This window comes from Bacillus rossius (assembly GCF_032445375.1).
Source record: "Bacillus rossius redtenbacheri isolate Brsri chromosome 4 unlocalized genomic scaffold, Brsri_v3 Brsri_v3_scf4_2, whole genome shotgun sequence".
NCBI classification, from domain to species: Eukaryota; Metazoa; Arthropoda; class Insecta; order Phasmatodea; family Bacillidae; genus Bacillus; species Bacillus rossius.
Genome location: NW_026962011.1, coordinates 16,201,417 through 16,273,505, shown reverse-complemented (window position 1 = coordinate 16,273,505; position 72,089 = coordinate 16,201,417). Strand labels below are relative to the sequence as shown.

Genomic DNA, 72,089 nt, shown 5'->3' with positions numbered 1-72,089 from the left:
TTTTCCTAATTTCTAGCTTAATAATTATGGATTTTCAAAATAGCGGATTCCAAAATGGCGGGCGTAGTGTTTTCTAAAATAGCCGCGGACACGCCCGAACATAATCGAATCCTAACGATTGGCAAGCCGCCACAAGAATTCTCCACAAAATAGTAGTACCATATGAAATACATTAGGCCCGAACATACCAAATCATACTACTTATCCGTCATCCAAATAAAACCAAACCAATAGCCTTTTTTCACCACAGATGCAAACTCCAAAATAATTGTAATAAGTTTACAATTTTATATAATTTAAATTTATCTTGCCAATACTGATTTAGTGTATTCTATGACATTTTTTTTATTTTTTAATCACGTTACTACTTAAGAGATAATATTTCAGAGAACGTTGAATAAGATTATTATGGCAACCAATGAAATTCAATTCCACAGTTACAAAAAATTAATCATTTAACAGTTATTTTTAAGTTATAATTACAAAAAACGGTCAGGATTTACATACATAATTAATTAAAAGAACAAATTAACTTAATAACTCTAGATACTTTCTCATTGAAAACGTAAACAAAAAAACATAGCTACCACCGCGACTTAAACCTCGACTTCTATTTGGCCGCACGGATTAACGTAAACGGAATCCCTGGGTAATGTAATACGTTAAAGTGTCCGTGTCCGCATTGCGTGCCATTGTAGGCACACCGTTCCGTGAGATCCGCCTACGTTTCGTGAGCGGTCGCGGAACGTGCACCACGGGAGGCAGTGAAGGAAAAATCACAGCTCGGGGAAAGTCGGCGGACCAACAAACACATTCTTCACTCCGGGGTCGTCACAACACTCGTCCCGAACTTACGACGATCGCAGTAGCACCGGCGCTCGCCGCGATGGCGGTCGGTGTGCGCACCGCGACGCGTTGTTTGCCCAGGCGTCCGTCGGCCCTGGCGAACGTCGCCTTATTGGCGTCGGGGCTGCCCCGCGGGGCTGTACTCGAGACGCCCGACGTGACCCAGGGAAGTGCGGAACACCGACTCGTCGGGAGCTGGGATCGTCAACAGCTCCGGGTCATATTCTCTCCCCGACGCAGGCTCGTTTGCCAGGAAGGTCTGTTTTTGAACGTGCGTGACCGGGAATTTCATTTAGCGGAGAGGGGAAGGCTATACAGAAGAGTGAGTCTGAATTCAACCCAAGAACTTTGGCCGCGAATTTCATCGTGACCAAATATAATTTTAAAACATATACACAATAATGCCTCGCAATGCTGTAACATGACTTCTAAGTTGGGGCTGAACAATATTTTAATTGTAAATAATAGAGAAATTTTTTTAGATAGAACTGAGCGACTGAATTATGCCAAAATTTGAACAAATATCTAAAACTACCGCAAAAATTGGGAGTAACTTCTTTACTTTCGCCATATTATCTCAATTACGTAGATGAAATAATATTTCTACAGCGACAAAATTCGCGGTGGTTGTGGAACGTTATTCAATTATCAAACATACTCCAGACGCTGAGTGTTCTAGCTTAAATACTTTATTTACTATTTAAAGTAAATCATATGTTACCAATTTATTTTGTCGTGATTAACCTGCAGCAAAACTTTGTCTGTCGAATTCTGACTCACCCTTATATTAAAAATCACTTTATATTGCGCAATATTCAAAGACTGCTGAGACTGCTGGACCTCGTGAAATTAGGAGAGGGTTGACTGGAATTATTTTTTTTTGGGGGGGGGGAGGGTTTGGACCAAATTCCTGGGACCCAGGCACCGGGGTGGATTTAGTTGTGTTTCGAGATTATTTTTAATGCATGGGTTTGCCCTGATAGAACGAAAATTACAAGTCGATTGCTAATATAATTCATTATTAAACTTGCAATTAAGTGGTACGCAAATATTACTATTTTTAAAGTTATGGCCATGGTAACGTTTACAGTCTTTATTTTTTTATGTGTAACATCTTAGCTCTTGGTATACGGCATTTAGTAGGAGTAATATCGTGAATGGAGCGGTGCTGCCATCAGTGGTGGATGGCAGGAACCAAAGTTCACAAAGAATTAATGAAACTTTGTCATTTTAATTGTTTAGTGAATTTTAGCAAGATGGAGTGTTTTTATACTAAAAAAAAGTCGATAATCAGGTGCAAAGCCGGGATTTAGTATATTGTCAAGTCTTTTTTTCGCTTTTGTTGGAGCCGTTTTATCATACACTTTATAATTTCGGCTCTACGAACTTAGATAGTTGACGTAGCTGCTCCGGCAGCGAAATACAGCGGTGGATGCGGAAATTACGTGTAATTCGCGCCCTGAAATTTAGTCTTAAACACAATTTGCGCATGCGCATTTATCAAGCTCGGCTTTATTTTACAGAATTCTACGTTAAATTTCTTGTCCGAGTTTCGTATTATAAATGTATTTTGAACATGAGAACACAGGAATATGCTCGTTACTGATGGTTAGATGTTTACACATCACTGGCTAGTACTGAAAGACTAGCTCACATGTTTTTTATATAAAGGGGGTCCGACGAAATTGTTTGCCCCAGGCCCTTGGGTTATCCCGGTGGCCCTGAGATTAGCCCCTATCTAAAGAGTAAACACCTGCTAAATTCACGTATTTTTCTGGCGCCAGAGGGTTGATTAAGAACACACACTTTTCGGTATTAGGTGCAGTAAACATCCAATAATGTAAAGAATACCACAGGAAAAAGCAACGCGATTACGAACAAATTATTTTCCGTTAAACAACAAATACGGATGACGTTGTGGCTGTATATATCGCACCATTTGAGCACTGGCACACATTTCGGGTGATATTTATCGCACCGGAGCTACGTTATATTCCTTGAGTATATCAGTTGGTGGTGCGAAGCGAATATAAGGTAAATGATCCATTCAAGTATAAAAATATTTGCAATATAGACTGTTCTAAAAATAATAATGTGTATTTTACAGGACTCTGCTAATTAGTTTCTTGGAGTATTGTGAGACAAAACGTGCGAATTTAAAATTTATAATTAGTGTATTATTTTAAGCAGGTTAGAAAACGTCTACAGCTATGACTCCAAACATTCAAAACAAAATTTTTTTTGTAAGTATCCTCATAAGTTTACTGCTATATTTCTAGTTTATCAATAATTTAAAATACATTATATTTTTATTTGTTGTAGACCAAATACAAAATAACTGTATTAATAATTTGTCATAACAATACATAAGCAAACCTGTACTTTACATAAATTCACATTATGAGTTAGTAACGATATATATATATATATATATATATATATATATATATATATATACTAGCTGCAATACCCGGCGTTGCCCGGGCTGAACACAGGGTGAAGGGGACCTTTTTCGAAATCAGATGTAGTTAGTAATTGTCTTCTTAATTTGAATGTCAAGTGTGAAAATTAATTTATATCACTTTCAGATCCCGACAAACGTTGTTCTGCCAGTTTGTAGTTATTTACCTGGTCTGTATGTAATTTAGACTTTATAAAGCAATATAGAAAAAAGCTGAAAAATAAGAGATTACTAATATTGAAAATATTCCATTATCTAGCTAATGCTCGGCCTGCATTGCAATGCCTCATTCAGTTTTGTTTTGTAATATGTTTGAAGTAGTTACACATAACAAATAATCTATCCATGTCTCTAAATATATATTGATCTCTATCTACATCTATATACATCTATGTATATCTCTATCTCTATTTATATTTTTATATCTACATATAAACTTCCCACTATATCTATATCTTCTATATATAAGTCCCTATATAGCTCTATACTTCTAAAGGTATAGCTCTTTATCTAACCAATTTCATTCTCTATACCTCGCTCTATCTCAACTTATCTCTCCGTCTCTATCTCACTCTATATATATATGTATGTATATATATATATATATACTAGATAATGCCCGGCATGCGTTGCAATGCCTCAATCAATTTTTTTTGTAATTTTTTAAACGTATACTAAGCATCTCTCTTTATATCTCTAATTCTCTATCTCTCTATATATATCTCTATAACTCTCTCTATCTTTCTATTTATATTTCTATCTCTCTATATATCTTTCTAGCGGACCCGACAGACATTGTCCTGCCCAAATGTCCTTTTTGTGAGATATGGATATGGCGGTAAGTATTTCTACGCTGGACATTTTGTATCTTCTCATTATACATACCCCTCCTTTTGGGCACGCCACTGCCGTTACCAAAAACCTTTCCCATGGTTACGCAGAAGGCAACTCAATGCAAAAGCCCGTTGCCAAGGAGGCTAATTATCAACAATGCTTAGTTTTTTTGCTTTTAAAGCGTGTTTTTTTTTAGTTTTTCTTAACTCAGAATCGAGATAAAATATCCAATTGTGAATCTAAACCATCCTCGAATCCCCGTGAACTCACACACAAAATTTCATCAAAATCGCGTACAAACAGACAGACAGAAAAAGTACTGTTATATTATAGTAAGATAGATAGATTATTCTTACATGTTCGCATCCATGCAGTATATGAAAAATCAGCATGCATAGCCCCACACCTATAACTATACGTATCTGCTGCCCACGACTTTTTCCGCATGGAATTTTGTATTATCTTGCACCATTTAGAAATTTAAACATTATAACATTACAGTTGATACAGTTGTAGTAGTTTTCTTATGTTCACAAATGATAATTTTCTCACCTCTATTTCAGTCTTTGCAATAAAAATATGTTACTACCTAAATTTTGAGTAAATATGTTTCTACTTTCAAATGTAATGACGGGAAGACACTTCATAAAATGTCTTTGTAAACCACATTTACTGTTTTTTCCGTCTTGAGCTAGAATGTATAGATTATCTGTATTACTGAACCGCGAGCAAGCTACATACATTTCAGAGAGAGAGAGAGAGTGTGAGAGAAAGATACCTATTGAATGTCTATCTAACTAATTTTTTTATGAGAGCATATTTTCATTAAATAAATCATGAAATCATTCAACGATAAAAGCTGTTTATTTAATTAAGCGGACGGGTTCGCTCCAAGGAGATAATTGACGCGGCGAGACCTCGTGGACATAGAGAAATGACACACACTCACTATTTGTGTGGCTATGAAACATGTTTTTTTTCTGCAATTTAAATTGTAATATACAAAAAGGGTATTGAAAATTGAAGCAAATATGGCAACACCATAAACTGTCAGGATCTTTATTTTTTTCTTACTCTCTACTTAGTTCCTTACAATAGCAAAACTTAATGGCTTCTAATAATGCGTTGTAATTTTTGCTTTTAAAGCGTGTTTTTTTAGTTTTTCTTAACTCAGAATCGAGATAAAATATCCAACTGTGAATCTAAACCATCCTCACTATTTGTGTGGCTATGAAACATGATTTTTTTCTGAAATTTAAATTGTAATATACAAAAAGGGTATTGAAAATTGAAACAAATATGGCGACACTATAAACTGTCAGGATCTTTATTTTTTTCTTACTCTATACTTAGTTCCTTACAATAGTAAAACTTAATGGCTTCTAATAATGCGTTGCAATTTTTTCTTTTAAAGCGTGTTTTTTTTTAGTTTTTCTTAACTCAGAATCGAGATAAAATATCCAATTGTGAATCTAAACCATCCTCGAATCCCCGTGAACTCACACACAAAATTTCATCAAAATCGGTCCAGCCGTCTAGGAGGAGTTCAGTGACATACACACGCACACAAGAAATATATATATAAATATATAGTCTTTAGTGGCTGTTATATCTTGTTTTATTATTAACTTCCTTCATACACAATGTAAATCAGGTAAAGACAACTCTTTATGCATTTAATGTACTGTCAGTTTAAACATTTAGACTGAATCTGACTCTACCTAATGACTTATTTTTACCTATTTCCTCATGGGCACCCTTAAAGCTTGTCATTACACATGTAGTACCGAGCTAAATTGAAGTTTAACCTAAGTTGGTAAAACGCAATTCAACACCAACATCATAGTGAATTACTAACTTTAATGGACTAATCTAAAGCAACTGGGGTAGTCGAGTTGAACTATTACTACTTGCCTTGACAATCTGAAAGTTCATAAATTCCAATAACACTGAACATGCACTATTTATTGGCTGACAAACTTCGTTTTTACTCAGGCCAGTGACTTTTCGTACCTCGTCGAGTTTCTTCGCACCTCAAAAAGTTCCAAATGGGCCATTAACAAATACCGTTTGAATAATTTCAACACTAGCGGTTTTAATACACAATTTTTACCAAGAAAACGACGCGTTGTATAAAATTTAATGACGCAGTATAGCACCTCAAGTGTTTGTGAACAGAAACCACAAGCGAAATTTTTTTTACGGGTGGATTTTCCAAGCTTGATGGTATCATTAGCTTATTTTTATCGCCACAAACTTTTAAAACTTGATCTCAATTTAAAATAAAATTTCGAAATCTCATTTTGAGATTTATGTGAGATTTCATGTCTTAGCGTGCACAAGCATCTCCGAAGCAAAAATCTTTACCGAAAAAAAATCTCATTAGAAATTATGTTAGCCTGTCACGTTACGTAAGTTTGTCTCAATAAGAAAAATAATGTTTTGGCAAAATTAATCATGAACACGTTTAAATCATTTTACTTTTTGTTTTCCGTAGACTACTACGATCCTTAACTGTGATAAAGTGGGAAAAATTAAAATGTCCTGAAATGGTATTTTTTTTTTCGTAAATACCTACTTTTATGTAGCCAAAAAGACATAAGTTGTAACTACGTATTTGGCTGACTAAACTGTCCCCTCACTTCAAAAAGAGAGTGACAAAACTAATTAAAATAAGCTAGTCTGGATTTTAAAATCTCCCTTTGTTTGTATTAATGGAAATTCCAACCAAAAACACAAGCAAGGTATCATATTATTACAAGAATCTAGTTAATATTAAAGAAAGTTTTCTATGATTTTACTGATGTACATATCTTTTAATAAACATAATTTCACTGATACTGTCTGACATATAAGTACCTAGTTATGTTATTTTATTGCATGAATATTTTGGATTTCCAAATTGATAAATTGTTTTTTCCCTGAATTGCAATAAATTTTCTAACAACTATACGTATTTGTACATAAGTATAATGATTCATTGCACTTGAACCACTAGTTATTTTTAAATCTTTGCAATTTGAAACTGCGTTTGTTAATTTGATATTTGTTAACAGTGGGTTTCAAAACCTTTTTTTTAGGGGGTGGGAGGAAATCATGAATGCTACTGGTGACGCCTCACATTGTCAAAAGGAGCTAGGATTCTACATACTCTCTGTCCCCAAACCCCGGGCTAGCTATTTGTTCGCCGCACAGCCCTCACATATCCATCATCCTGAAGGGTCCATTTCTGATAGCTTAGACGACGAGGAGAAGGGTAGGAGGAAGGGGTCAAAAAGGGAAGGAGGGTAAATGTTAAATATTTATCGTCGAGTTTAACGGCGCAAGTCTACCCAAGCTCCCTCGCCAGCAGCGAAATTTATCCCACAACATCCCCCCGTAGCCCCCCTTCACAACCCATTTTCCACCCCGCATCACTCCCATCCCACTCGAGGGTGTGGGGAGGGGGAAGATTAGAGGGTCTCCCTCCCGCCCTGCCCGCTTAATTACACCCGACGCCGCAATCTGATAATTAGCCAGGGATGTTAACGAGGGCACTCCGATCAATTAAATCTCACACTCCGCTTAGGCTCGCAATGCCGGGGACGTGTGTGGTGTGGCGGCAAGAAGAACAAAACTATCCCCTGTCTCACTAGGACATTGTTCTTGCCCGCCATTCGGAAAGCTTTTTTTTTTTCTTCCTTTATCTTCGTCGTGTCTCTTTCATCTCGAATCGACGAGTGTGAGAAAGCGGTATTGAAGGAAGCGAAGGGTTTGGTGTTCCTATTCCCTCCCTCCCCCCCCCCCCCTCCTTTTCCAGGCTCGCCGCTGTCTTCTCTTTCCTCCTCCACTTTGGAATGGAGTCGTTTTCAATCCAGGTCCTCCCACCCTTTCCCCCTTACAGAGACGAGGATCCGAAGCCAAAGTCAACATTGGAACCGAATGAAAGGTGCTGGCAAATCGCTTGTGTAATGAATTGCCCAGACTCGCCCTCGCTAGCTCTTGCGGCAAAGTTGGCACATGTCGCACGTGAAGAGGATTTCATTATTTCTTTCCAGAGCTTAACGCTCGTGAGAATCATGCGAGCTGGCCAGATGGTCCGTCGTGCATCTGCCCAGGTTGAAATTCCTGAATACTATAGTTACAGCCACGGACATTTCCGAAGTGACTCGCTTTGAGATTTTGACTAGAGGTATCCCAAAGGAATCTTTTTTTTTTTTTTTCGTCGTGAATGTCACTTAACAGTGCGAAGGATTACGTTCCTCGGTTCAATTTGTTCTTCAATGAAGTTTGCAAAACATTAAAAAAAAAAAAAACTTTTATGTGTTTGTCAGTTTGGTTCTTGAGAGGTGGGATATTATAGTTTAATAAAAATATTAACAAAAAAATATATTTTTTATTTATAAGTACATCGTCAATTACTTCAGTTGATATTTTATAATGCTAAAAAATGGTATGATGAATCTAGAATGAAGTGTGTTTTAATTTTACAAAAGCCACGTGAGTAGTATTAAATGTCAGAGCTGGGACTGGAGTAGGAGTGAAGATTGTGATGGTCGGCCACCATATTGTATTATGACATCACGGCGTCCATCTTAAACCTTTGACCTTGACCCTGGCGGCCATTTGGAATTCCGCCATCTTGGATTATAGATTGTTGCACGTTTCCATATGCCCACAATCTTGGATGTGTATGATGTCCTCATTGCACTTTTATGTACGGTCGCCTTAATGGATTCTATAACATCGCAATTTTCATTAAGGCTGCCTTTTTGAATCCTAATGTCATGGCCGTCATCTTGGATCTGATATCACAATCACATTTTTCGATTCTGTCATAATGTCCGCCATAATTTGTCGTCTGATGGAAGCTACCATATTGGATAACGTAACGACCGCCATCTTGTTTCGCTGGAGCCCTCCATCTTGAATACCGACATCTTTGTTTCTGCTGTTTGTTCCTAGAGAGTGCCATAATCGCTCTGTCTCAGGCACGTAAGGTCGATGTTCCATTACCTGCCAATATTATTGTGGCCATTTCTTCTGCTCAGGTCCAGCGCTATAAATAATACCATGCTGTTTCTGCAGTGGCAAATATTTTGAGTGTTTTCACTTGGTGGTAAGGAATTTTACCTTCGTCCCACTCCAGGCCATGGTAGTATTTGCATATATATTCATTTGAATGCTTACTTTTTTGTCCAGTAGTTTCCAGGGAAACGAAGGCCAGAAGGTGCGATTTCGAGTACTGCCATCATCCTCGTACATGATGGCAATCTACTTTAGGACGAATCCATTTTGGCTCTGAAAACCTTGCAGGTTGCAGTACATGCTATCAATACTTGACCATAACTAAATTAATCTATCAAATTTAACTGTTATTTGTGAGAGAATTTTCACAAGCTTGTCTCGGCAATTGTACTATGCAAGTCGATCGTGAAGTATCGAACAAAAGCATAGGTGTTTGGTGGAATGTTTCCGCTCGTCGATATCTCGATCCTTCAGACGATAATGTTTGAATTTATTCGATCGTCCTGTTTGGAAACATCAAAAACCATTAATGGAGCCTTGTTCTTGAAACAGTCGTGACTCAGTATCGGCGACTGTCAGCAGGCAGAGTATGCTGAAAATTGGCATACATTTCATATGCCATATATAAACGACATTTATGTATTTTTAAATTCCAACGTGAAGTATAAGAGATAACTTAAAAGCAAATAGGTTCCTATAGACTAAAAATCTAAATAAAATGAAATAAATTTTTCTTATAAAATTTTACCATTACTCAAAGTAACCACCAGCATTAAACCCCATTAATTTTCAGTTATTCGTTCAATTTGGTTCTCCTTATTCAAACTGCACAAAAATCTTAAAAATTACACTTTGTAGCTTGTTATGTAAAAAATTATGCACTGTATATTTATGTATACATATAGTTAAAGTTCAGACACTCTAAAAGTCTATGTTTAACTGTGTTGAACGTCAATATAAAATAATTACTTGGAACGCGACAGTACCTCTTAAGATACCATTATTTATTTTGTGTTGCAGATTTATGAACCAACTGCGCAGATTCCTAGCCTATAGGCATCCTATGGACTAATGCGAATGATGTTTTAAAAATTTATAAAACTTTTGAAAAAAGAATTTTTACAAAATATATTGCCAAAACTTATTCAATTTATTTCTCAGATAATATTTTAGTGCGAAAATTTATTATACAGTCCAAAAACTCATTTTACTTGTACTTTGAAGTAACCTATTTTCTTTTAAGTTATCTCTTTTATTTTTACTTTTATTAGGGAAAAATATTTTCTAAAGCCATTGCTCTTTGAAAAACACTGTACGTCTAATCAGAACTGTCAATTTATACGTAATAGCGCTTGGTACTAATAAATAACCTGAAAACCTTTTAATGCTAGGGTTGATACAGTATACTTCTGCAATTAAGATACCAACTCTGCGACACACATGGATCGTAAATTCACTTTGCCTTATCTATAACAGCCACTGATAACACTTGAGTAAAGCGGAGTGCTTTGAACCACTCCGAAGACACTTATTTTAAAACACCAAGCTAAGCTAATATTATTTTACTTGCTACACAAAAAATGATTTTCTCTACATTTAATTATTTTTACCACTTGTAAATAGCCTTAAAATTTTACATAATCTGCTGCCTTTACTATATAAGTGTAAGTATGTATATATGTGTGTGTGTACAATGGATAAAAAATCATATATATATATATATAATATACAGATGTTCGGGCAAGGTAGCGAATAAGCACTGCCTTGTTGGGATACAATCGTAACCAAACTATCTGGCTGCATTCCAGAACGTGTCCAAACCGATTCCCAGTAAGAAAAAAAATCGGCAACCGTTTTAATAAACGGTGCCCTGCGCGAGGCTAGAAACTGGTTCGAACGCAAGTTAGCGGACGTTTCGCAGCCATCGATACAATTATTACGAAAAAATCTCTATAGAGAGCAACACCATCTCCCAAAAATATAACCGCATTCTAATTTCCTCAAGTACTAATTAAAATTCGATTATTTCTTGTCATGACTATTTAAGTGAACAGAATGTATTATAGAATAGTTTCGTTACAGCTTTGAATATATATACTGTATAGAAGTCGCCAGCCCAGGTTAAAATTTATAATACGGTTTTGAGGTAGTTGGTTAATTCACCGCCGCAATCGCCACCATCTCTAGGGCATCGACTTGTGGTGGTCCCTAGCGGACAAGTGTCTAACTCTTCAAACACCCCTTCCCCCTCCTGTTGAATTAACTTGAGCTGCAGTGAATGATAGGTGGGGGGTGCGGGGAATGACAGCAGGTGACAGTGCTGCGCTCTAACGTGTAAATAACAACTAAGACGATACAGGGCGTTACGGCAGCGCAGTGCAGCGGTGAAGTTCCCAAGCTGCTCATCATACGCTTCTGAAAAACGTAGAGTAAATCCTATCCACTCGCGACTTCTATACAGTATATATATTCAAAGGTTACAGTAAAGTTTCATTTGGCATACCAACACGCTTTGATACGCCCCCGAGACCAAAAAAATTACTATATACGAGTTAATGGTGCCATATGCGGGTCCGTAATCTGGACGAAAGCAACGAAAAGGTGAGCTCTGTTCATGCACGGAATTCGGTCAACATATCAGCAACGGGTAGGATACAAAAAATCCGTTCCCTAATAATAAGGGACTGGCAGTGTCCCATCGTGTACTATGAATGTGTTTAGAGTACAGCTGCAGCATATTCAACACCTAAAACTCCTTATTTTTGTGTCTTGGAATACAGGCCCTAGTCCCCCGTAGCTGTGTAGTAGTATTATTTTCAGAAATGTTGACAAAGCTGTTCAGTGCCGTCTAGAACTTCTTGTTATGTATAAATGAGCAGATCTTTCAATTTTTTTTTTCTTTGTAGCTCCATCTCCCGGGTGATTGGTGTCCGGGTCACGCCAACTGACGAGGAGTCTTGTGTGTCTCGCCGCTGATGGCGCTCGCGCTACCAACCCCCCGCGACGGTTTTCCCTTAATGATGCGCGCATCGGCGCGGTGCGGCGGTCTGTCCCACCGCCCAGTCCTGATCCACTTGTCGGCCGACCGCCGCGAAGTCTCGTTATTCCCGCAGCGCCCGATGCGCCCTAACAGTCAATTAAACTGGGCTCAGGTGCTACGGGCGGAACTTTAGATCTTCCAGGGTCGGGAAACATGTGACAGTTCAAAAAGAAAAAAAAAACAGCTAGGAATCGAAAGACGCCACGTTTTTTTTTTTCTTTCTCAATACTATTTTCAATGTTTGCAAGATTAAGTAATTAGCGTGTATCTCGTACAATCTGTATCTCGTTTGCATTTCGGTTTAAACCTTTACATGTGTATATTTGGATCTATATTTTACCGCAAATAATGTATTTGTATCGGCGTTCCTGTATCAATTTTATGTATGTATGAATGTACCTATTCTCGAATTTATAGGCTACATTTGTACCTGTGTTTATTTGTATCTACTTTATCATTATATGCTTTATTTTTATATGTAGTGATGTTTATTTTATTCTTTTATGTTTGCACTGTGTTCTACCCTCTTTTAGAGGCCGAACACAAAATCCGAACACCCTCTGCTGCTGGTACTCTCCAATTTAATTTTTAAGTAATTTTAAAAATTTCAACATTAATTTTTAATCAGAATTGGCTTAAAACCCAAACAAAACAAAGTCTCAATGCAAGATTTACTTCGAATTGGGTTTCGTATCAAATTGATAATATCTAGATTAATCCTAATCACAAATTTATTTTACTGCCAACATCAACCAAAACAGGTTCACAAAAAAATTATACATTGTGTACCCAAGTAAACATGACCAATATTAATAAGGTTCTAAATGTTACCTTTACCTAAAATAGTTAATATAAATATCAAGGTAAATTTAACTTCATTAAGTTACCGTAAAATACATTACTATCATCCAATTTTAGTTAAGACCTATACAAATTGCCGGTGCCAGAACCATAAGTAATAATAAATAAAGAATTTTTAATCATTTAAATAAACTCTGAGACTAGAAAAATTTGAACATTCTTAAGAAAATTAGAAAGACCAAATATTATTTTCCATTAAAAATATGGTTTAAAATGTATCTTGTAAACGGGAGTGTTTTATGCCTAAATACTTTTTTAAGCATGCTTGATCGTCTACTTCGCGACACTTTATGCTTGCAATAAAAGTTCGCTTCTTCTTTTACACCTGTATGAAAAAGTTTATTTAATTAATTCAAAACCACAAAGAATTTTCCCAAATTCCCTTTGTTCATTCCTTTAGAGTTTGTGCTCCACACGAAAACAACATTACTTCTGTGCCCGCTGAGTTTTCCAAAATCTGACGCACCAACACCATCTACAAATGGCGAAGACAGTAGGCCTACTTACAGTTTTTTCCGCAGCACTTTCAACGAGGAAGCTTGAAACATTTCGCTTAACACTACCCATCATGTGTGGGAAGTAAACGAAGTGAGCCACCTCGTTTTCATCGCAGGCCATCGTCTCTCTCAACACCCACATGCGGAGGTCGTCTGCCTCACTCCGACCGCGGTCAGAACACAAGGAACGCAAGTCCAGTAATCGTCAAAACCATCCACGCACGCACGAATGCGCACCGCGTCACAGCACACCCACGAAGCCTCCTTACGCGCAACACTTGCCCGTTCGCTCAAGGTCTCAGAATCGTTTCCACCTGCGGTTTAAAGTGACCCATCCTAGGAACCGCGACACAACACAGATTTAGCGTGGCCCATTCTAGAATCCGCGACCTCTCACAACACAGATTTAGCGCGGCCAATTCTAGAATCTGCGACCTCTCACAACACAGTTTTAGCGCGGCCCATCCTTGAACCCGCGACTTCTCACAACACAGTTTTAGCGCGGCCCATCCTTGAACCCGCGACTTCTCACAACACAGTTTAAGCGCGGCCCATCCTAGAATCCGCGACCTCTCACAACACAGTTTTAGCGCGGCCCATCCTTGAACCCGCGACTTCTCACAACACAGTTTTAGCGCGGCCCATCCTAAAATCCGCGACCTCTCACATCACATTGTTAGCGCAACCCATCCTTGAACCCGCGACTTCTCACAGCACAGTTTTAGCGCGACCCATCCTAAGACCGGCGACTATCGTAAAACTCACTGATATAAAGTTTTTTTTAAAAAAATTATTACTTATGCTCTTTAAAACTTAAATTACGAAACATCTGTAAAAATAAACCTAAAATAAGTAACTTGAAGAATTCATTAAACTTGACACACCGCAATTACATGATAAAACTTAAACAGTAAATCATCTAAAATATTAGATTTTTAACGCAAGATGCCAAAATATTTTGTAAGGTCGGGGACCCTACCACAGTACTTGATGTATATGTAGCATTTAATTGATTATTTAAACGTGTCCCATACCATTGTGTAAAACTATTTATGTGAACCAATGGCGAAATAAATAAAATGTAAATTTCAGGCCATAAACAATTATCTTTCGTTTAATTTTCAAAATTTTATTTCGATACATAATTTCTTAGTTTACAATTAAGTGAAATGGCTTAAGTTAAGAGGTAATGGCAGCTACAAATTTTACCTGTGAAGTCATTGGTGTTTATTATGTAATTAATTTCTGTTTATGACCACTATTGTGAAATTATACTGTGAAAAGACACTATGTTTTTCTCTTTGAATATCTCTTGATGTTTGATTTCTACCTTAATGAAGGCAGATTTTCAATATGTAATGTTGCAAAATTATCATGGCATAAAAAACCGTTGAAACCAGTATTGCCTATTTCTGTTCTTATCTCTCACCCTTAACGCTCATCAATGAACTTTATGTCAACTAATGGAATGTATTCAGATATTTAAGACCTGATGTCATGAATGTTTCATCTTTACAAACAGAAACGTAACACCATATTGAGGTAGCGAACAACAAACATTTTAGTACAAAGAGGTAATTTTAAAAATATTTTGCAATGTATATTAAACATTTTTCGTTTAAGTGATTTCACAAACGAATAGTTCTTGAATAGGAGACGATAAATTGTTTTGTTTTTTATTATATCTCCATTTTATTTTATTGAAGAAGCAACAGTCTTTGAGTAGGATCAAAAAGGATGCTTTATAGAAGTCACCTTCGCTAGCAATTTCCCTGGAATTCGCATGTTCTGGTTTTGAAGTTTTTGAAGTAACCTAATCAACAAACCAGCTTAATTTTTTAATGTAGTAAACAAACTTTTTCCGATATTTAAGCAAAATTTTTGTGTGTAACTTAATTTTTACGTCAAATAATTAGCCAACCCAGCATTTAATTTTAACTACGTTAACTGAGTAAGCACCTTACAAAATTATTTTTTCCTTCTCCTGACAAGAAAAAAAACATGTACCAAATCGCAGTGTTAGTTGTGCCAATCAAAATTCATTTGGTTATTTCATTTATTTATTTATTTGCCAAGAATCATTTTCAGTTATATAGAAAATATTTATTTACTTGTGCGATGAAAGTGAAATCTGAAAAAAAATAGATATATATTTACTATCGTACTATTTGACAAAAATAATCAAAACGTTTCATTCAGGCAGTAAAATTCTTTTAAAAACATTACAAGACTTATCTTCCAGTAAAAATGATGTATGTCGTTTAGCTGCAAAACCGGCACACACGAAACAATGACATCAAATAAACCTCCAAATGATGATCTTTGAAGATGTCTGTCAATTTTTTTAGTGCCTATCACCGTTCAAACATATTTATCATAACTTTAAAGGTAGCTGAATATTAATTTATATTTCAAGGTGTAGCACCCGGAAAATAAGCTCTTATGGACCTTAAAATATGCAAAATGAGTGAAACGTCATAAATTTCGTTACCTCGTTCAGATGTATCTTAAGTTTAAAGAAAATGTGTTACACTATATACAAAACTTTTAAAGAGTGTTTTTAAAGCAAACTAATTTGTAAAACATACCCAATAAGAACTAATTATATAATTATTTTTTATTTTACAATAAACACATATTATATTTATGTTCATATTATTTTACATTGTATTAAGTTTATTATTTCATTTGTTAACTTAAACTATAAATGTGACGCAGGAAAAAATATTCTTTGAAAAGTAAAAAAGGATTGATTTACAAATTTCAGCACTAGGCTCGTGTAGATTTAACAGTCTTTAAGTGTACACAAAAAAATTATTCTTTTTCTTATGTACCCAATATTTTTTTTATTTGTAATTGTAGGTGTGTTAGTAGTAATTTTATAATGTAATCTCTGAATAGTAGTCTAAGTATGTTTTTGTAGAGTAGTAAAATTCTCAATTGAGTCCACAATCTAATTTATTTTTTTTCAATATTTTTTAACATTCAAGAAAATATCCAACAAAATTTTCAGTCTTATGTAAAAGCATTTTAAATTATTTACAATTCACTACTTTCTGTATTATATCATTTACTAGGAAGAAACCAATGACATCCAGAAGACAGATAAATTAAGTTGCTACAGTGTTAGGATTCCTTGTTTGTTGCTACTCTGAAGTATTCTATATGAGGAATTTTTTTTCCCCTGATCCATCTATCAAAATCGTAGAACTAATATGTGGTGTATTAAGCGGTCTCAACATAACTTTTTGATTGCTAGCAGATTTGCTAAAAGCATTTAACATGTGTGACGCCACATGCAGTAGGCACATTAATGAGGTTATACAATATTTAAGCAATACGTATTTCTGAATGTCAATGCAGAAAGTTTTATTGATTCATGACTAGTGCATACAATTTTTCTTTACACCAAATCACAAGTTAAGAATTCAGAAATATTGATCGAAAGAATTTATTATTTACAAATTACATTTACGTGAGTGTAATTAATTGCTTCAAGTGCTTTTGATTACATTGGTAAATCTTCGGACAAAAGATTGATACAAACTCAAAAGACGAAAAGTAAACTTTATCTTTAATTTTTTTGGTAAGAGCCGGCACAGCCAGTTGAATTTTTTGATACGAAGTTTCACTAACTGCGGTAACTTATCAGAGAAAGTACGTATGACGTTATCTGTGCCATTCATATTTTATTTTCCCACTTCAGTGCTGAACCGCCTGAGAGTGACGTGTGGGACCTGAATGCAGATGTTTTGCCATTGCGGGAAGAGGAATGCCACCTGAAACCACATGTGCAGAGAGTTATTTATGCCTGCGCTTACTCGCGCTTGTGTTGTCCGAGAGAGGTGGAAGGGGGCAAGGAGGCCATGCTATTACAACTGCAAGCTGCAGTGCGTGCAATTACTTCGTGCCGTGAGATTATAGTGGTTTATGCTGCACTTTGCCTGGTATATGGTGAATGGCCGCATGCTCCCGGACTGTGCAGGGTCGGAATGGATGTAACGTCATCACAGAAGGCTAGTGAGGCGGAGTGATAAGTGCGACACTCGCTGGTGCATCTAGTGCAGTGTAGCCTTTAAGCGCACGGCTCTGAACTAGCGCAAAATCAGTCCATCTTCTATTAAGAAATTATGAGATTTGAGTTACGTACCTACGGTGCTACTGCACCGGGAGTTTCATACATTACAATTGTTTCGAAACCACCCGTTTGAAGTCATTTTAACTTTTCCAAAGTTATAGTTTAAAAAAACTAAATCTACAGTCAGTTTACCCTACCATTATTGATTTTTTTTTTTCACAAACAGCCTCCACTCAGATATTTTGAGCAGTTTTTAAATTTCACGTTTTATTCTCATGCTCTGCACATCCTGTGTGTGCCCAGGTAGGCGGAGCTATTCAAGGGTTCCGTTTACTCGGCGATGCAAGTTGCTGATCAGCCAAGTAACTAAATGATACTCTAGATGCTGCTGGAGAAGCGATTAGTGTATATTGGATAGAGAATGTTTTCCAGTGAATTCGCCTGACATTTCAGTTTAAAATTTCTTTAAAAAAAATGCCGTTAATACAATGGCCCAAAAAAATTATCTGATCTCGTTTTTACTGTACGTTAGTAAATGGTCTATAAGCTATGCTGTGCAGTTAAAGTTGGCCTTTTCTATATTGGGGAGTACGCTGATACACAGTGGCTGATAGACATGGCTAGCAGCTCTTATACTTACCTGTGAATTACGTCTATTTTTATAACAATTTGGTTTCTACAGCCAATAAACTTGATACGAATTTTCACAAGTAGTTTCTAGTGTCTGCCCTATCAACAGCCCAAAAACACCCATATGTACACCCATATGTTGGCTCATAAAAATCCATACGTCAATTAAAGACATCTTGCTGAAAGAGGTTTTCGATAAATATGTTGCTTACGTTTTCAAGTGATACTGGACAACACTTTACTTTTTATTTGTTTTTATGGTAATTTACACTGTAACATAATTTTTAAAATTACAGATACATAGGTTTTGAAATTTAACTATTGTTTCGTGTTATTTTGAAAAAGTAGTACAATTGGTGAACAAATGTTTCTATAAAACTAAATTGTGGTACATAATATTTGTCAGAGTAAATTTACAAATACCAAGAAACTGCAAAAAAAAGTGTATTTTCTCATTTTTACTGACGAAACCTTATATAATTAACATTATGTTACGAAAGTGGTTTACAAATTACAGGTTTATTAGTTTGAACGATGGTCAAGTGGTTTAAACGGTTAACTAACATTCCAAAGTTCGTGAGTTGGATACTAATCTAACACATTCAGGCATTTAAATGATTACATGAACAATTAAAGGGGATAAAATAAACATTTACTTGAAAATACACATTCTTTATTAACAGTTATAAGTTACAAAAATATATAATTGGGAAGTAGTACAAATAAACATATTAATTGTTAGTTTAATTTTACTCAAAAATGCAGTGAAATTATCTGACTACTGTAGTAGAAATACATATGCATGCATGCATGTGTAAATTTAAGTATCTCAGAGTAATAATACACCAAACGTTTGGACATATTTACCAAAACATATCAGGCGTACTTTTACATTTTTATATTATTATTATTACTTGAACACAATTTAAAATATTACATCAACACTTGTCAGTGTAAAATTACACCTACTGCTTTTTAGAGGCTCTGCTGCCACATTTATTTTGTGTAAAATTATATTTTTTACAGTGTAGGTACCTGCAGTACTTGCAACATTCAGTAAGCGAGCTCTTGAAAGATATACCACGTGAATGCTGTCGAATGCTGTCAGCTTGACGATGCAAAAATAATACCTTGCGTAGAGCATACAGAGCTTTCTTGTTCCTCAAGCAAAGTGTTTTTCATTTCAGAAAATTTATTATTTTGGCATAATTAATTAAAAGACTCTTTTTTAAAGTTTAAATGGTTGCTCTGCAAGACATGAAGCTTCCAGCCAATGTTTCATTGAGACTTAAAATGTGGACATACTATGAGAGTTATGTCTAGTTCGGTAATAATACGGGCCTTCGTTTAAATATAACAAATGCTTTCACACAAGAATATTACATAGAATCAGAGCAAGCCATAAAAAAGTGACCAAATGGATTACAATACAATTTTAAGAATTATACTAAATTAAACAAAGACATTTTATTTGCTATTTACAGCCATAAATAATTTCATACATGACAAATTACAAAAAATAATTATGAAACTACTGAATATATATAATAACTTGCACTCCAGTTCTTTTGTCATCATCATAATTACTCTTTAGCTAAGAGCCTTTGAACACATGGTTGGATACCAGACTTTTAACAAACTTTAAACTTAAAAACCATTTTTAAGTTGTACCTAGCATCGCTACAACTGTATTTGCATTCTGTCAGTTCTAATTAAAATACTCAAGTAATAAGTAAGTTATAATGTATGATATAGAATATGAGGTTTACTACTCGGTTAAATAAAGCTATGTAAATAACAAGTATATATCAGTACACTTGTAAAATACATTGACACTGATGATGTAGGCTTACACTCTTTTAAACAAAGTTTTTTACAGTTCCTTACATACCTTCCAAATTTTTCAGGGTATGACTGCTATTTTGGCGAGATCAGTAGACTATAAATGTATTATTTCTGGGTTTTGACGTAACAAATTAAATAGGAAGGCTCTAAGTTTATGATAAAAACCAAAATAATAACGTGAGCGTGGATGCGAGTTTGCACATCTCGTATTTTCTTTACTTCGTTAATTTCTCTTGCTTTCCTAGCAATCAAAGAACAGTTTTTTTTTACTATTAGGCCTCCAACCTTGTAGGAATAACCTTTGATCAAATATCAGTTATGATAAGTCAAATATATCAGTCATAGGGAAACTAATAAAAATAGAAACATAACATTTTTCTTTTTCTTTAATTTTACGTAGACCGAAATAGGAAAAAAAAGACACAATTTAAGACTTTGCAGGTAATTTTACATGCTCGTGTAGTAAGTAATACCAGTCATTTGTAGAACATGTTACTTCAGGTCGTAACGTAAAAGGGTTCTTACAGTCGAAATGCCTGTTTATACTCAACGAAAAATCGGATATGAAGACAAAATTAGCAAGTAATAAAAATATTATTGCCGGAAAATACCTGGGTTTGATCCCAGAGGCCGACAAGTGTTGTTAAAAAATAACATTTACCAACACAGATGTGCACATTTGCATGCGTTTTACTAGTTTCGTCATATTTACTTCAAAGAACATAGATGTTGAAGATATTTCAAGCCCCGTGTAAATGTTTTATAATCTAACACTAAACTCTAACCAACTGTCTGTGACTTGTTTATAATAAAATTGAAAACCTACACAATCAAAAAGTGTATGGTTGTCTCACAGGAAATGAAATTATTAAATAAGAGTAACCCGTCAATGGTAGACTAGATATCAACGGATAGTAAATAATATACGAAAATATTTAACTTTAAAGTGTTTATTATACTCATGCGAAGGGGTGGGTACTATTTAATTTTACGTACAGCATGACTTAGCATGACGAAGTTCTTGTATTTCTTGTAATACTGAATTGCAAGTTTCCCAAATTAGGTACATTAAAATATGTTCTAAGATATAAATCACTTTAAAAATGTAAAAAAATATTTACTCTCTTACATTATTATAAAGGATTTTGAGATTTTATATTGTTAGTATAAGCCCACATCCCTCTAAACTAAAATGGACATTGCTATAAGGCCTGAAAGTGAAATGTTTGTAAGTCAATAACTGAGTAGCTTTATGTCGTGAACTGTGAACAACATTTAGTGTCATCACATGTAAATAATAATGATGTAAATATCCGTCACCACATTCATAACATCATTCAATAATCCCCTCAAACTAAAGTCATGCTACATAGACGTATTTAAAATGGAGAGCCACGAAATGGTTGTGATAGTACTAGCATCACTACAGAATTTAAGTGTCCGCTTCCCTCAAATTAACACCTAAAATGTTTTCATACAGTATATTTATACTAAAAACTGTATAATCACATCTAATCCAAGCTCCGATACTTTTGGGGGTAATAGGACAAAAAAAAATTATCCAAGAAAAATATTACTATTATATATTATATATACACACACATACATAAGGGATTTTTATCGTAGCCCTGTGAAAAAATCTGTCAGTATTCAAAACTAAGTAGTTGAAGTTATTTCCCGGTCACAGCCATATTTCAGTAATATTTAATTAATGAAACGAATTTATTAACTTACGGAAAAATTTAATGTTTCTAGAAATTGTTATGGTTTTATCTAGTTATTTTATTTTTCAGTCTTTTGAGTAAAATCATTACGTCTACAGTTACTAATTTAAGACTCTTCAATATAATGAAACTTTGTTTTATAAAATAGTGACACTCGGAGCTATAAGAACTTTTTATATAATTGTTAATGAAAAATATATTTAATTGAAATAAATATATCATCTCAACAGATATACATACCCTATGAGAAGAAATTAAGACTTATCAAGAAAATATTTTGGGTGATGAAATTTTTTAAATATCTGAAACTCATTCTTGCTATTTTAATTGGAAAAATACTTTAAACGTAGTTTATTTTCAGACAAAGAAACACCTGCGATCTCTTTGGGGTATTTAAGAGCTGGTAAGAAAGTATATTTATAATACATAAGCAAAGAATATTTAATTCAAACAGTCAAACTTTACGGAGATAAATCATCATCAACAAATATGAGTCTTTTGATGGTCACTAAAAACCAAACAATTTCTGACGCTTGATTACGTAATATAGCCTGTGACATGTAACTTCTCTTAAATTTGACAGTAATCACAAGCAGTATTGCTTGCCCCTGTATTTCTGTGGACCGTTTTTTGTAAGCGAATCCCTGTGGTGCCGAGTATTCGTATACAAACATCATATTTTGCTTTGAAAGTGACATTTTGGAAATGGGGTTCCATAGTTTCTTCTCTTCGAGAACTGTTAAATTTCAGACAAGTCACGTGACACAGACTTCAGTAATGACTTGTATGACATAAATATTCAAGTATAATTACAGATATTTGTAAATTTTTACATTTAAATGAAAACAACTGAATCACTACAAAATAGTTTTTGCAGTAATACTGCGTTCAGATTCTTACTCGGGCATTTATGGTTTTTGTTGTCCCAGTAACTCCAATAGTTAAAGTTATTTGTTAACCGTTTCCTGAAAACCTTTCCAGTATTAATTGCGCACATAATAAGCATGACACAACAAAAAAAAATTGTCACATTGTTTAATACTAGATTATCTTTTCCTTGGTTTATAACAATTGTGCCTGAATGAAACATGAATTCAAATACACAATACTGCGCCAATTTTCCTAAGAAATACTCAGTAATATCTCGAAAAAAAAAGTATTTCAATTATGTAAAAATAACCCTAGCCATGTGCTGTACAAATTTACAATACCTTTCTCGTAGTACTACAAACTATTTCTCGGTCATTGGTTACCAAAGAATTTTTTTTTTTTTGTTAAAGTGCAGATGGATTTTTTTCCTGTGCAGAGTAGTAGTCCCCGCACCGCGGTAGAAAGCGCCGAGGCAAAAAATTGAAAGTCCCTTTCCGCACCGCTGAGCGCCATGAGTCCACGCAGGAATGGACTGCCGGTGCGCGGATGAAGAGTCCTTGACGGACGAGGAGGCAGTGTCACCTCCTGGAACGGGTGATGACCATCTCGGCGATCCAGCACAGCATCGGCACCAGGATCATCGCCGACAGGATGTGGATGCAGATGGGGAAGCTGCCAGTCTTGTCCCTCAGGATCCCTAATTACAATAAACGAAACAAATTAATTAAGTATTAATTTTGTGTACAAACATTTATTTTTTTGCTTTTTAGTAAACTAATGTTACTTTTGTGTATTTTTAAGCCGGTTAATTTTTTAAGTTGTTTATTAATAATGCATATTGTAGCGCGGTAATTGTTTACAAACTCTAAAATGATGGAATATCCTATTCTAAATTGAATTCAAATGAATAACTCTCGGAGGTACTGACACCACCAAAAAAAAAATTGTATTAACTGGAGACACTGTGAAAATTCTATCGGCTGGCGACATCTACCAAAGTCTGAGGAAAATAATGGTATGACTCTATGTCCGTTACACTGTGACCGTATCATCAGATGATCAGTAAATAAATTATAATTTGACCATTTAATTAAGGCACTTGCATCTTGCTACCAGGAGGATATTTCGTAAGAGTTACGGCTCGTTTCCCGTGAATTTTTCCTCTCAACAGTGAACCTTCCAACTGGAACGTTTGCACCTCCGTCATTATCTTCATTTTCGTCACCAATAAAATAGTTTGGGAACCACAACGGAATATCTATTATCAACTAATCAAAGCTCCGAATAACCATAAGCTCCCTAGAGGAATTGATATCCTACCAGTAAAGAAGGTAGCAGAAAATTACCGACAGTTTGCAACGTCATTATGTTACCTCATCCAGCTAGCGAGTGTTTAATAATGGGTTTTTAGCATCTCTCTGACGGATTGGAGTGATTCCTCGGTAATTTTTCATTATTGCGCATTCAGTTTTAATCATAATATGCAATTCTTTTATTCAAAATCAAATATGTGTTGGTTATGGTACAATTTCGCTTCACATTTAACTGCTAACTACATTTTATTATTTTCAGTTAAAATTCAATTGGATACTTTACACGAAACAACTGCCCGTGAACAATGTTCCTCAATGCGTATCCAGTTTATATCACGGCTCTAAATTGCATAGCTTAAAAATTTATATATATATAGGTGGTTTTACAGTTTAAAAACACACATTCTAAATTACTTACTTAATTTAAAATTTACGATAAAATACAATTGGATACTTTACATAGAACAACATTTATCAAAGTTTTATACTTACCAACAATTATTTTTCTTTTCCTTTCAATATTTTACGTTTTAATACAACTGGACACCCAATATCGAACAATTACCAAAAAGGAATTACTCCATCCAAGGGCGGATACAGAATGAAGGTCAGGAGGAGGGCAACATTAAATTTTTTAATACTTACGAGTTTAGTACATTTTACATTTGGAATTTAAATATTTAGTACATCGAATTTGTGATTCAAAAATTCCTGTTATCTGTAGCACTGCAGTGAAATAATACTTCAGTAAGTTTTGTAAATTGTGACAAAGAATAAGGAGAAAATCGGAAATTATTAAGTTTTCCGCGGGGGTGTAGGAGGGGGTGACATGTCGCCAGTGGCGTAGCAAGCGGGTGGCAGGGATGGCCCCCGCCAGGGGCACCGGAGCAGGAGGGGGCGCCGCCGCGACGGTTTCGCGGTTGCTGAACCCTCTTCCCTCTATTTTAATGAATGAGGGTGGCGCCATTTTCAAGTTTGGCCATGGGGCGCCAGTCACCTTAGCTACGCCACTGCATGTCGCTATGCCCTCCCCCGCCCAGGGCGCACGCGACTCACCCAGCAGCGGGCCGAACGTCAGGATGAAGGTGCCTTTGAGCACCATGCTGATGCCCAGGGCGGCGGGCAGCTTCTCCTTGGGGCAGTTCTCGGAGATGGCGAGGTTGAGGTTGACCACGGTGACCCCCCGCACGAAGCCGCACGCGGCGGACACCGCCAGGATGGTCGTGTAGTCGCGCACCTCGGCCAGCGCTGCAGCGAACCCGGCAGACACGAGCGCTGAACGTGGCGCCTTGCACGTCACGATCACTTACTTATTCCTGCGTTAACATCTTAGCCCTCGGCATTGCAGCATTTGGTTGGGGGTGATTCTGACAATGCGACGGAAGTCAAGCTACGGAAATGCGTAACAACCACGGCGATGCCAAACTGTGTGCATGATGTACGAGAACCAAAGTTCAAGAAAACACAAAAGGAAAAAAAAAAAAAAAAACTTCATAGTATTAACGGTTTAGTCAATTTTCAAAAAAAACATGGGCAGTATTTCAATTAAATTCCTTGTCGGAAAATTAGTTACAAAGCCGTGGTTCAGTTATTTTTTTCCAAGGCCTTTTCCTTTTTCTTTTTTTTTCGGAGCAGTTACATTATATAGTTTAAGATTATGGTATGCTAATAAAATTATTCTGTAGTCGACATAGCTGTTCCAGTAGCAAATTATAGCGGCGGTTTTGAATAGTTGTACGTTCAATTATGTGTCCGAGTTTCGTATGATAAGTGTATTTGCGACATCAAAAAATATTTATTTGCTTGTTAAGGAGGTTAGATGCTACACATATCTGGAGATGCTGAAAGACTTGCTCACTTTATTTTTCTCGTCATTACAATTCGTTAATGGCTAGTGTCTGCAAATTTAACACTATGCATTATTTGTTCAATCATAAATATTTTCAACAGATATTTACTAAATGTTAAATGATTCATGCAATTAAAAAAAATTAAGGTAGTGTTTTGTATCATGTGTCATTGTAGATTTTCCTCTGTTTATCATAGAACATTTCTGAAAATAAAAATAAATGAAGATAAAAAATTCATAGACAGCTGTCGTCCATGTGTTGTCCATAATTCTTGTTTAGTTTCGTTTTTGGTTCCGTTTGTCCGACATCAGCTGATTCAGTGTTGTTTTCTGTGATTTTTTATCTTCATATTGTTTTAATTTTATTTTCGGAACTGTTCCATGACAAACCGTGCAAAACTGCAATGGCGTATGTCCAAAAAACTGCATTAAAACTTTATGTGTATTATAAAGTTTTCTGCTTACTGCATGAATATAGGCAAAAATTTGGGTGAAATACAACAGAATGAGTTGTATCGGTTAACCCAACGCGTACACCTCTTATGCCGCGCGGGCTCCCATGTGAATTTTCGCCGTTGGTCTGTAGTAAGGAACTATCTCAGCACTTGTCTAAGAGTGAGTTCGGAAGCAGTGGGCAAACCGAAATCAGGATGGTCATAACAGGATCCGAACCCTGGTCACCCCTGGAATTGAGAAACTTTTTGTCCCACGATGACTTCTCGTAAGCATTAGGGCTGCTAGCGGCGAAGTGAGAACTGAGCATGGAAGTAATGGCTCCAGCCCCGGCGGTGAAACGTGACGGACGTTGCCGTGCGTCGGTACCCCATTTCACCCATCCCAGTCATTCTGTCACTGCTACTTTGTCATCACAATAGTGTTACAGAAAAATGTCCTGGTTCTACGAACTTGCTCGTATTCCGGTGCCGCAAATCGGACACCAGATATATCTATCCATCCATCTATATATATATATATATATATATATATATATATAATTTCTTGCAGTTTCTGAAACGCCTTCATAACGTAAGTCAAGTGTGCATCTATCTTTATAAATTTGGAGAAAAATTTCTGTCTTAAAGTCGGGATCGGGTCAGTACGGTAATTTTATTTTTGGGAGATGAATATCTGGTGTCCGATTTGCGTCACCGAAATACGAGCAATATATATATTATATATATATAGATAGATAGATGGATAGATATAAAACCACCTTTGAAAACAGCGCGTGTAACTCAGTACACGTGATAGAAATGAAACATATTTGGCAATTCAAACTTCGACTCGGAAATACATCGTTAGAGGTAGAACGACAGAGAGACATGAATTTACAAAAATTATCATTCACTTCAAAACAAATGCTAGGAGTATAAATTATTTATCAATCAATAATGTTTAATTTAAAACAAATACGCCGTAAAAAATGTGCATCTTAAAAAAATTCTGACATTTGAAACACGCCAAATCACTGGACGAAACATGAACATCATAACAGGTAGCGCTAACTATGCGGGAAATACAGGGACTGTCTCAACAGCACTCTCTACTCTGCTGGTTGAACAAGGAGGAAAGCGAACGCGCTGGTATCAAATATAAAATTCTAGGCACTCACTGCGGACTGTATACCTATATATATATATATATATATATATATATATATATTCTAAAACAAGAGCGTGCGCACACTATCTGTCTTATTCTTCCGTTCAACGATCTCGCTTGGTTCTTTTTTTGTTGGGGACGAATTATAGCACAAAAAGGAGATCGAACACGAGCCCAGCAAGTGCCTATTCTATGTCTTCGCATCAGAAACTTTTCACAAAAATGTTTCTCGAAAAGTTACATTAAAATTCGGCCTTGAAATTTTACTCTCATCGCTCCCAAAGACGTTATACTTCAAAACAAAGTCTATTTTATCCTGCACATTGGAAATTTTATTAAATTTTATAACGGTGCAACTATATTTTTATAAATAACAAATTTGTAACGTACAAATTGATGAGTTGTAATTAGTAAAGTTGTTTGTTTGTAAACTATATTTTAATATGTCTAATCATGTGACGAACAGGATCCCAAGAAGTAAATTAGGTTATTTGCAAACAAGGTTGTTTTTATTACGTTTTTACATGTAATTTTCTTCTCAAACTTCTAGACTGAAAAGCAGTAGCGTTAATACACGTGGTCTCAATTTCGGAAGTCCTGAAAAATGTTTAACATGTGAACTCGTTTGGAACGGCTGTCGGATTGCCAAAAAAAAACCGCGACACTAGGTGAGCGACCAAGGGGTCCTCGTGTTGCCGACAGGGTCGCAGCGACGGTCATCTGAAGCGGCCCGGGAGACACCGCCCACGCACTTAAAGGGTTAATACACGTTCTCTCGCAGTGGTCGGCGGGCACTTAGCCCTCTCCCTTCCCCTAGGGGGCCCCCTTGCTGGAGGGGCTCCCGCGCGGATATAATCAATCAGGTGGCCGTATAAACACGGGCGCTGGAAGAGCGCGGTTAACGATATGCGCGGCCATGGCGCGTGTCATAAACGAGATAAGCCCCGGGCCTGCCGGCACCGACCCGGCCCTAGCCGCCGGACACTGCTGGAAGTGTCTTTGTCATGTGGAGGGGGGGGGGGGGGGAGGGAGCACTCGTGTGCCGGGTTTACAAGAGCGGGAGAAGCGGAGACGCAATAACTTAAATAAAACCGTTTACTAGGAGGCTGAAAAGTGCCTGAAGCGCACGTTGAAAAAAAAAAAAGAATGAAACAAACCCTTTAATTTAATATACACAAATTTTTTATTTAAAAATTCAACTTCTTTTAATATTGTTGAAATAAAAATTATATCTGATTATATATACATATCATGTGTGTGTGTGAATTCATAAAAAAAAATTTATAAAAAAATTATATATATTAGGTTCTTCTCTGCTATTTACCTATAATTTTAGCAGCATGATATTAAGTGCTACAAAAGATAAAAATAATATAAAAATTCAAAAGGGCGTAATTAAAAAAAAAGCACATCTGCCAAAACAAAACTTTCTGGCATACAAACATTAAGTACCTGGATGACCGAGCTTTGCTCGTTTTTTTTTTTTTTTTGTTGGTAAATTGTGTTTTTTAGAAATTATATTTAAATACGAATTACATACTAATGAAATGATGAATAATGAATAATATTTTTTTTCACCGGCCACACGTTGTAACGCATCTAAATCATAAGATTTTTATGCTCGTATAATGTTAGTCAAGTTTTGCAAGCATCTTTCTTTAGCAGCACGTGTGGGACGAGCGGAAACCTGATTATTTTCATGAAGGTTTTATTTAAATGAGTCTTCACTTTGTAAAAATGAATCCTAGCTAGACCGATTTATCGCCCCCGAAACCCCGTGCATACTAAATTTCATGAAAATCGTTGGAGCCGTTTCCGAGATTCAGATTATATATATACAAGAATTGCTCGTTTAAAGGTATAAGATTATGTACACAAAAGTAAAAAAAAAAAAAAACACATATTTTTAAAAATAAAACTATGAATTTCTATGATATAAGCATATTTAAAAAATAAAAACAAAGATTTTCGAAAGAGCATAGATACTAAATTCTAAATATCGTCAAAAGATCATTGGTGACGCCAATATAGATTTCCAAAAGGGATAGAACTTTCTGAGATATAAGTGTTTTTAGTAATTATATGCATGGTTACTCGTAAGGCGACTAAAAAAATTGGTGACGGCAGCAAGTAGCCTATATAAGTTTAGAGCTTCGTAAAATGACAAATGGTTACAGACCGGAAAAATTCGCGGGTTCAATGACCTCTAGGATGAACTCCACAGTTCTAAGAACACTCGGTCAATTGGCTGCTGTATTGTGAGACGTCTCAACGTCGCAGCCTGTGATTCGATAAAGCTTTGGTCGGGGTGTTTCTCACTGGCCCAGAGTCATCCAGGTGAGTCGTGATCCAATAGCGGAGAGGCAGTGATGAGGTATGACTATTTGTATTTTAGCCTATCGCGAAATGAAAACCGCGATTTTTCCGGTCTCTACAAATGGTAGGAAGCCCAAGGAGACGTGTCTGGCGACTGTGCTGGAGGGCATGTGGAAGGGCACTGACCGGAGCGCGTGGCGACGAGCAGCAGCGCCGCCGCCAGGAAGGTGACGCGGCTGCTGGCACGCAGGCGGTCCGTCACCTGCGGCACGGCGAGCCGCGACACGATGTCGAACACGGCCAGCGTGGACATGCAGGAGGCTGTGTCGCTCAGCGAGAATCCCGCCGCCATGTGCAGGTGCAAGGGGAACATCATGTGGAAGTTGATGCCGGCGGCCGTGGCCATGGCCAGACCCACCACCAGGTTCACGAACACCGGGTCCCGGAGCAGATCCAGGTCCATCATGTGCACCACGCGCTCCCAGCACGAGGACAGCGCGCCCTCGCTGCCGGCGCCGCCTGCAAGCCACCGGCTCTGACTAGTGCTTCCACCTCAACCACGTGGGTGTGGAGTGTGACAACCACCACCTGCTGTTCTACTATCTAGTGCTTCGACCTCAACCACGTGGGTGTGGAGTGTGACAACCACCACCTGCTGTTCTACTGGCTAGTTCCTCAACCTTGCATGCTCTTACACTTTGTAGTGGGTGTGGAGTGTGACAACCACCACCTGCTGTTCTACTGGCTAGTTCCTCAACCTCACATGCTCTTACACTTTGTAGTGGATGTGGAGTGTGACAACCACCACCTGCTGTTCTACTGTCTAGTACTTCAACCTTGCATGCTATTACACTTTGTAGTGTGTGTGGAGTGTGACAACCACCACCTGCTGTTCTACTGTCTAGTTCCTCAACCTTGCATGCTCTTACACTTTGTAGTGGGTGTGGAGTGTGACAACCACCACCTGCTGTTCTACTGGCTAGTTCTTCAACCTCACATGCTCTTACACTTAGTAGTGGGTGTGGAGTGTGACAAACCACCACCTGCTGTTTTACTGACTAGTGCTTCAACCTCACATGCTCTTACACTTTGTAGTGGGTGTGGAGTGTGATAATCACCACCTGCTGTTCTACTGACAAGTACTTCTACCTAATTTCTCTTACACTTTGTTGTGGATATGGATTGTGACAACCACCACCTGCTGTTCTACTGTCTAGTACTTCAACCTCACAATGTTTTATAAATGCATTCTAATAAATGCACTATATAACCCTACGTAACTGTTCAAAAAATTTTTTTTTACAAAACTATATTTGGAAATGTTTTAGTGAACTTTAAGGTAAATTCTTATGTCTGTCTTAGCATGTACTGAGAGAATGCTATCCTGTGTTTACAGTTTCGGATTAACCGTATTTATGTAGCCTTCCTCTTAAAATATATTGTTTAGTAAATTATTTGTAAATAATAATAATTTGATTCATCTAAATTTTTTTTAAATCTTTGTATTCTATGGTTTCTGGAAAACAATGTTATTTATTTAATGAATTATATACTAATAATTAATATTTAAAATACGACAACCACGCAAAATTTTAATTCTAATTATATTCGATTTTTTTTATGCTTTCGTACATGCTAGGAATAACATAAATGTCGCTTAAAATTTCCTTAATAACACTAATAAAGAATATTTTTATTAGTAAAAACCTTTTATAAGCAATTAAATATTTTTTTATAATGATATATATATTTTTTAATAAATGTGCAAAAACATGAAATAATAAAAGTAAAATAATTTACGAAAATTCTACCATAAATGTGATGAAACATCTAATATTATAGTGCATTCCGGACCACTTAATTAGCGACTCAATACTCCAAAAGTTTAGTCGGACATTGTGTTTGAATAAATCTCACACAACCATTACTTATAAGTGCGTTTTTTTTTTTTCAAATCTATAATTGCCATCCAATACATCTCCGTAAACAAGAAACTGATCTTTCATCTCAAACGTATGACAATAAGTGAGTTTTACAGTTGGGAGTAACCCACAAATACATACTCACTTTTTTCAATCAAATTTGCTCGGTTGACAATTTCTTTTACCTTACTCAATGTTCTATTTCAATTATTGTTCTACTGTACCCATGTGCTACCTACTTGCATTTTTCTACCTAAAATGTTAAGAATTCTGAAAATTATTTGAAACTAACAATGTTCTAACTGATCCTATGTTGTAACTTACCCATTGTACCATCTTATATCATTGTTCTAACTTAGAGTCTGTCACTAATATAGTTTGTAGGAAAGAGATTATGCCTATGTTTAGGTTAGTTTACCAACTACCTATTAGCTCTAATGACCACGATAGTTGTTATTGTAAGGACGAACACTCTTCTAAATATTAGCATTTCTAAATACTAAATTTATCATTAAGTATAATATAAGCACAAGGCTAAAAGCATTAGCAGAGTAATTATTAGAAAGATTATGATTTGAGAAAGTATTCTATTGGCTCAAAACGTTGTAACAAGAGGTGTGTGTTTTCGTATTACCTTAAAAATAGGGAATACTTTCCCTGCTAAGTGATAGGGAACAGTAGGTAAACAGTTCATTAAGTTTACAGTAATTGTAAAAAATCCTTGTCGAAATGAGGTCGAGATGAAACAGTACAGAAAGGCATTGGTAAAAAAAAAATAACTTAGAAATATCCCATCCAGTTCACAGTAATGACTGCCATGTTACACACATGCCAACATTCGTGGCTTTGTCATACCGGTTGGACGATTAGTGTTTATTAAGTGAAACACATATAAGGCACGAGTCAATAACTTGGTAGATAACTAATTTTTAAATATGGTATGTAGCCTAAAGGCCTACTATTACAGTGTCAAAATCTATTTGGATTGCTACTTATGTATGGTAATGAAACCTTTCGGAGTCTTTTATATGACAAATTAGGGTACTTCAAATGAATTTTATGCTTCCTTCTTAATTTTCTGTATTTTATATGTAGTTTTTTATACAGTTATCTGAAATTAAAGGTTGGAAGTATTCCCAAACTGCAATAAAATAAAGAACGGATGCAAAATCAAGCAACTCTTCTGTAATTAAAAAATACAGTATTTCCATAAAAGAATGTCCCAGTTACAAAATTTAATAGTATCAACTGAAAGCGTTGTAGAGGGTTAGTTCAAGGACACAACTAAAAAGTAACTCAAATGTTTTAAATAAGTGCATGCGCAAATACTGCTTTCTTGTTTTCTCGCTTGCAATGCGAAGGAATCGCTCTTTGAGGAATTAGTAAAGGGTGAACCGGTAAACTTTATTTAACTACAGGATGAAGCCCCTCCCCAATGGACATTCTTTGTACGAGAGTGGTTGAACGTCCAGGTCCCTGACCGTTGGATTGGTCGTAATGGTTGATAAGACAGAGCTTACCTTACATAGCACCGTGCATTTTTTTCCCCCTTTAGGGATTTATAAAAGATCGTGTCTACATTCCGCCGCTACTTAATTACTGGCCAGAATTAAGAGACAGAATTTAACAGGTTATTTTTTTTCCATTACTCTGGATGTGTTAACCAAAGTGTGGGAAGAATTGAACTTTAGGTTGGATGTGTACCGTATAACTAAAAGGTGTACATATTGAACATTTGTAAGAAAAAAACTAGGTTAGTCTAGTACCTTCAATTTGATCCATAAATTAAACTGTTTTAATATACCATTGAAACTGGGGCATTCTTATATGGACACTCTGTATTCCGTCTACGTGATCATTTAGTACAACAAAACATACAAGCAGAAAGGAGATAACATACTAGCACATGATATCATATCAGAAGCCCCATAGTGGATGGGAACCGCCCACTCACCATTCGTCTTGCCGTGGTCGTCGTCGATGACGACATCCCCCATCTCGGTGCTGCAGACGCTGGCCAGAGACACGCTCGACACGTTCCTCCTCATCTTGAAGGCCGGCGTGTGGACAGCAGGCAGCGGTGGCTTCTCCTCCACGGACAGCAGGTCCACCTCCGCGTCCTGCGGCACCTTGAGGTGGCGCTCCACCGGCTGGAAGAGCGCAACCCCCACCAGCGCGTGCAAGGACAGACCTCCCAGCAGCAGCACCGTGCCGCTGAAGCCGTAGTAGCCCAGCAGGAAGGTGACCAGCTGCGGGTACAGCATCTGTCCCATCCCTGTGCCGGCCAGCGAGAGCCCCACCGCGCGACCCTTCTTCGTCGTGAAGTACGTGTTCACCGCCACGAAGGTGCAGGGCGCCAGGAAGCCCAGTCCGAGACCTGCGGGCACACCAATAGCACAATGGGTACAGAAATAACACTGCGCAGAAATAACATCATCAGCTATGGGCCCAACATCTGGCCCAACCATATCCCGACAAAATACAGTTCCATGGTCGTGAAGTACGTGTTCACCGCCACGAAGGTGCAGGGCGCCAGGAAGCCCAGTCCGAGACCTACGGGCACACCAATAGCACAATGGGTACAGAAATAACACTGCGCAGAAATAACATCATCAGCTATGGGCCCAACATCTGGCCCAACCATATCCCGACAAAATACAGTTCCATGGTCGTGAAGTACGTGTTCACCGCCACGAAGGTGCAGGGTGCCAGGAAGCCCAGTCCGAGACCTACGGGCACACCAATAGCACAATGGGTACAGAAATAACACTGCGCAGAAATAACATCATCAGCTATGGGCCCAACATCTGGCCCAACCATATCCCGACAAAATACAGTTCCATGGTCGTGAAGTACGTGTTCACCGCCACGAAGGTGCAGGGCGCCAGGAAGCCCAGTCCGAGACCTACGGGCACACCAATAGCACAATGGGTACAGAAATAACACTGCGCAGAAATAACATCATCAGCTATGGGCCCAACATCTGGCCCAACCCTATCCCGACAAAATACAGTTCCATGGTCGTGAAGTACGTGTTCGCCGCCACGAAGGTGCAGGGTGCCAGGAAGCCCAGTCTGAGACCTACGGGCACACCAATAGCACAATGGGTAAAGAAATAACACTGCACATAAATAACATCATCAGCTATGGGTCCAGCACCTAGCCCAACCCTACCCCGGCAAAATACAGTTCCATGGTCGTGAAGAATGTGTTCGCCACCACGAAGGTGCAGGGCAGCAGCAATTCTAGTCTGCAAACTATGGACACATAAGTAGCAATAGTAGCACGACAGGTAGATAAGCCATAGTATCACAGTAATAACATGCTTTGGGTACAGCCTTTGGTCCAACCTTGTCCCGTCCAGAGACAGTATCATGATAGTCATGTAGTTACATGTTCACCACCATGAAGTTGCAGGACACCAGGAATTCCAGTCCACAAACTATGGACACATCAGTAGTAATAGTAGCACGACAGGTAGATAAGCCATACTATCACGGCAAAAACATGATCAGTTGCAGGTTCAGAGTTTAGCCCAGATATGTTCCAACCAGAAACAGTTTCACTGTTGTGAAGTGCATGCATCAACCAAGCCTTTTTCTTTTGTTATGGGAACAGCTGAGTTTGAATATCCATGACAAGCCGAGCTTGTCGATATTCCAACCCGAATTTTTACAAAAATAATACATGTTTATTGCTGTGCTTCATCAGTCTATTTAAATGTTATATCGTGTCTGAAACCAATTATATTTATTTTGACCACACCATTTAAGTAAAATATTTATTTCTCCAAGTTTCAAATAACAGTGATAAAAAGTATATTCACGTGTTATTTTTATATTTTACTATACAACTTTGATTATTTCTGTTACTATGTCATAAAAAACTTTAGTTTTGCTTCAGATTTTAAATATTTTAAAGGTATTATGTGTTCTGTATTAACAGATTGCCCAATTTTAATTTTTTAAACTTTTTGACACAATAAAGTTATTTAAGAAAATTCTAGAACTTTTTTTTTGTAGTATTTTAAAACCGGTTTTTTTTTTGTGATTGGTTATAGGTCTATATGTAAAAGCTAGTTAAAATGTTTCCATACGATTAAAAACTTACCTTCACTAAATGTTATATGAAGGCAAAAAATACTATTTTAAATATTATAGTTACACATAAAAAATTCTATGTTTTCTCAGGAAGGCGGCGGCAGTTAATCATACATTTGTGAATGATGTAGATTGTATTATCATGAATATGTGTATTTGTAAACGTAGTTTTTTTGTATTTTTATGTTATTTTGACGTCTTATCCAATGATTTTTTTTTACAACGCACGGCTAAAAGCTTAAAACTTTACTCTCATCCATCAAATATGTCATACGTGTCAGAGTTGTCAGAAGATATCGCATTACCAAAACATCTTTCCGCCGTTGTCAAACTATTTTTCTTAGAAATACGATCTGTACCATATCTCTATTTAGTTACTGTATGGATTTGGGGGAAAATGTTTAAGCGACAAAGTTAATGCAACGTTAGTGCAGTTAGGTGCTTCATTAGCACAATTCTTCTTAGGCATTCACGCTAAATTCAAATACAACTGTGGGCCTCTAGAAAATGGTAGAATTACGAGTGTCAACAAAGCTGTTAACGATTTGTGACATGTGTCACCCTTAGCGAAATAAGAACACATAAAATGTGTATCTTGCCAGATGGTGCAATAATATAGGCCTACTTTAAACTAGATTTTGTGTCTGGTTCGTGGTTCAATGGCGACTTCGAAAATAACCGGCCTATATAAGTTATTCATTCTGGTCACAACGTACACTTCCGCCAGTTGTAAAATGTAACCTCCAAAGTGGCTGCAGTAACTAATCTACACGTACTGGACATTCGAGACAGCTGGTTTTCTGATAACATTTACTTATTTAGTTTACTATAGCATTCATTATTCTCAGCATGATACAAGGTACAACCATGTAAAAATATTTTGGAAAAAGCATTGCATGTTTCCTTAAAATCAAGGGCAGATGTATAAAAAACATTATGAATTGAAATTTGGTGTTCAATTTAAAGTACTTGTTTTAAAAATTAACAAACCATTACTGAATGGTTAAATAATTAGGGTCTACACCTTAAAATTAATTTAATTTGTTAAAATAATTTTGCTTTGCTTTGAAATAACAGTTTTCCTGCTTATCATTCACCTTCACAAATACATGTATCAATAAGTAAAGGACATTTCAATTTTCAGGAAGTAAAATAATTAGTAACAATTAAATTAGTTAATAAAAAAGGAATAGAGGTCGCTAATAACTGGGCGCAATGCGAGATCTCGTGATTCCATGTACCGATAGCGTTCGTCGGTCACCGGTTAAATGGCATTAGTGATTACACTGTTAACTGTGGAGGAGCAACAAGCTGTGATAAGATTTATTTGTGCGAAAGGAAAGAAAGATAGTTGGAGGGATCCGTTCGAAGAAGGTGGAAGTTTACGGAAATATACTGTATTAACCGTACCAATGTGTGTCGCCCTGTTCGTGAAATATTGCAGGGATACGTTTAGGAAGTTTTGGAGCAGCCACCACGCAGCTCGAACCTGGCACCCTCCGATTTCCATATGTTTGGACCATGAAGAAATTCATCGGCGGTGAGAAGTTTGAATCATGACGTCGAACTCAAACGGGCCGAGCGAATGTGGCTCTTCCCGCAACCTCCGGGGATTTATCAATCTGATCCTTCGTTGGGACAAGTGTCTCGACAAGCATGTAAGTTATGGGGAAAAGTAATAAATGGATAATGCTTTCATTTCTGTTACATGTTGTCATTAATTGTTTTTTTTATTTCATCTACATTATTGCGATACACATTGATACGCCCTAGTATCACATATTGTATTGTTTTAAAAGTGTAAATTGTTTTCACTTGTCTATCTCTAGTCGGCAGATGCGAGACATAGTAGTTTCCAGCACAAGCACATTTGACATGCAACTGTGCACACAGCTGATAACCCCAAGGCTTGCCTTTCTTCGTCGCGTAGTGTTCTCGATTGCCGTGATCGTTAACTCGTCAGGTTCTTGTGGCGAATGTTGTGGATTCCATCCCTACCACTGGCACGACTCAAATCCATAACTATGAGCACGGAGTTCAAGTGGTTTGTTTCCACTATTATCACGGAGGTCCTGTTGCACATAGCCTCTTTGTAAAGCCTACACTTTACTTTTACAGATTAAGTCGTTACTATGGATTGCACCGCCAGATTACAGACCCTGAGTTAGAAGCTTCATCCGTTTCACAATGCAGAAATGAAAGTAGGATTCAGAAGACGCTAGATGCCGATTATACATGTGTGTGTGTGTTTGTGTGAGTGTGTGTGTTTGTGTGAGTGTATGTGTGTTTGTGTGTGTGTGTGTGAGTGTGCGGAGATATATCTCGTAGGTAACGATTATTCACACGCAATTTATTTCATTTTAGAGAATGTTATGTGAAGGTATAATACAACCAATTCTAAAAGGTGCCCATGTTTAAGATGTAATTCGAGCTTAACGATCCCAGTCCTCAGACAAGCCAAAAGATTCAGCCAGAGCCGCCTGGTGAGACAGGCAGGGCCGGCGCGTCCATACAGGCGAACTAGGCAACCGCCTAGGGCGCCAAGTAGCTGGGGGCGGCGCAGCACGACACATAACAGCTCATATAATATGTTTAACGATTATTGAAACTAGATGAAAATGGATTTTTGCAACAGTTTGAAATGTTTATATTGATATAAGTAATTATTTAAAGTCCATGGTGACCTGTTTATGATTTGTAATAAGTAAAAAAGTAAAAAAAAAAAACACAAGCCTGCTTACATTTGATTGTTGACAAAATCTTAGGCTTACGTGATGTATTTTGAGGCAAGGAAAAATTTTTTTGGGGTGTCCGGCCCGGGGGGGGGGGGGGGACGTTAAGGTTTTTCGCCTAGGGCGCCAATTTACCTTGCACCGGCCCTGGAGACAGGGGAGGGGGAAGGAAGGGGGGTCTGGTCCTTACCCGTGAGGAAGCTGTAGCTGAAGATCATGTGCCAGATGGAGGTGACCTCACTGGTGAGCACCATGCCGCTCGCGGTGAGCAGCCCGCCGACGAGAGCTCCTTTCCTGTAGGAGTACCTGCGAATTACAGGCCCGGTCACCAACCCTGCGCACACAACACCCGCTCCTTCACTGGGCGGTCCCTGCCGTCTCCTGACGCGCAAACATCTCTCAGCTCTCGGCGCACGGCTGTTGGTAGGAGCGATTTAGGAAAAATGGGACGGGAACATGTCACAAAGATGGAGGTCCCACTTGAAGCAACATAAACCCGAATATAGTCAATTTCGAGAAACATTAAGTTAGACACCAAACTTAATGGTGTACCAAATTAAACTTTATGATAGAGAAACTACCCCGAATCATACTTGCGAAACTAAAATAGACGTAGTAATAAGTAATCTCAAGTTTTAAAATACGTAAGAGAACTGACATTACAATGATTATAATACCTATTCTCCTTGCAGTATGAAAAACGAGCCTCAGTAGCACTGCGGCAAAAGCGCGAGCTTGTTAACCTTAAGGGACGTGGTTCGTATCTCGTCATTGGGGTTAAATTTACCTTTCTTAATAACATTATAATATAATATTGATTAAATACGTTTAATCAGCTCAAAAAAAATTAAAGTTTGTTTTTAGTAATTTTTAACAGACTGATTTCAGTGGTTTGAACAAAAAAAAATGCAAAAATATACTTAGTGTCATAATATGAGTTTTAAAATGTTTCATCTTAATATTTAATAATGCCAAAGAAGTAGAACTTTTTATATGTGTGTAAACTTTAAAGTATCAACTTTTTAGGTAATTTTAACAATATGGACATTTTCTTTATGAAAATTTCTTGCCTGAAAGTTTATTTGTAGCATGAACAACATGAGAACCTGTGAATGTGCTCTTTACCGAGGTTAGATATTTACACATCACTGGCGAGTACTAAAAGTCTCGCTCACATATTTTCGTTTATAAAAGGAACATAAATATTTCTGACGAGTTACAAATTATTGCAAATTTGTACATTCGCATGAAAACAACTCTATCACTACAAAATAATGTTCACTGTTTTAATGCGTTCAGGTTCTTAACCGGAAATGTATGTTTTGTGTTGTCCCATTACCTCCAATAGTTAAAGTTATTTTTAAATCATTCCCCGAATATTTTTCCAGTATTAACTGCGCACATAAAAATCATGATACAAAAAAAAGTCAAATAGTTGAATATTTAATTATCTTTCCCGTGGTTTAAGAAAATGTGATCTAATGAACAATAAATTAAAATTTAAAATTATGTGCCAATTGTCACAAGAAATACTCAGTATTATCTTGAAAGATTATTTCATATACGCAAAAAAAACCATAGCCATGTGTTGAACAAAAATACACTTTTTTTCTTTTAGTATAACAAATTATTCCTTGGCAATTGGTTTCAAAGGGATCTTTTGTAAAAGTACAGGAATTATTTTATCTGTAGACAAGGTTAACGTTCCAGGAATAACTCATAGCTCAGGTTCTCATGCCATATTGGTTACTTCATTCTCTTGTCATTGCTGATAATAAAGGGACTTCCCTGTGAAATTATTCCGAAAGCATTCCTGCTTTTTTCTTGGGTTGAAAATTTTGTAACAGATATTTAGTAAACGTTATTTTCAAACTGTAAAAGTTAACGTAATTCATCATAACAGACAATTTTTACCGCTATTAGTTAACATTTGGTAAATATATATTGAGCATTTTTCATACAAAAACATAAAATGTAAAATAGGTTTTGTATAGAGATTATAGATAACACGATCAAATGACAGTAACGCCAATAAAATTTAAATAACAAACTTTGCTTGTAAGACAGAGCTCTTCCCAAACTAACTGTTTCATTAATTTCGTGTTTTCGCTCTTCGTTTATGTAGAATTCAAATTACAACTAATATAACATTCGTTTTTTCAGGGATTATAGGGAAAATAATTATTTTTTCATAAATCAAGAAAAATTCCTAAAACAAAAAAAAATTGAACAAAGAAAACACCATACATAAAAGGAATTTAAAACAGTATAATCCTTGTTACATACTTTCAGTTCATGCTAGGATTGAAAAATAAATCCGACCTCTCAAATTCTTAAAATTCGTTAAATTAACGCATTGAATTTATGACACCATATATAATAAAACAACCATAGTATTGTTATGAATTCAGTTTAAATCATGAGTAAGGACAATTAACTTAAAGAATCTAAATAGTTGTCTGTGCCTTGCTGCGCATTGCAAGCTTATTCTTTTGTCAGAGGTATAACGTTACTATTTATTAACAAACATTTTTATACCGCACTTTTAACGCCATAGCTTAACATTCTATGACAAAAACAAACAATATATATAAATATTGACAAAAACATTGCCTAAAATAAATGCTTTTCAAGAAGGGTAAATGCTCAAAATTTCGAGACATGAATCACAAAATTACTTTCTTCTGCGTGTATCGTAAAAGATGCATGCACCATCACCCACAGATAGCAGCATGAAACAACCAAAAATTTCCAACTATTATAAACGGTTCCGATAAAATTCCAACTTTGGATATGACTTTCGACCAGGAATTTTAATTAAATACTGCCCATCTTGTAAAAATTCACTCGACAGTTAATTGTATAAAGTTTCCGCACATGTTAAAAGTTATACTTTTATGGCATTGCTGAAATATTAACCTGAAATATTTTAAAACACATATTATAACACTAAGTTTATGTTTGTTTATTGGTTTTAAGTTTGAATTGGCACACCAATATGTTTCGTTTTGTATGTATCCTAATGTTTACGAAAGTGACTACTATATGCTGGTTTATATTGCTACAAGTGGAAAAGTGTCACCTTTCCGTTCATCGACATCGGTTATATTTTCACGAAATCACACCTATCAAATGCCGTATACAGAGAGCCAAATTGTTTACACATCAAAAACTTCAAACAAAAATGAACACTACATTAAACTGTAAACATAGTGATACACAATATAAAATTCCTGGAAAGTAAAGCAGCACATAAATTCAATAGAAAAAAAAATCAAGGAAGACAAAAATGATCCGCCCTCACCTGAGAAGTTGGTGACGGCGCCCATGATGTTGGTGATGAAAGCAGCTCCGGTGGTGGCGTAGCCCATGTTCTGCAGCGTGTCCGCGAACAGCAGGCCGAACACGGAGATGATGGACTGGTTGGTCATCTAGATTCCAAATTAACCCAATTACTTATAAATTAACTCACTGCTCATTCTCAGTAATTTGTTTGCCACATAATGTCTCAATGTTTCTGCTTCAGATTTTCAAGTTATTTGGCTACCAACATGGGCCTATCTCCAAAGGCTTCTATGAGAATCGATAAAAAAATTATTTTAGTGAAACTTAAGTCGATGTAAATATTAATTAATCAACATAATATTTTAAGTAGATTTTCGAAGTAGACTAACAATTCAGCTGTTACAATGGTACAAATTCCAGAAAAATGTTTTATAGTATTTCAGTTTCATGGTTCATGGATCCCAGACCATCGTCAACTCAAAAGTTTGTTTGTACACACTTTCACATTTTTATGGACGATATAACTACCGTTATTTTACACAAATAACTTTCAAAATGATATATAATTATAATAATGAAAATCTCGGTCGATTTTGTTAATGGGAAAAATCCGACAAAAGAGGTAGATATAGGAAAGGTTATACAAATATTTCCTTTGTTTGAACGTATTATAGCTCGTAGGAGTTATGCCAAAAACGGTTGGTCTAAATACATTTTTTTAATACGACCAACCATAACTGTAAGGAAAAAGGTTGTTGAAGGACGAAAAATTAGTTACTCGCTTAGTAGTCACACCATAAAAAACCGTTGTTGGTAAATTTTATCATTTTTATCTACAACTTTTAGTTGATACAATTTTTTAAAAGACGAACCATTCCTGCAAGGTGTCGAAAAATTATGGGTAGAAAAATATTAATATTTCCGTTTCATGCACACTATTTATTGTAAAACTTTAAAAAAATTACAAACAACTTTCGTATGCAATGTTTATATATCGCATCTAAATTTTTGTATGAAATAATGTTTTTATACTAGCAACCATTGCTGTAAAGGGTGAAAAAAAAAAACAGATTAAAAGACCGAGAAAAAAATCGGAATTGCCTTATTAAGTACACTACAAATATATAACTAATAGTAAAACTTTTATAAATAATCTAAATCTTTGTTGTGAAACCATTTTTGATAAAACAAACCATTACTGCAAGGGAATGAAAAAAACCAGGGGTTGGAATTTTAAAAATGAAGAAAAAACGCTTTGATAACTTGAATACTATAGAATACGTTCTTACTTATTTTAAACTTTCTAAACACAGACATTTGTCTAAATAAATGTTTATGTAGCAACCATTACCTACTACACGGGGTCTAAACAACAAGGCTTGAAAAACAAACCAAAAAAATGATAAATTTTTGTAGCTATGCTCTCAAACCCGTTTAAATTAATTGTAAAAATCATAAATATTAATTAAAACTTTTGGCTGAAACATTTTTTTATGAGAAGACCTGTTTCCGTAAAAACCGGGGTTGAAATTAAAATATTCAACGCTTACTTAATATCATATCTGTTTTAATTTATTTTATAACATTTTAAAATTATCTTAAACCTTGCGTACAGAGAAAATCTTCATACAACCACGTATTAGTGCAAGAGACGTAAAATAGTGTTTGAAACTACCTTAGTAGGCATAATATGAAATTCGTTCTAAGCTATTTAATTCTAGATGCATTGAGTTAAAAACATTTGAAACGTTTTCGCTGCATGGAATATGTTTAATCGATTATTTTGGAATTATGTTTTCATTTTGAAATGTTGTTTACATTAAGTTCTTAAAATGTGTGAGAAGTTTATAGACGTTTCCAGAACATTTCGAGAAAAAAATATTCATTTTTATGCCTTAACACATTAATACTAAACCATATACTACGATATGTTTTTTGTTACTTTGTGATATATGACTGGTAATTTGAACCAAATTTGGTGTAATAAGATATAAATTAGTATGCGTGATCATGATAGCAAATTTACGTGGAGTCCACCGTAATATTGGAGGTGTTAACACCCTAAACTTCAGTTCGTAACCGCGTGACATAATACGCTACATTTTTTATAAAAAATACTATTGTCCGATTTGAGCTTTTGCCATTATGCCACTTAATGACCCAAAGTACACGTAATTGTTAGTTCAAATAACGTAGGACAAACATGGCCACATTCATCAGATCCTTTACGGTCCCACAGAGCCAATCAAAGAGAGTAGTTTTGTACTTAAAAGTTGTCGTTGTGCTGGACACTTTTCTTGCACATAAGTAAGTTTTGAAAGTTAGACAGCCGGCAAAAGACTACCGTTTAAAGAAATAAAAACGGTATATTCATACGTTGTTTAAAATTTAATTTTTTTTTAATTTTATGTAGAGTTATGCCTAGAAAAATTGGGGGGGGGGGGGGGGATATGCATTAATATTTTGTCATAAGTAAAGTGCAAGTGGAAATAAAAAACTTCATCGCAAAGTGCTTAGCTCAGAGATCATTGAGTACCCATTTCGCTTTCTCTGTAGGCATTCGCACTGCCTCAGTGTTCCGGCAGCCCAGGCAGCACTAGCAGCACAAACCCACACCGAGTCCCCGTCACCGTCTCGGAAACACAATACCACACATTTCCCTCGGCAACACGCAGCTCGGGTGTTATCCTCCGGTTCCCTCCTCTCCCCCGCCCACACAACAGACAATTTTGGGCGTCGTGAGGAATCGTGATGAGGCATTTTATAACCAACGGGTTTTATTTGCCACGCAGGCGTACGTACTTCACCTCCCTCGATCAAATTCCTCTCTTCTTTTTTTTTTCCACTACGGAGAAGGAAAAAAGCTGTATATCGTACACGGGCACGAGAGAGAAGACCGCGCGCTTCGGAGGAGCGGAAGAAGGTAGAAGGGGAAAGAAATCAAAGTGGGCGCGAGCATTTTCATATTCCATAACGAAACATCCCCTTCGGCGCGAAAACTCGGTCCAACTCCACGATTCTCAACGTTCCCGAAAACGCTCCGATGGAAATCCTTCAAGCCTAGGTCTGCAAATTTACATACCGACGTGTAACATCGCCCCGGCTAGCTCGCATCTTTACTATGGTCATCTGCGGACATCCTTACGACCACTGTTGTTTCTTCTGGTTTTAATACCTAATGATAATTCGTGCATTCCTCAATGGAATACAATAAAAAATAATTCAGAACTAAAGAAATGTTTTACATCACACAATTGTTTACATAAAGGCATTCATCTGTATACTAGCCATTGTGTTTATTAATGAATCGTGTTTGACAGATAACTAATGCAATTGAATCGTTGAAATGTAAAGTCTCAGTATACAGTGGTACCACCACTTATTATATCACAATTATTTAGATAATATTGGACTTCACAAATAGTATTTTCTTATTTACACTTATTCATTACTCTTACATTCACGCCTGGAACCATCATCATTTTTACTGACGATATTTGCTAAATATTCTAGTAATATTTTCAGGTCGCATGTTTTAGTTAATTTTATTTGGACTTAATTTCTCGTCCACAGTAAAATCGTTAAAAGATTGTAGCTTGCTACTAGCCTTGATATTAGGATTGGAATCGGCTATGATTTTTGCAAATATTTTTCTGGAATTATTACTGAAAACCATGGACAATCCGAAATCAGATAGCTGTACATTAGCTTGAGCTGGGTATTCTTGAATGTTAGTCCAACCGGTAGTATTGGATTGGGTATCGGCCATGGTCATTTGCAAGTTATATTCCTAGTGAACCGTGGCCTTTGGGAACCGATGCTTTGAGGGCCCGGCAGTGCTGATCCCCCAAGGCAAGGTTTCCGGACCATCTGCTGTTGCCTACAAAGAATGTCTTTCTACCTTCATAACTTTCACTACATCTAAGGATGTTAGGGATGAGGGCTCCTCGGCAGAGATTCCTTGGGTAAATAACACTGGTGTCACGAGGAGGCAGCAGGTTGTCTCGGTGTAGAGACGCTATATATTCGCATCACACCCTTCCCGTGGTCCAGATGGATTCTGTCTCAGATACTAGAGCCGGCAATGGTTCCGATACCTCAAACGACATGCATCTTCCCCCATAAGGGCCAGAACCACTCCCAGTGGAAAACCATGGACAAACCGAAATCAGGATAGCCATACGTTGACATTAACCCAGGTCTTCTTGAATGTAGGTCCAGCTGGGAATATTGGGATGGATATCGACCATGGTCTATTGAAAGGAATAATCATTTTATTTTCCCAGAATTATTTCCGAAAACCACGGAAAAAAACATCAGGATAGCCATTCATGGGATTGAGCCCAAGTCTTCTTGAATGCGATGTCAGTGTGCTATCACTGCGCCACGTCGCTCCATGAGTAGGTCGCGTGTTGATCTCGTGTTCGTGATATTACGCAGAGCTCGCTGTACATCCAAGTTGTGTGTGTTTTTTTCTCTCTCTCTCTCTCTTAGAACTTATCGCAGCAACGCGAAGGAAATGGGCCTTATCCGAGGAGAATGCGTCACGCCTGAGCTGTTATGGCTGCAGAGGCTCTCTCGACAAACACACCGGCGGAGCAAAGATCGTTCCGCGCGCGGTCAGATGTTTGGGCGATTGCGCGGCTCGGGACGTGGGTGTCCGGCTGTTCGACGAGTGCTGCTGACGGCACTGGGCTCTGCTCGTGGGCCCCGCGGTGATCAGCTATGTTTGCGCGCTTCTGCAGGCCGTGTTGACCCTCCACGCGCGCGGTTCGCTTACGGGGAATATGCAGCATAGTGCCTACATGTCCCGGTTTTCATTCAAGACTAGAGCCTGGAACTTGGTTTGATTAAATTACCAATTTTTTTTAAAACCTATAACTAAAAGAACTTGAAATATAATTCAATGAAATTGAATTAAATAAAATTTTAAAAATATTAAATAAACTATATGTTTAATCGTACAGAGAAACATGCATGATAAACACGCTTGGAATGTAAACACGTAATTGTTAACAATAATAGCACAAAAACCATATTAATAAAACTTAGCTACCGTAACGGCTATCTTAATTTATTGTGGTGTGTAATTCCATTGTCATTGCTATATAAGAAAAGCTCTGGACCTTGGCCAGCGTTCTACCGCTTGTTACCGAGCCCATTAATATATCGCAAGGATAATACATATGTATTACTAGTTATTTGTAAGGTGCCTAAGGTGCATGTTGAAAATATAACGCTATGCCCCCATGGATATTATCTTTGCGTCACGGACTCGGCAGAAAAGCTAGGAGGAACAGGTGAGCAAAAACAAATTAAAATGTCACACTGTAAGCGCATGAAAACAGAATTCATACAGCGTTACAGAGTCAGTCAGGGAGTTCAAGAAGTTAGGGACGAGCTTATTTATATTAATTATAATCATTGAAATTCCAGTTTTCTTAGGTCTTTCAAAACTTGACATTATCTTTTACAGTGACTATTTTAGTTCAGTTTATCAGGAATAGTTGTGCAATATACCTAGTTAATCAAAGTTAAATTTAAATTATGAATTATACAAACTTTAACAGAAGGCAATGATAATATGTAGAATTTTGGATACAACTAACCTATTTCGCAATATTAATCTATTACTAACTAAACACACATATACCTGAAGCAACAACACATCATCACCATTCATACACTTGTAGAAATATCCAGTCAATACAAAATCTTCATAATATTAATTTCTGTAGTCTTTCATAGCAGTTAACCGAAGCTGATGAACTTGAAGAATGATTATTCAGTCCTGTAGTAGTATACGTTCGAATTATTTTAAAGACAGCGAATCTTCATCTAGCTAATCGTCTATTAATGTTTTTACAAGTGTCAAATTCATATTCTTCAATCTTTCTCCGTAGATATCACTTTAAGTACGGTGTAGGACTTAAATTAACAAATATTTTATTACATTAAAAATGACAGCCCTTTTCAGCCTTCTAAATACAATATTTGTTCCAAAACTCAATTATCTTAATAATCACTTTCATTTATTTGTTCCTGCCCTTGTTTTAAAACTAACACATTTTATTACATACAAGTTTCCACAGAGATTTTATGCACAAGCATAGAGTAATGCTGTAATTTATAATAAAAAGAATATACTTGGTGCTATCAAAAAAATTACTTTTATTAAATTGTCTATCGACAAAATACAGTACAATTTCATTACACTAGTTTCACCATCACAAAGTTTCATTTGGCACACCAATACTTTTTGTACGTATGTACTCTAATGTTTACGAAAATTACTATGTAAGGGTTTGTGTTGCTACACGTATGGCAGCCATGTTTGAGTCACTTTCTCGGTCGTCGACTTCCGTTCTATTTTTTTCACGATATTATTCCCACCAAATTTCTTTACCGAGAGATAAGTTGTTTAAACGTATAAAAAATGGGGAGTGGTGAATCTCTCACAAAACTACTTTTATAGGTGCAGTGGCAAAGAAATTTTCTAGATTATTCTTCTAAAAACATGGAGAAAATTTACTATTGGTTATATCTGGATGAAGAGTGACCTCTGGGACGAGTGTTATCAGTGTAGCGGCGCGGTGCACGCTGATAGTTGGCGATACGCTGGGTGATTAATACCAAACCAGCCATCACTCGGTTAATGCCGCTAGACAGTTTTATGTCACTTTACAAAATCCCATAGAAACAACAATAAAGAGACAACTAGAGAAGCTTCAGCTTTCATGTCTGCTTGTAGAGTTCTTTAGTATTGGTAGAGATTTTCAAGACAGCAGTAAAATGTTCAGCGTTAAAAAAAATTGATTATTTGAACAAAAGACTAATGTAAGAATTGTTTAAACAATTACAGTAGATTACGCGTTCATGTTTAGGGATATAAAAAAATAGTATATTTAATTTCTACACTATTTTTGGGACACAGATCTATGATGAAATCAAAGTGCTTATTCAATCAAGTGTAAGCGAAGCAGTTTGGGTTCATAAATGTGTTAGTCTATAATTTTATTAATTTTTGCTTTGCTTTGATGTTGCAATTAGGAGTTTACGGGGGAGAATAATTTCAAAGATGTCCGAAACATAACGCTGGTAAAATTGTTTTATCTATTTGCAGTAAAACAAACATTATATAATTTCCACTAAAGGAATAACGTTGGTCAAGCGGGAAACTAATTTAATCAAATGTATCAGCAAAGAACTACTTTAAGTGGCGAAGAGAAAATATTTATCAAACGCACGTTGTTGTTAACCCAGCGGTTTATCATGACATTCAATTGTAACCGTACGCCACATTCGAGAGATATTTCTATTATAAGGAAACGAAGAGCAGCTAACTATGCCTAATAGATTGTGTGGTTAATACATTATTTGCCTAGCTCTATAAAAATTTTAATTTTTTTAACGACTTGCAAATTACTCACTTATTTAGTTTGCCGTGAAATATTTTACAACTGGTGACTCAAATGCTAGATCCTATATAAATGCAGCAAGAATAGCCGTATATTTTATAAATAAAAGCAGCTTTACATTTTATTCATTAAAATCATAGTTGGTTTTTAATAATATCATGTTGAGGTTAATTATTACAACTTGAAATTGTCAGAAATTGTATACAACACATAGAAAGGATAAAATGGAGCAACATAGATAATATGTGACCATTACATTCGTAACCATTTCTGATAACATAAGCGAATTTTTATTGCCAAACATGGTAATGCATTTGGTAGGAAATGTTATTTAAAGAGACGTTTTTTCAATGCTTTACATTGACGTAATCTTAGATAAATGTCACGTGTTAAGTGTACCTACTTGTAGATAGGGTATTATCTTACTTCTTTTTTTTGTTATCTCAAACGCTTTTTTACTTTTTTCACGCCAATCGTTATGTGATAAAATGTTTTTAAGTGTAGTTCGAGCAAAGGCTGACAGCTAATTTTAATGCTACTTTCAGTTACGAACTAAATATCAACACTGTGATTGTATTCGTTGATTTTTTTAATGCTCCGGATGTTAAGCCAGAAGACTTAAAAGCAAAAATAACAATAGCTCCGTATAGCCAAAGAAATCTTAAAAATCAAGAACAAAGATAATTTAAAGTACCTTTAGTTTAGGTCTACGATTTATATCCACGTTTCAAAATAAGAACAAGTTCTAGTAGTCTGCAAAACATTTTTAATCCCTACAAAATACTGAAAGAGCTCCCTATAAACTTCTTTCCTGATTAAAACAGAGTTTAAACTGATTTGCGTTACATTAAAAAAAAAAACGTTTTCCAGAGACATGCTATTCTTTTACGGGGACCAACTTTTTATATATTGGTGATCTGTTGCGTCTAACATGAGAGATTGATTGCCTTTTTGATACAAGTATGCTTTAAAAATTTTGGGGTAAAGTATTCAAATGTTACATTTACGAATTTATTTTGCAGAAGAAGAATCCTGGGCACATATTACGGTGTGAAAAGCTTCAGAGGAACCCAATACGCTATTTGAAAATCACCCAAGATAGCAGAGTGGTGTATGTTTACTTAAAGAAAATAAATACACATAGAGCGCGCGTGGGTAGTACTGTTTCCATATTTCGTTTTTCAACTGTATTTGTATGAGAGTGAAAAGGGTTAAAACGCGTGTTTTCTGAATACCTTTTAGACATGAAACGCCCGGTACAGATTCTTGAAAGCACCCAAGGGCCTTGCATTACGATTTTATATTCATTGATAAGCCATCTAATGTTATAGCTACCGTTAACTGTTCATAACTGTCCTATGCAGGACGAGAATAATGCGCGTCAATTCTGAGCCTTGCGCTTAGAGGCGATACCGCGCTAGAAACACCAGCGAGCGTCGTACTTGTCGTCCCGCCACACTTACACAGATACACCCCTGACCAGGTGGGCCCTTTAATGATGGGACGTTGAAAATAATACCAGAAATTTGTTCGTCGCTCAGACACTTTTCACAACACAAAAACCTTATTTTTTTATTACAATTACCTCTAAATTCGAATAATTCAAGATTATTTAGTCGTTCTGTGGATTAAAAAGAGTTTTTAAAAGTAAGTAATATTTCTCTAAGGGTACGCTGGCCTAGTGTTCTCTTTTCCTCAACGAAGGACAAACCTTCAATTTCACTAGCCCACCGATAATGGCAGTACTTATATTTTGTAAAACTAAAAATTTTCTGTTGTAGTGAGTTATTCGCAGTTATGTGTTGCAGTCTGCCTGAGTAACATATTCTTTACACCTATATTTTAAAATTATTTCTAAGTTAAACAATTTTATTTTTCGTCAATTAAACTTAAGAGTAACTGGTAGTCACGCGTAACCTTTCATCGGAATGTATGACTATACGGTCAACCTTCGCACTTCTGATAAGCGCATTTTCACATTTTTGTCTGGTGTGTGTAGACTGTTCGATTTTACACGATAACGTTTTGAAATAAAAAGAAAAATTCAAAAAGTAGGGTTTTAATCGATAATTTTACATTACAAAAATATGGAAATGTGTCAATTCAAAAATAATATTTCTGACTTACCTTTCCTTTACACTACGTTTTCAAACGATAAAAAATCAATTAGATTTTTTAATAATTTAAATAACTTTTTAGAAATGAGATCCCACTTGCATTTTTTTTCTTTGTCTGTTAACAGTCTGTTCCATGATTGGCAGTACCTGGGGGGAATGCAAATATATAAGAGTGTATAAACGCAAGAAGACATCTAAGACTCTAAGTATAAATATAAGTATAAATAAATAAATATAAGTATAATATGGCGGCTGAAATGTTGACCGAAACCGTCGGTAAAACCTTCTACCTCGACGCGGTTAAATCTCACAAGCCAAGAAATTTCAGACATTGGCCGCCAAACGTTTGTGATCTTTATTTTGATTCTACAGTCATGATTTAGAAAAATATATATTGTAAAAATATACAATCAGAGAAATAAAATGTCAGGTAAAGACGAGTCTTAAACCGAATCAAATGCACGAATATCGTATGCGTGAGTACAAGGGTCGGGAACAACACCTGGGTTCAGTGACCTCCAAAATATACTCTGCAGTTCTACGTACACAGGATATAATTTTGAACCGAAGTATTCTTTTTGAAGTACAAATATTTGTAGGGTTGAAAAAAATATTTTTTTTTTGTAAATCTTTACTTCTGTACAATTACAAATATAGTGACAGTAGAATTAAAAAAAAAAGTATTAATTTTAAATATCTGTAAGTGTTGATTGCCTATTGATGACACTTAATTTTTATTTGTAGTTCTCGTTGCCAATCAAAGCTAGCTTATAACTGTATGTTACTATCTAGACTTAGTACGTGTTGTTACCCTGTAACGTTACATTCCCTTGATTATGTAATTACTGTTCCCCTCGTGTGTTATTATACTGAGAAAAATTATAGTGTTTTGGTATACACTCCCACGATCCTCTTGTACCAATTTTTTTTTACTGTGTATGCAAAGAGAAACGTTGCACAATAGTTGGGTCATTGGGTGTTGTCTTCTTTTGTTAGACGTCCCAACGTGGTAGCCTGTGTTTCGATACTGATTCGTTTGAGGGTTTCTCGCCGACCCAAAGAGTCCTTTAGATAAGTTGCAAAGCAACAGCAGGAAGCAGCAACTATTTTTAAACTACGTTAATTTATAGACTACCATAAAATGAATCAGCAGAATTTTTTTTTTGCCGGGCCTCTTGCGAGTACTCACGTTTGTGATGGCGACTCCAGCGGCGACCATCCAGCCCCAGCCTCCGTCTGGAGGCTCCGTGCGCCTCCGCGACGCCACGTGGTTCGCTGTCGTCATGCCGGCCAACCCTCTGCAAGCAACAACCCCGCTGAGTTTCTCGCCGTGCCAACTGAACAAAACCACTTTTTAAAAAAAAAAAAAAAAAAAAGCTCTGTCTCTTACGAGCTATTGGCAAGAAGATAAATGTGTGCGTGGGGCCCAAGCGCGACGGAAGTGAAATTTATTGCTTACTATATGTATTATTAGGTATATTAGACACAATTATTTTGGCTGAGATAGCAGATAAAAAAATATATGCAAGTATGCTTTTGTGCAAGTATACAAGTGTACAAGCGTTGCTAGTGTTCAAGTATTCTGCGTCATTTCTACAACTTCCCTGCCGTCTCTTCCTCTACCGGTTCTTCCACCACGTACCTAACTATTCCCCTCCTCTCTCGGTTTGCCACATCACATACCTAACTATTCTCCTCATGCGCTCGAAATTTCCATTACCTACTTCTTCCTTCATCAGCACGCCGAAGTACAACTATTACTTCCAATATATTTTAAAAAAACGTAAAATGAACTGGAAATTATATTTCTCTTTGCGAACAGCAGTTAAATCGCGAAGGCTGGCCGTTCTCGACTCAGGGCGTGGCAGTCAACGGCTAACTGTTGTGACGTCATGGCACAGGACTGCCCAGCAGTGTGTACGAAATAAATCCCAATTTAAATATAAATACGCTCATCACTGACTCACTGATTCTGTAACGCTGTATGAATTCTGTTTTTTTATGCGCTTAGTGTAACGTTTACATTGCTTTTTCCCAACCAAATTCATCCTAGCATTGATGCCGAGTCCGTGGCGCAAAGGTAATATTTTTATTCCATCTTGGTGTTGGGTAAGCCGTTTTCCTGCTCATCATCGGTGAGTTAAGTATCTTAAAATATAAGTAGGGCTACGCTCACCATTTGTATGATTCTGTGTGTGAGTTGATTTGTAAGATTCTGTGTGTTAGCAATTATCTTACCATACACGTATGCCCATTATCTTATACCTTATGGTCATTCTGTGTTCGAATGATTTATGTAATTAGGTAGATGAATGGTATTTCCTTTTTGGTAGGTGTGATCATTGTATGCAATGAAATATGAAATGTTTATTTTATTATTCAATATTTTTTCACACGGCCAGATTTATGTGGCTTTGGCGCGATCAAGATTTGCAAGAGTTGAAGGTGTATATTGAATAGAATCCACGACAAGGAAGTTTATTTAATGACCAGATACATTTCACATGCAATGTAGTTTTTCAGGAGGTTCTTCATTTAAAACAATTTTCTTGTCAAAAATTCTTTCATCAGTTTATATTTACCAGAAATAATTTTCACTTGCGCAATGTTAAAAGAGGCTGAATTTTTAATGAATATTTCGTGAATATTGTTATATTCATCATTTCTTAACGGGCACCGTATGCGCCTTCAAACTAACTAGTTGGAAGCACTGTAGAACAGTAGGTTGCTGCCCGCCGCTACTGCCAACGGTCACGGTGGACAGTTTCAACGAAATAACACCTTTACATCAATAAGCGAACAACGTATTTAGCGTTTTGCCTCATTACGAGAATCTCATCCCCGCCAGGCAGAGTTCGTAAAACAGGATAAAAACATAAAAGTGTAATATATTGTTTCCAAGCAACGCCAACTGCTATCTTATTAAGGAGGATGGAGTGTTTGTGTCTGTGAGGAAGGATGATAAGCGCGACGCTCGCTGGATCTTCTATCGCCTGTGAACGCAAGGCTGTGGACTGGCGCGCAGTCTTCTCGTCGTGTACAGGTCAACTATGACATTTGAGTAGAAACCATTAAATTTGATGGCGTATAAATGAAGGTTTATATATACTAAACGTCCCTTAGGTGTTTTCAAGAATCTCTACCGGAATTTTCATGCCTAAATATTTCTGAAAACACGCGTTTCAGCCATTTTTCTCTCCTGGAAGTTCAGTTTAAAACTGAAATCTGCGAACAGAACTGCCGATCTCACTTTAGCGAAGAAAAAAACCTATATGAACAGCTGCAAACGTAATGTAATATTTTTATTAAATTAAAGAGCACATAAACGTCATATTCTTTGTAACAGTGAGCTTAGTTGAGCTGAGCTCATGTCTCAAGCCTCGCCAGGAAGATGGACTCAAAACCATGATTTTACTCAACGTTTACGCACCGAAATAATTACTACAACTTGGCCCATTTATTCGACCGTTTCAATGTAGTTCCAGGCAGATTTCTCTCGTTTAAAAACATTTCCATTATTTCAATTTAAGAGTGTAGCAATACGTTACGCTTTTATGGGAAAACATTTCAGTGAGCGTCGAAGAAACCATACTCAAGAACTCACGTCTGAGCAGCTTCCATAATTTTGAATTTAAATAAAACGTCCACACTATAAACGTTTGTAGCAACATCTTAGTATTATAAAAAAAATTGAGAGAAGCACAATCCCTTTGTTACATTGCAGTACTGGCTCTATTTCCATTATTTCAATTTAATAGTGTAGCAATACGTTAATCTTTTAAGGGAAAGCATTTCAGTGAGCTTCGAAAAAACATACTCAAGAACTCACAACTTAGCAGCTTCCATAATTTTGAATTTAAATAAACCGTCCACACTATAAACGTTTGTGGCAACATCTTAGTAGGCCAATTATAGAAAAAAATTCAGCCAAGCACATTCTCTTTGTTACACTGCAGTACTGACTCTATTTGCTCCAAATGATTAATGAGACGCGCTACACACAAAGTTTTGTTTAAAAAAAACTATGGAGATATAAGTCAATGCAGTGAGGGTCTGTTCTAAAGTTGAAGTCACTCTGATTCGTGACAGTGAGAAAAAACCAACTATAATGTTTAAAGGTTAACACTAGAAGTTTAATAACTTAGAAGCAACTCGCTTGGGATAATATATTCCATCATTAAGGGCCCCTCCTAGCTGGGCACACATACAGTGAGCAGAGCTTCAGGAAAACAAACGCGGTTTGAAAACTGCTCAAGATATCATAGTTGATACTGTTTAAGAAAATCATTTAAGAATACGTTAAGGGCTGATGAGTAATTCTGTTTTCGTTTTTCGTTTTTCAACTGTATTTTTTTAAGAGAGAAAATGGTTAAAACGCTTTTTTTTTTTTTTCAGAATACATTTTAGAAATGCAACGCCCGGTACAGATTCTTGAAAGCATCCAAGGGTATGTTATGACTACCGTTCACTATTCATAGATGTCCTATGCACGACGAGATGACTGCGCGCCAGTTCAGAGCCTTGCGGTTAGAGGCGACACCACGCTAGAAGCGCCAGCGAGAGTCACACTAATGAAAACCTCTCACTCACACAAATATATCCCCGACCATGCGGGCTTTTTAATTAAGCGTTGCTTAACAATGGGAAAAAATATTTCTATCCAGATGGCAAACGAGGAGAGTTCTCATTTTAAATTTAAATTATTATCATGGTAGAGATTGCACGCACCAACGTGTCAACGTCCCTAACGTCTTTCCGCCATGAGTGGGACATGTGATCCTGATTCTGCTATCTTGGGTAAGCAATGTAAATAAAGTCGCTCTTGCTAAATTTACCAGCTAACGTCTACATCTCATGAGTCGCGGAGTTGTTTGCAGTGGGTTTTGTAAATCCTTAAGCTGTGAAGGCTGTCTGCAGGCTGGGAAAACTAGACATTCGTAGGCAGACGCCAACGCGGCAGACAGTTGTAAATGACTCTTGCTTATATTACAGTTCTTAACCACCCTGGTTAGAGTTGTGAGCATAACAAGATTCTTGCATTCTTACTTTCGTCGACTTTACTGAGCTTTCCTGTTTGTTTGTTTTTTTCGATCCCATATAACGTTTTTCCCATTGACTCAACGATATATCTGACAAAGTAACGTACTTAATACAATACAAGTTATCATCAAAATACATTTTAACACACATACCATAAAAAATTGACTAAAAAATGTTATTTTGCGAATTTTAAAGTTTGCGCTGTTATCATTTCCATCAATAAGTTGTAACCAACACTGCCAATCTGTAAAAGAAGACGAATAAATGCATTGTTAAAACTTTTAAACAATACATTATTGATTGTGTTCATGTAAGACTATATATATTTTTGCTGTACTTCAAATAAATACACAGTTGTTAATTTCCCTTAAGTTTAATTTAATGTTAATTAATCAGATACGGATTATTAACAGCACAAGAGTTTACTATTACAATTAATTATACTGTATTGTAATTACATATTTCAATTTCACTGAAAGTTTTCAGGTATTTTAATGACAACTTTACGATTACTTAATTTTCGTGTCTGCGAAAACCCTAAAAAACTGCACTTCTTGACAGATACAGCTTACACGTAAGCCAGGGTACGTCTTAGAATCAAAGTACCAATCATCATCAGCAATAAACAGGCTAATGTACTGCATCTTCGTGTTGTCATAATGTAGTGATAATCAAATTAAAGCATCAATGCCACCGAGAGCAATTCCCAGTGACATATCCGCAAACAATTCCATATGAAATTGGTAACTACACAAAGGAGTTACAACACGAATACCTTTTTTTTTCCCTTCATATTTAACTTGATTTCTAAGTGGAAGTTTTACTGTTGCTGAAAATGGTAGATACATTTCTGAGTGTCTGCTATACTTGTTTTCTAAAATCTTCAGAATTACTTTGGTGTTATTTCCAACAAACGTCTTCTAATCTTTAAGTTAAGAACACACACCATTGACCTAGGTCATCTGGAAGATAAGATGTAGCTTCAATGTACTCATGACACATATTTTTTCCAGCTACATTTATTTTTGTTTTGGTTTCGTAATATTCCAAACATGCATTGGTTGTAACCAGTTTTTGCTGCATGTTTTCGATTTTTATTAATAATGAAACAAATAGGATGTACCACGGTTAAAGGCTTAGTGCATTAGAATGCTTTTTTACTGAGTAGAAAACTAACCATTCAACGCTGAATGTGACAGAAAGTTTTCAGTATGAAGCTGTGTAGTTATAATTCTCGGTCGTGTCACAATCAATTTTTCTGAACGGCGTCTTACGATTTAAATGAACTCTTTTACCTTACCCTTTGGTTATTTCTGGGCGTTTGTAAGAAATCGGTGTTGAAGGTTTTCAAAATGTTACGGTCCTGTGTGGAAACTTATCCCTGCTTTCGCTTTCCCCAACATCCATAAGTTCTCAAAAAATTATATCTCCCAGTTTTTTCACAAAACATTATTAAATTTTAAATAAGACACTCATAGTTAATAAATATACAGCCATGCATACTTGTATTATAAAACGAGAGTGTGAATTGGAATGCGTGTTTGTACGTGAGGGAGAAAACTCGTAGTAAACTATTGTAGGGATTTCAAAACTTCTTTCAATGTTATAAATCTTAATTATTCCATATGGTAACGATATAGGATTTTATTTTTAAATTTAATGGTAACGAAGGAAATTACAATATTCGTAACTAAAAGCGGCAAAAAAATTTCCAATTTTTTGCTTTTCATTACTTACGCTCATTAAACCGTTACAGATTAAAAAATAACAACTATGTCTCACCTGTACTGCCAAGTGAGCCGTGCTTATATTCTTGTTATATATCGTGTATACTGTACATTTCGTAAGTGACAATAATTTTCTGATCCTAATTCACCCTTTGTGTGATTGATTATCTTTGCCATCATGTCGACACAGTATTTGTTAAATGAATTTGAATTTGGGGGTTGCTTAAAAATGTTTAGTTTGAACTTGAAATTAATTTAGTTTTTTTTAATTAATTTTTAAATAAAACTTGATGTGTTCAAAAATGTGATCCACTCGTGCGAATATGTGACATCGTCTAAGGCGATATCTGCTCCAAATACCTTGCATTGTGCTTACTGTCGTTTTTGAATTACTTCATCGTCAACGCGAATAAAAAAACCAATATTACATAAATGTAATTTTTTTTCCAGTTCTGTATTATGAGCAGTCACTGCCATAGTGATAAGAAGATCACTCGCACATTTCCTGTTTTCCATAACACGAGTTGCTAGTGAAATCCTCCATAATAATCAACCGACTTCACTAAGGCTTGCTACAGTAGACTACATGAGTGCTTGCAAGTGAGTAGCGAGAGTAGTAGACAAAATTTTTTTCGCTGGAAAAAAACGTGAGCTAGTCTTTCAGTAGTTGCCAGTGATGTGCAAACATCTAATATCGGTAACGAGCAATTTAATGTGTTCTCATGTTGTTCATGTCACAAATAAACTTGTAATACGAAACTCGGATGCCAGACGTGATAAATAAACTGATACATAAAATAATCACTTTTCAAGTAGGTACCAAAATTTCTAGATTGTGAAGCACACAGGTACTATCTGCGCCCGCCGTCTGAATCGTAAATGTTGCTTGCCATCATTAAAAGCAGATAGCGGCTATGAATGAGCGAAATGGTTATTTTTCAAAACCAGTTATGGTTCCGATTGAACAACTGATTATTTAGATGGTTAACGTTATTATTTATTGGGCATGATGGTCTGTTTTCAATCGTTCACTATTCCTATTGCAAAGAGCTACTAAATATCATTACAGCCATCAATATTATGGGATAATTTTAACACTAGCAATGTAAATTTTCTTTTTTATCATTCAAAAGAAAATAATATTTCGTTCGGGTTTACAGATTAACTCATATGCCGCTTAACTTTGAAATGCTGACGCTATATCCTATCATTAAAATACTGTTAATTTTGTTAAAATTCACTCAAGTACAGTTATTGTTTCTTCACACTTTATAAGTTTATGCTCCTATGGTATTACTAAAAATATTAACCTCAAACATTATAAAACGCGTATTATAACACTAAGTATATGTTTGTATTTTTTTTCTTAAACGACTACAATGTCTGTAAAAATAATTCCTATGAACAAACTATGACCTTATTAAGCTGATTCAACATTATAATTATAATATTATTTTAAAAAAGTAAAAATAAACATTCCAGTGACGAGATACGAACCACATCCCCCGAGTTTAAAAAAAAGCGAGCTCTACCATTGTGCCAATTGGGAACTTACAAGAAGAGCATGTATTATAATTATTCTAATCCAGTTTTCTTATGTATTTTAAAACTTGAGATTACTTTTTACTATGACTATTTTAGTCTACCAAATATATAAAGGGTAATTTCACTATTATAATTATTCATTTGACACCAAAATGTTTGGTATATACCTTAATGTTCACGAAAGTGACAATATACCGGTTTATGTTGCTAAACGTGGGTCCACCATATTTGTGTCACATTTACGTGCACATGGTGGAATTCATCGGACAAATATTTTACAGTTCCTTCGCGATTTCACGTTTTCGCAAACAAATTTAGGTGAGATGCCATGAATTCATAGAGATTTTTCCTCGAAATAGTACAGGTTAATAACTTTCATTGCTCTAGGTTTTTCGTAACATAGTTTGTTACAACATGTTTGTAACATGTTTCAGTCAAGAAATTTGCGTATTTTAAGGTCCACGCCTACCTGGGCATACATACGGATGTAAAACTTCAGGAAAAACCCCACGCGATTCAAAAACTGCTCAAGATATCAGAGTGGCATCTGTTTACCAAAAGAATCTAAGAATATTTACTGATGACAGGCGTATTTTTGAAATATTGAAAATCGCTAACACCCATGTTTTCAGAATAATTTCTAGACATGATATAGGCTACCAGACAGATAATCTCGAAAGCAATCACGGGAACTTTTATTACACTTTATTTTTTTTTTTTTATCTTCCTTTCTCCGCCACATGATGTCAAAAATTTTCGCTCAGATCTGACAGTTGTCCTGTGCACGACGAGAAGACTGGTGCGACGGGCCACAGCGGCGCGCTTAGAGGCGACACCGCGCTAGAAGCACCAGCGGGCGTCGCACCAACACAACTTCGCCGTTAACCAGCCGAGACCAGGGAGCACCTCAGCGCGCCACATCGCGCCTCGTCGGGAGGTCAGCCGTGACCGCGACAGAACAACAGCGATTTGTAAGGACTTGAAAACTGCGTGATGGTGAGGCGCTTAGCTGTTCTGGACGGGCGGCGACTTCGGCTCATGTAATTAACGTGATCGGAATCCGACGGTAAAGTTATAATGTCGAAGCCTCTATTCAACAGTCTTTGATTCCCTTCGAGACCTGTTGAGGAAAAGAGGGCAATTTCAACAACGTCGAGGCAGCGACACAAAACTGGTACCAAAATAAATAAATAAATCGAAAGTTTTCATATGTAAATTATATGTCACCAACCCAGACAGAGCTGCAAAAATTATTGACATCCAGCACTAGGTTCCGTAGCCCTGAAACTTCACGAGGATGTGTTCCCGAGAACGTATAGGCTTCGCACGGTACCTGAGCGAGATGGCGAGGCTGCGCAGGGATCGCTCTGCGCCGGACGGTGGCTATCAGCTGACTGCGCGACGCCGGGTTCCCCCCTCCCCCTCACACGCGTATGTTATCAGCGCGGCAGACCCGCCCCGGGCCTTGAGGATGCAGTGCGTACCCTCCCCGCTCCCTCCAACCAAGACTCTGCCCTGCTCAGAGCCAGAATCGCGACAGAATTCGTGTTTATCGAAACATGGGTTCACTGCTGCATTGATATGCTATCATCATTCGCGTCTCTTAGCTCCCCCGGTATACAGCATTTGGTATTCCGAATGGAAAACGGAAATGTGTAACCGCGGTGCTGCCATCTGTGACGGATAGCGCGAATCAAAGTTCACAAAGCCAAAGGGAAACTTCGTTACAATAACTGTTTAATGCATTTCAACAAGATGGGCAATATTTTAATAACATTACAAGTTGAAAATCAGGTTTTAAAACCGAGTTTCAGTAATTTTTCAGGGATTTTTTTTTTCTTTAATCGGAGCCGTTTAGTTATAAAGTTTCAAATTTCGGTCTGCAAATGGAATGATTATATAGTCGACTTAGATGCTCCGGTAACGAATTCTAGTGGCGGTTGCGGAAACTACGCGTGATTCGCGTCAAGAAATGTAGCTGAAAACACGATTTTCGTAATTTTTTTATCACGCTCGGCACCATTTCAAAGAATTTTACGTTGAATTTCGTGGCCGAGTTTTGTATTATAAGTTTATTTGAAACATGAGAACACATTAATTTGCTCTTTATCGAGGTTTGATATTACACATCATCGGCGAGTACCTACTGAAAGACTCTCCCATTCCTCCCTCCACATTTTCCCCAAACCCGATCACGTTCAACGAACCAGTGACGTCGACGCAACAAAGATTTCATACTTCCATCGCGTCGCGGGCGCGACGTTGCCAAAATGAGTGACTGGATTTTTTTTCTTCTTTTTGTTCGAAAAAATGGTTTTGACTGTGGCATTATTACACTATTATTATTCATGGGGTTTTGTTTTAATTTTTGATGTTTTCACAGACCTGGGCATAAATCTCGAGGAGGGGGAGAAGGACATGGGGAGATCGGGTCCATGGAATTTTAATAAAAACTTCCTGTTTGAGGAGGGGGGCCGCTTGCGCTTGCAAAGTCGTAAGTGTGAAACGGCAATTGATAAACGTAATCCCGCGGGTCTCCTGCCCCCTGGAAATACATAATTTTTTCGCCCCTGCGCACAGATATCATTCCAAATAAATGTCAAATTTGAATCAAGCACATTTCTATACATAAAGAAGTCAATTTTAAAAATAAAACTGTGATCACTGGTGGTTGTAGAATGTTTGGTGAGTGTGAAATGGCAATTGCGCTACACTCTGCTGTCTTGTCGTTGTTGTGCTTTCAACATTAGCAGTGGTGCTGAAGCCAGCTCCACACGATACCCATTTCTTTAGCAGTTTTCATACCCATTTTCTGTTAGCGCTCCTGCTCTCGTGTAGGTAACATTTCAGCACCCTTCCAATGGGTCTGGCACTGAGTATAAAAGTTTTCATTCCTGAATTCTTAGCCGAAAACTTAATATTACGTGTTCTATTTTTCTGCTATACCCACGAGCCGAATTCTTTAGGATGGTGGACCCATGTGTGGCGAAATAAACCCTCATATTAATGGTATATGCCAAATAAAACTTTATGACAGTAAAACAACCCTTGAATATATTTGGTAAAATAAAATAGTAATAGAAAGAAGTACTAGCAAGTTTTGAAGTACGCAATAAAACACACCTAGTCTCCACAGCAAAGCCAGTATGTCTCGGTAGTTCAGAGGGAACGCGCGTGGTTGTAATGCAATAAGGGTGACTTTTGACATTGTTCAATACCTAGTCACTGCAAAAACTTTTTTTAAACTATTTTAAATAACAGAATACTGGATTTTACATATTTTGCTTAAGAAACTGTATTAATATATTTTATATATATTATTGCTATAATAATATTAAATACATAGCTCCTTTCATTGATTTTATTAATTCATACTAGGAAGTCTTATATCCTTTAATTTAACTTGAAATAAAATAATTTGTTCACAATTAATTTGAAAAAAAAAAACTAACAGACATTAAAAAAAGTTAAGAAAATTTTAATTTAATATTTTTTTTTAATTTTCCAATGTGCTCTTTTACTAAATGAACTAAATTCTGAGAGATTTCTTGCATAATTTCTAAAATGTATCCAATAGATAGTGAGCAGCCAAACAAATTCTACTAATCCGCTTCGTACGTGTGAAGGTTGTAGTAGATAGCCTAATAATTCTAACTGAAACAGTGCCCGCTCGAGTGAAGATAATTACGAATACTTGCGTGGCTATTTACACCCATATTATTACACTAAGTAAACATATGACAGAAATATATATGGCAGAAAAAACAAATGCAATGAATGAATCGAGTTAAAATTGTAGAAATAGTCATTAAATTAAAGTAATGGCGAAATAATGAAAAACGTAAATCGGTATTGCGTATTTTATAATCCAGTCTGCATGTCATCCTATCCACGAACTTTCTGGGCCTTGGAATATAGTTAGAAGCCATCCACAAACTACCCTACATGAATTATTTCCCAGGCGTTTATACGCAAATGGAATTTAGAGTGACTATGGTGACTATGCGTCTGTGTTAAACAGGTGGTTTAGTGAGGAAACGTGGCGGACAACGCCGTGAGATGGTTGGATATGCTAGGTCTGCCCCCCCCCCCCCCCCCCTGATGCGTTGTGTCCCTGCTCCATCACATCGTGTATCGACATCTAGTCAATCTCTAGCGACTCTGAAGTCGCCGCGAGAATTAAGGCCCCCGCCTACCCAGGTACATAGGTACACAGTGTGCAGAGCTCCATAAAAAAGCCACGCAATTTGAAAACTGCTCAAAATGTCATAGGAGTGTGCAAAAAAAACATGTAAGAATGAGCTGAGGATGGATGGGTAGTACTATTTCCTCTTTATATTTAGACTGTATTTTAGAAGTTTGAAATAGGCTAAAACGCGTGGTTTCAAGACTACATTTTACACATTATAAAGCCCGGTAAAGATACTTCAAAGTATCTTAGGAACTAACATTACATCTGAATCTTCATTTCTCCTCAATATAATGTTACTGCTACCTCTCAAATCACACAGTTGCTCTATGCAAGACGAGAATACTGTGTGCCAGATCACAGCCTTGCGCTTAGAGGCGATACCGCGCTAGAAGCAACAACGAGCGTCGCGCTTATCATCCCGCCTCACTAACGCAGATACACGCCTGACTAGGTGGGCCCCTTAAATACACTCTAGAATTTAAACATTTCAAATATGGCGGGGTTAATCAAATTCTCCAATATTTAATATCGTCAAAATTTAAGCATTCGAAAGATATTATATTTGAAGGAAAATATTCGAAGAAAAATATTTGAGTATGTGAAAATCAGAAATTTTGTAAAACAGCCACAAAAATGTTTGAGGTTTTTTTTTAGCAATTTCAAAAACATTTTTGATAAAAATTTGTTAAATTTTACCTAAACACAAAATCACTATGATTTTACCATTTATAAAATAACAATTTAAACGTTTAGGTGTTTGTTCTTGTGTTTATATATAATTTTTCCCCTAAATGTTGAGCTATAAACACTGTTGCAAGGCTTCAACTTTAAGAATTGAATACGAAATTAGCATTTAAAAATAGCTAACTTGACCCAGAACTGATTTAAATACACATTATTACAATTCTACATCAAACACGTGTCAGTAGAGCGTAATAAATATCAATTCCCAACGTAATCAACTATTTTCTTAAAACAAATTTGTGCGCAAAAAGTTCAGCTTCCCACAGGATTGCCGAATTTTATGGTCATGTGTAGTGGAGACCTGCCACAAAATTCGGTGTGTGATGCTGTTGTCCTCCGTGAATTTTTGACGCACTTCACTTAAGAAACAACACCGCTATGTGACAAAAAGAGAATTTTTCAGGAGAGCGTAATAATTTCATGCGCCATGCTGGGACTCAATGGATAGCCGGTGTTCGAAAAAAGACCATAGTAGTGCATTCTGTCGGATTTTCAACGCATTCACTTCGTGAGAAGACGCTAAAGGCTTGCGTTTCCACGGAGGATTAAACACTTATTTATAAAAAATCACTTAGGCGGTATTTCTTCTGAAGCGACGCGGCAAGGACTTCCATTGCAAGCCCCAATGTCAGAACCCACGCTGCAGTGTCAACGAATTGTCAAATGCTCTATTTGGGAAGACTTTTGAGCCTCAGTTACATTGAGCGGGTTTACCAGCGCGTTGCTAACAAATGCGCTGAGTTTAACCACGCTGACATCCCACCTTCTTGACGCGCCCTTTGCTACGCGTTTTCGATTGTCCGTACAAGACATGATGACAGTCAAGTACGAAATTGTTTGAAAATATATATTTTTTCTTAATGTTTTATTTTTTTGTAAATACAAAAAGAATTATAAAAAATACCAAAAAAAATTAGTAGTGCTGATTATAGACGAAAAAATCTCTCGCCTTGAGTAAAAAAAAATTGTTGAGCTGTTGCCAATATACTCGCAAGTGCGCGAGTTTTTTTTTTTTTCGCCGACGAGTTTACTGGTAAATTTGTCCAACGCAGTGGCGTAGCCAGGATTTATGTATGGGGGGGTGTTAAGAAGCATGCCCTCCCCCCCGTATTAAAGCCGTGGTGGGGGGGTCCTCCCCGGGAAAATTTGGATTTTAGGTGTAAAATAGTGCTATTTTAGCAGTTTTCGGTACTTTAATTTAAATATTGTAATGGTAAAAATTTTATTAATTTTAATATGAAATTTGTTTGAGTGATGAATAAGAAATTAATTAAAGATTTGGTATTAAGGGCGGAGGGTTTGAACCCCTAACCCCCCCCCCCCTGGCTATGCCCCTGCGGTCCAACGTAACCGAGGCTGCGTCCAGGCACTCCACCCACGACGGCAACACCTGAGCGAACAATTAGCACCTCCTTCCGCGGCGAGAAGCCGGTGAGTCGACGTCTGACGCACAGCCGCGCTCGCGACAAACACATTGGTTACACCCGAGCCTGGCGATGATGAAAACATGACACGCTTTCTTTTTCTTTTTTTTTTCTGGGCAGTGTTGCCAACTGAGCTCGTCGACGAGTGCTCGTGATACTCGCGCACGGAAGGACCGCGAAGCAGTGCGAGATCTCGGTGTTAATTCCCGAGTCACTTCCATGCGAACACGCGTTCGGTGACACCGAGACGCGGCAAACATCGAAGGTGTGTGGAGATTACCGCTGCGTGGTTACGAACACGACGTTTTTTTCGTTAAAATTACGACTACTGATGACGTTCCGACGGTACGTTCCGTAACCATCCGATATGATCACACATTTCGGACGGTACTCACACCGCACCCGTGCTACGTTATATAGCACGTGTGTATCAGTTGGTGGTGTGAAACGAATAAGATTTCAGCGATTGAATTTAACTATAATAAGTATAAAATAATATGAAAATTTATTCAGTGGCACGATTTTCTTTTTATTATATATGTAGCTGAAAAAGAAGCCAAATCTATTTACAGCGCAGTTTAACGTAAAAATTATTCGAGGCTACGAGCTGTTACGGTAGTATTTTCTTATGTTTGCTATATCAACAGATTTATTTTACACCATATTTAAAATAAATAATTATTAAAAAATCCCGGAAAGTTTAAACGCTCCGAAATGAAAATAAAGTGTAAAAACCTATATTAAATTTATCAGTAAAACAAATTTTTCATATTTCACTGAAAAAAAAATAGTTTTATTTAACGCACGCGTTAATTATTCAGGGTTTGCTGGTCCTTTGACGTCACCTGTTTACACCGTGGCTCACAAGTCTCGCTGATCATAACGAAACACACGCCGTGTCTTGGTTCGTAATCACCAAATGCTGTACGTGTTTCGGCCCGCCGGACTAGTGTGAACCCTTCCAGAATAAAACAAATTGCTGCATTTCCATGACACTGACTTTGGAATTTACAACAATCGATAACTCCTTCAAATTAAATAAAAAATAAAATAAATAAAATAAAACACTTTCCACATAGTTTCTGATACTTTACAAATTACCACGGGAAGTTAGGAATTTCCAGGACAGCGGCATTTTGTGACGTAGTTGAAGTCACGCATTTACTTCGCCATCAACATATTGCTGCGCCCGAAACTCTGCGGAAATTGTGATTGACTACGTCTGACGTTGTTTAGTAGCTATGAATTAGAATCTCCGTGGATAAACGCAGTTACTCCCATAAAATATAGTCATATAAAAACTGTTTCCACCAATACAAACACTTCACTTCAGCCAATGCATTGGACGTTTAACCAACATGGCCATAAGCTGATAAAAAAAATTATTCTCCCGGTTACCATGTAACCTTTCAGATGTGGCCATTCCCTGGAAGTTACTTTTAAAATTAAATCAAACGAGCAGTTAAATTATTTAAATTATTGCACAGCTTCATTTCAGCGTACTCTCTTTTTACATTTCCCAGTATATTTTCCTTGATCTATGATTGGGTTCTGTGTTGTCCCTTCATCTTCATATTGCGGAAGGTAATAGTGAAAGCATCCCAATATCATCGGGACTTATCTGCTCAAGTATAATTAACATCTTTGTCATTAATTATAACTCTTTATTTAAATATATATATACATACAAGTGGTTTCCTCTTTGTATATGAAGGGTAATAAGGTACCGGATTACCGGCTAAATTATACTTAAACTAACAAACGGAATGCAATATGAGGGTTGTGAGTTTCCGGGAAAGGGAGGGGAGGACTGAGAGAGAATTGACTCGGTGACCTTACAATGAAGGCTAAATATCTCTGTAAATATTTCCTTTTCACTGTGGGGTCATTAACATGAAAAAGTAATGGACATTGGCATTGATAGAAATAGCGAGGCAGTCGTAACTAGTAACACTTTTGCTAGCTTTCTTCCTTATTTTGATACCCAAGGGGGAAAAATATTTTTAAGTATTTTGACTACATAATTACCACTTTAAGATGAATTATTTTAATTTTTATTACTTCAATCTTTGCATACTTACCTGAAGGGTATAAGAAAGTACTGAGTAAATCAACTCGCTGCTTCGCTCGTGTAAATTTCATGATATGGCTGATGTTTTCTCATTTAAATGTATGTGATTAATTCCAAAAGTTTTTACCAAAGAAGAAAAATAAAATGTCAGGTGTATATATTATATCCATAACAAAACCATTTAAAGTTATAATTCCAAACGTGGTAATGCATACGTCTATTTAAATTTTAGTAAACATGATATATTTCCCGGTTTTAAGTGTATACAAGTGTAAATTTTACTTTGATGAAATCACATTTATCTCCTTAAAATGGTATGAGGAAGCCTATTCAAAAAAAATTGTAAAATATCTGATTATTTCATTAGAATCTCAATTTTACTTATTTTGGTTAAATATACAGAATAATTGGAAGAAAAAAAAACATTTCCCCTGGTTGAACCTCTGACAGATGTGTTCATTAATTTGATACTTTTGAAAAAAAAATATCGTATCATTATTTTGAAATTTGGATAAAGGTATCAAATTTCATATATTATACCTATATTTTTATGTTAGTAGTTATGCTTATTATTAAAAAAACTAACTCACTATATATTCATCTAATTTTTTTTACACAGGAATAACTTTGTGTAAATTCAGAACTACAAATTTAGTAAATATAGTAATATCCGTTGGCCAAATCAAACCAAAATCATCCCATTTTTATTGCATAAGTGTGAAATCCAAAATATTTCTAATTACATTTTTTATTAGAATTTTATGTTACCTTAGGGGTAGAATATTAAAAAGTGGTAAACATGTGTTGGTAGATTTTGTGTGTAAATCATACCGTTTTATAAACTTCGGAGATACTTTGTTTACAACAAAACAAAATCACCCCCGTCCCCGCTCGCCCCTTTTATAAATCTAATTTCAAAAGTTGATTTTAAAAAAAGCTATGGAACTAATTATAGAGGGTATTCTGGCTCAGTTTGTTACCTGCCACTTGAATTACTTCAGAGATTTTAGTATTTATCATTAACAAATTTCTCCCGTTTCACCCCCTTTGCAGTATAATTTGGAAAACTGGTAAAAAAACTTACGTTACACATAATTTAAAATTAATTGCTCATTTTTGCTTTGAAGATATAATTTATTACTATAAAATCTTACATATCCTCTTTTCAACTCATTTTTCGAAGAATTTTCACAAGAAAAAAATGAAGCAAAACATGCTACGATACTCATAGAGTAAGTTATTCAAGCTGTCGCGTAATTTTCTTTGGAGACATGATTTTTTGCACTAAAACCTAACTCATCCCCTCTTTGCAATCAAATCACGATAAAATATTTTTAGAAATTTCAGCTAGCATATTATATACGTTATTTATTTATGCTCAGTTTTACTTCGGAGATATGACACTTTTATGACAAAACACAACTTATCACATTTTCGCATCCTCATTGTTAAAATTCTAAAATTAGGAAAAATGCAATAAGTAACATGTTGTTCATTCTTAGTAGCTTACCTTTAGTTCTAGTAAATTTAGAAGTATGGAATTTTCTTCTTAAAATAAAAGCTACTTATTTTACACCCTCTTTAACCTGAAATTTGAAGGAAAAATATTGTAAATAAAAGAGTTAGTAGTTTCGTAAATGTATTGAACAAATTATATCTTCTCATGTTTCATTAGCTTCGTATACATAATAAACTATTTTTAAACATACGTGCCCTTTTATTAAGCCTGTTACAAGTGTAATCTTGTAATTAAATATAATGTTGAAGGTAGTCAAAAGAATATACAAACTAATTTTTTTCTATAAATTCCGTCAACTAGTTTTTGTTATGTGCCTGAACAAACATTCCATCCAACAAAGAGAATAAAAGTTTTAGAACTTTATATTTGTGTTCGCATTAAGTTTGGTCATTTCCAATAGTTATTGTTATATTACTTTATCAAATCTATAAATTTTACATGAAATATCAATTTTAAAACAATGTTATGTTCCCAATATTTTATTTGGAATTATTCTGTTAATTACTTTGTCTAAAGAAGAGGCTACATTTTATAAACGACACGATTAAGATCAGTACAAAATGAAGCATCATGGTAGGTATTTCATTTTAGTCTCGCCAACAAAGAGGTCAATAACAGACACATACATTCAAATTACGGAAATCAGAGTTGAAAAAGTTGTGTATTTTAACGTTGATTACATGCAGCGAATATTCGCTTCCAACATAAATTCTTGGACTGCTAACGGCCATGACATTTCGCACCCGTGAACCAATTTTATTCGATATTTGAATTGTCGGGATCCATGCCGTTCATGAAGCACCGACACCACGCAGGTCTGAACCTGGGAGCTATTCCACGGTACCTACCCTCCCTTCTCACCCCCTTCCTCATCCCATCCGGAGAATATAACAGCCAATGTGGGACGTGATTACAATTTTTTCGTTCCTGTTCCTAGCGAACTGTTTTTTTGCTTGGTATCCAGGGAACCGCCTCGAATTAAAATTCAGCGTCCATAGGTCGGTAAATAACGCGCAGAGGTACATAAAACACATGGCCGCCCCTCCGCCCGTGTTTCTGACTTTCCCCTCTGCTGCTGAAGAGAAGAAGGCACTTTTTGTCGTGGCGTTGTTGTAGCTTTGTGGGGGAAGGTTGCGTGGTGTGCGCACATTTCCGCGTTCATTCTTTGCCTAATTTTCAGCGTCAGTTAACAAGGCAGTGCCTACTTGGCACATTTTTAGGTTTTTGTATCCACCCGGCTTGATTATCTTCAAATAATTAGATACTCAGATTAACAAATGTCGAATGGCTGTTTTCAAATGTATTGTTATTATTATTATGGACCTTGCACTTTTATCCACGTGCCAACGCTTCCCGAAGTAGCACATAGCACTTTTCAGGGACAATAAAGCGTTTTCAATGGAATCATATATAAATTAAAAACCTAAATCTCTCCGAACTGACTCTTACGACCATTGTTAATTTTAGCATCCAGTTATAATAAAGTGGTTCATCCTAAATCTGAATGTTTAAACTTAATTTCTGGAAGGAAAAAATATGCAACACTAGTTTTTTCCTAATTTTGGGGCAAATTAAAATCACTGCAAGGTAATCAAATTATAGGACAAATGATGTGATTGCCCACGAATCTATTTTTCATTAAACTAAAGCGTTTTTTTTTTCATTCAGTGAGAATCACACAAGTTGTTCCTATATTTAGTAGGTCCAAGTTTACAAGGCAAATAAACGTTTAAATATTTTTTTTCCTAACATTTTCATTTTATATTGCGTTCATAGCAAGGACATTTGAGAACGAAACACAACTCGTGTCATGAATACAGAAAAAGGAATCGGCTATGGCTTTTGGTCAGGAACCATGACACAACTGGATTCGGGAAACCACGCGAAAATCGACGAATCAGGAAGGTTGCACCGGTATTCGAAGCCGGGTCTCCCGAAAAACCGAGTCCATTGTTATAGCATTACGTCACGTAGCTCAGTTTCACACCTGCACGTCATCAGAAAAAGTTTTTAAAAACAGGTTTTATCATCATGACTATTCATCTGAAAGGGAGACTCTAGATCAGGTCATGTCCGGTTGCACTGTCTGAGAGTATTCCTTCGCTTTTTTACACCCTATCGCAAAGACGTGCTGTTGAAGTACTTTTCCAACTATCAGAGCCATGACTTCTGTACCGAGCGACTTTCGTGGTCAACTAGTAAGTGGTTCGTGTGAAGACCTCTAAATCCCTTGAATTTTAACTCCCAGACAGAAGCTGATGACAATTTATCAGTATACCTACTGTACACGATTCGAGTATCAAGCAGCACAAGAAAAATATGTTTGTTTTTATTTCGCATGCAACATGCTTTTCAATAGAGATTTCATAAAGACTTCAAAATGATAATATCAATGAAAATAGATATGATATTTGCTGACCAATATGCAATATAGAAAAATACGAAAATATTTTGATAGCCACGTATCATTTGTATCTTTA

General features: G+C 36.4%; 1 protein-coding gene across 1 annotated transcript; it reads right to left on the bottom strand.

Moving 5' to 3' along the window:
* Nucleotides 1-18,910: 18,910 nt before the first annotated feature.
* On the bottom strand, nt 18,911-61,081 carry LOC134542040 (monocarboxylate transporter 12-like). The gene is made up of 8 exons (XM_063385888.1): nt 60,993-61,081; nt 52,537-52,645; nt 41,832-41,958; nt 38,718-38,861; nt 33,650-34,072; nt 29,960-30,292; nt 25,063-25,254; nt 18,911-23,390 (listed from the first exon to the last, which is right to left on the bottom strand). Exons 2-8 carry the CDS (start codon nt 52,630-52,632, stop codon nt 23,272-23,274), a joined length of 1,434 nt encoding a protein of 477 aa, XP_063241958.1. The 5' UTR covers nt 52,633-52,645; nt 60,993-61,081; the 3' UTR covers nt 18,911-23,271.
* Nucleotides 61,082-72,089: the final 11,008 nt, after the last annotated feature.

What these genes read in the sequence shown, in the direction of transcription:
- LOC134542040 (XM_063385888.1), bottom strand. Translation starts at nt 52,632, where the DNA reads ATGACGACAGCGAACCACGTGGCGTCGCGGAGGCGCACGGAGCCTCCA. An exon ending in CTGGAGTCGCCATCACAAAC is followed by an intron (nt 41,959 to 52,536) that starts GTGAGTACTCGC and finishes TTTGGAATCTAG; the next exon opens with ATGACCAACCAGTCCATCAT. An exon ending in CAGCTACAGCTTCCTCACGG is followed by an intron (nt 34,073 to 38,717) that starts GTAAGGACCAGA and finishes GTGTGCCCGCAG; the next exon opens with GTCTCGGACTGGGCTTCCTG.